This window comes from Chrysemys picta, chromosome 7 (genome assembly GCF_011386835.1).
Source record: "Chrysemys picta bellii isolate R12L10 chromosome 7, ASM1138683v2, whole genome shotgun sequence".
Classification (NCBI taxonomy): Eukaryota; Metazoa; Chordata; order Testudines; family Emydidae; genus Chrysemys; species Chrysemys picta.
Window position 1 is genome coordinate 87,555,167 of NC_088797.1, and position 61,135 is coordinate 87,616,301.

General features: G+C 42.6%; 2 protein-coding genes across 3 annotated transcripts; one reads left to right on the forward strand and one right to left on the reverse strand.

Moving 5' to 3' along the window:
* The first annotated feature begins 3,795 nt into the window (after positions 1-3,795).
* PCBD1 (pterin-4 alpha-carbinolamine dehydratase 1) lies at positions 3,796-12,161 on the forward strand. The gene is made up of 4 exons (XM_005281866.4): positions 3,796-3,934; positions 8,280-8,411; positions 8,890-8,970; positions 9,488-12,161. Exons 1-4 carry the CDS (start codon positions 3,932-3,934, stop codon positions 9,584-9,586), a joined length of 315 nt encoding a protein of 104 aa, XP_005281923.1. The 5' UTR covers positions 3,796-3,931; the 3' UTR covers positions 9,587-12,161.
* On the reverse strand, positions 11,315-57,679 carry SGPL1 (sphingosine-1-phosphate lyase 1). 2 transcript variants are annotated; one of them, XM_005281867.5, is made up of 14 exons: positions 57,470-57,679; positions 38,521-38,686; positions 35,086-35,153; positions 33,009-33,156; positions 31,645-31,724; positions 29,607-29,735; positions 22,826-22,914; positions 21,364-21,469; positions 20,644-20,742; positions 19,471-19,620; positions 18,069-18,307; positions 16,633-16,779; positions 14,704-14,824; positions 11,315-14,583 (listed from the first exon to the last, which is right to left on the reverse strand). In XM_005281867.5, exons 1-14 carry the CDS (start codon positions 57,470-57,472, stop codon positions 14,443-14,445), a joined length of 1,686 nt encoding a protein of 561 aa, XP_005281924.2. In that variant the 5' UTR covers positions 57,473-57,679; the 3' UTR covers positions 11,315-14,442. The 2 variants fall into 2 exon arrangements, with proteins under 2 accessions (XP_005281924.2, XP_042712819.2); XM_042856885.2 differs by lacking the exon at positions 29,607-29,735 and having other exon boundaries at positions 57,470-57,613.
* Positions 57,680-61,135: the final 3,456 nt, after the last annotated feature.

The following is a 61,135-nucleotide window of genomic DNA, read 5'->3' on the forward strand; positions in this document are numbered from 1 at the left end:
TTGAAGTAATTGAGACACTAATGCATTGTTTGATGTCTGCATTTAGGCCTTTTGACCTCAGCAGCATCAGCACACGCCAGCAGGTCCCTCGGATTCAGAACTGTTACGAACCGGTCCTAGTAGAAGTGTTTCCATTATGAACTTCTGGGGGACATTCTGGACAGGGCCAACAAGCAGGTGCAATACAAGAGGGAGAAGGATTTGCGGCCCGTGGAAAGACAGAAACAGGCTGCAGAGTAGGACGATGGAAATGCAGTGCACGAGGGGAGGCTTGTAGTGCAGTTTCTGGAGCAGGAACATTAGTTGAGAGAGGAAGATAAAGCGCAGCAGAAAGATCTGTTTGAGAAGCTGCTTACACTTATGGCCGCCAGACTTCTGGCTCCTACTGCACCTACACCATGGCCTGACTCCCAACCATTGTATCATGGGCTGCAGCCCAGGAATACTCTGAACAATTCCATGGTTGGGTGGCCTATGCAACTGAGACTTAGCAGCTGGATAGGGCAAATATACCCCATACAGTCCTCCAGCCCAGTGCAGGCCCTCACGCATGTGGAGTGGCACTAGTTACAATAAACGTGCAAGGAAGATAAAGGAGAATGGGGAGACACAAACATTAGGGGATGTATTTGTTGGCACTCTTCAATGTTTGATTTATGCACTTTGTTTTATTAATGGTTTTGATGTTGATTTCTTAATGGTGTTTTGGTGTGGCAATGGTAGCTGGCCTACCTGACCATGGTTTAATATTTTTTTTTTTTTTAATATATCCATGTTCACAAATAAAGACTTATTTTATTAAAGATGTTTATCATCATCATATTACAATGTGTATTTCAAATAATAAACATACAGTAAGGGACAACTGGGAAGAAATAGCCAAACAATTTCTGAGTACTTTTATCTATACTCCATGGTGTAAATCCACACGTTTTGCCACATGTCCTCCTCCCCACTGCATAAGTGATCGTTATCCACAATGACAATGGATGGCAATAAGCCCCCCCTCAATACACATACACATGTTTATAAGCAGTCATATCATCTATAAGTATAATGCATGGCAGTCAACTCTCCCCACCCATTTTCTTGCATGATATGGCGTCAGTTACTATAAACATTGCAGTAACAATCATAAACATAGTATTCTCCCTCTACTATTGGTCAATGCAACTCCATAATGGGGGAGCACAGAGCAGCCCTGATTTATGTTGCCCAGGTGCATCCTGCCCCAGCTGTGATGGGTGCACTTTCTGGCTGAGCGTACTGGTTCAGCAATCCTTTGCTGTCATAGCTCCATTTCAGGGGCAAATGGCTCATCTTTGGATTCACAAAGATTGCAAAGAGCACAGCAAGCCACAATAATACAGACGGCATTGATGACACCAATCCAAATGAGTCCATAAACAGCACCATTCTGAACCTACTGAGAGTGTAATTGCACCTCTTGAGATCAGGATATGGTTTTATTAGCCAATGTGAAAGGAGGTACATGGGGTCCCTCAGGATAACAATGGGGACAGTAACTCTGTTTATGACAAGGTCCTATGGTGGGACATGGAATGTAGACAAACCATCAGAAAGCCCCTAGCATCATGAACTTTTCCAGTGCAGCCCACATTGGTGTCCATAAATCAGCCTGTGAATAACAATGGAGTAGTGTCATTTGTGGTTTATGTACTCATGCTCCGATGCAGTTGGAAACCCCATTCTCTCAAAACCAGCAGTTACTTCAAGGCTGTTGTTTATGCCCACCATCTTTGGTGGAATCACACACCTGATTGCCTGAGAAACCTTCCCCTCCATCTTACCCTCAGCTGACTTTCCAATGCCAAATTGGTTAGCAAGAGGCCCTTAGCAGTCCGGGGTAGACAATTTCTAGACAACAATAGAAACCCACTTCTGGACCGATTTGGCTGCCATCATGTGTGTCCTGATGCTGGAAAGTCAGGGCAAGCTGGTCACAAAGGTCCAGAAATGTGGCTTTCTTCATGCAAAAGTTTTGGAGCCACTGCTGGTCGCCCCAGGTCCACATGCTGATGTGATCCCACCAGTCTGTGCGTGTGGCCCCGCTACAGAAGCGCCAGTCTACATCTGGGGCATCAGCAGTTATACCAAGAGTTACAAACAGCATCAGCCAGTTCAAGTCTTCCATGCCTGTATTATCCTCATCCTCTGTCAGGAACCTTTGGTAGATCAGAGAAGGCCACTGGAATGTCCACCAGCATCTCATGGATGATCTGCCCATTTCCTGAAACAGAAGTGGAAAGCCCAAGCAAGAGACGCCCTCAAGTGGTGACTTCTCCACGTTGCTGGCTCTGGTAGCCACAAGCATGCAGACTCAAGAGGGCTCAGCAGGATGTGTTGGCAGCTTGCAACAATTTCCTGTAACATGCAGGATGGAGAGTCAAGTTTTCCTACACTGTACCACGAGCCAAGGCCTACTGCGACCACAGCAGGGGAGAATGCTAGGAAGCCTAGGATATGGTAATTTGACTTGGATCTGCATGGGGACGCTGGAGCCCAGGTTTGGGGGCCAGGTCCAGAAACTGTAAACCTTTGGTCACCTATGGGTGGAGATGCTCCAGCCGTAGGCTTACAAACTCAGTCTGCATACTTGAGTCTCACTAACCCTGACATACCCACAGATGCCCCAACTCGTCTTTGTCAGAAGTTCCTTTGCATTTTTCACAAGAGCCAGATTTTAGCCTTGGTCAAATCCATTTTGTTTTAAACTACCATCTAATAGGATATTGTATTCTTTATTTCTTGCCTACATCATCATATAACATTGCTTTATCCAGTCAAACACTTGCAGCATTATACACCAGGAATGACTGCATTTCAGTAGTGGGTGATGTAATGATTAACTCAAGCTCTACTTTTTCCAACACACACACACAAGTTTACTTGGAGGGTAGGGAAGTGTTTTAAGTTGTCCAAGCATGTTGTTTTAGAAAAACTGCGCAATAAGTATACACAGAGCTGTACATAACACTCCAAGACTGTTATTTTTATTTGTATTTCATTAGAGCCTTCGTGGCTTCAGCAACATTGAGTTAGAATAACTTTCCAAACGAACAGATTGTGAGACTCTTGTGTGTGGATCTGCCAAAACAAGAGCATTTGAGGTTGCCATGAAGGATCTGTTGAGATCACTAGTGGGATGAAGTTGAGTGCATATAATTTCAGTCTCTATTGGTGATAGAAGTGAATGCCTTATGGATGTGTGTTATTCACCCTGCAGACTCTTCCCTTAACTTATTTACATGTTTTTAAAGAGGTTGGCCCCTATTGCCATCTGAACCCTCACCCCTGAAGTTTTCATTTGTGTTAATTTTCAGAAACTGTATTGTGCAATCCCAGGAGGGAAGGGTAAATAAAATGTTATCACACCATCTTGTGATCAGTCGAACAACCCTCTTATGTAATCAAATGTATCCCCACCAGCAACTGTACATGTAAGCTTTCTATTTTAATCATTATCCTGTTCTTGCTTCAGCAAGGCGCCCGGGATGGCAGAAACGGTTAGTCTCCATCTGCGAAAGGAAAGGTGGACACAGACCGTTGATGCTTCTACATAAAACAGATGCAAACACAGAGCAATTTTAGCATACCTTAATAGACAGCCAATAGGTCCTGCTGTGTCCATGACAGAGTGCGGCAGAAAACAAGCAATCTCTGCCCTTTGATTCTACTATTGGTAAATCATTAGGACCTGGGCAACAGTTACAGCTGTTTGTAGTGGGTGGATTTAAAACACTTGCCACGCCTCCTCTCTCCCCCCTCCCCCTCCGCCTTACCATCTGCAAGAAGAGCTCAGACACAAGCTGTGCCTCTGCCTGTTGCTCATCTGGTCTTTCGTATATATACACACATGCATTTGCTGCATCTGAATACCAGTTACTGAGTCCACAGGCAATCTACAGCCATGGTAAGTCACGGCTTCGAAGGCCAGACTTTGCTTTGCAAGTAACAGCTATGCTATTTGGAAAGGCAGAAAGGTTTAAGCCAGCTGCTCTATTGTACAAGAGGAGGGAGAAAAGAACAAAGCTTTATTCTTTAGTAATGACTAACCCAGGCAACCTATAGGCAGCTACTCCAGTCTTAAGTGGGTGTTCACCAATGGGAATCTCTCGGGGGGTGTTGTTGGGCTTCCCTTTCTGCAAAGCAGTTACAAATATGAATAGTCCCCATTAACACTCCATCAGAGATGCAACATCCACTGCAATCACTCTATCTTGTGAACCACATTGGTACAAATTTATAACACCGCTTGGTTCACTATATAGTCCCACTGACTCTTGCATAGAAAACGTTTGCATTTTTTCCCAGATGCATAGGGCCAGGGCTCTGGTACAGCTAAAGCAGGGATGCTGCAGGTTGGACTTGTATCTTATTAACAGAGCTCCATGGGATCCCAGGCTTAGAATAACAGAAATTGCAGATCAGGGCTAAGGGGAATAGGCAGAGCACTACAATAGCAGAGGATGCTGCATGTCAGGGTTGAGATGCACTGCTTTGGTCACATTGGTCATTTGCAGCCCTGCTTGCAATATATCTACCTCTAGCCAATAATAGCAGCTTCTCACTTTCATAAGCACCAAGCAAACTCTAAAAGGAAATTGCTGGATTTGTGTATGGCAATTTTTTTTTTTTTTTTATGGTTCAGATGAAATTGCAAAGACTAGTCGAGTTGGTTTCTGTGCACCATTGTATGGCAAGTCTGCTGTTTCGGACAGGAACAAACAACAACATGGCTGCTGGAAAATCCAGCAAAACATTTTAAGATTTATTAAATTAGCTGTAATGGGAAACATGTTTTAACCAGTGAGAGCATGTGGAAGGCATTAGCTGGCAGTACTGACAAAGAAGCAGCCTCGTGGGGCCAGACTTCAGGACAGAAAACTAGGACACTTCTAATACTGTCCAAGGGGGAGAGGAGGCTGCACAGGAGCATTTGGGTTTAGAGAACTCAGGCAGCTTTGGTAACTGGGAGGAGGGCAAGTTTGTGTGCCTGTCATGATGGGAGGCAGCAAGAGGATTCAGAAGCTAAAGATTACTGGGACTGACGTAAGGCTATGCCCTATCCTATAGCAAGTTCTAGCCTTGATGAGGGAGGCCGGCTTTACTGTTTTGCCTCTTTGCCCAAACCTGCTATGGCCCCTCACGCTGGCTTTGAGCTACTCGGGCATGCAATTGTGTCTGGGGTACTCCCACTTGTGAAGCTGGGATTTAGAAAATCCCATGGCTTCATTACACTCTTAATTCAATAGGGAAGTGAAGCTCCAGTGCAGAAGCAGCTTGAGCCAGAGTCACAGGTGGAGGGAGAACGGCCAGGCTCGGATACACTAGTAGCCCATGGGAAAGTCAGCCAATCAGGTTGGAACAGGACCACGGTTCATTGCAGTATAGGCAGCTAGGACGTACCTGCAGAACTGAGGGCCTGTCATCCTACAGCCACCACAGTGCATTTTATGGTGATGCAGTTTCTGTTACAACAGCTGCTGTTTTGTAAGAGACCGTTGCACAGTGGGGGAGGGGACGCATGCGTGAGGAGACCATAAGGGTCATGTTCCCATAATAAAGGGGAAAGTACACCTGTCCCCTGCTTAGTCATCACTAGCTTATCTTGTTTTCATCAGTGTCCCTCCCCCCTGTACTGCTTGCCTAGAAGCCTGACGCACTTCCATCGTGACAGTGGCTGGACTGTTAACCTGTTCAGGCATTCAGGTGGCTCTAGCCATTTTATAGCACACCAAGAGGAAAGCAATAGCCTAATCAGAGCCACACACTGGCCAGACTGTTCTTCCTCTGCTGTTGCAAGTCAATTTGGAGGAATCGTACTTGCACTCTTGCATGGCAGCCTGGAGCCCTAACCTCTAGATTACCGGGCAGCCAGAAAACATTTCAAAGTGTTGAAATAACCTAAGTGATTCTCCCCCCGCCTCACTCACAAACATGCAGCATATGGGGTGTGTTAACAGCTTTTCCCTTCTAGCTAGTGTCTATGCCACACAGGAGAAAGTGTCTGGTTCTGATGGCGTTATGGTAAGTCAGCTTCCACCCCGCTTTATCCTGGTTGCTAAGATACCTAGAATAAGCTTATCTGGAGATCACACAAAGGGCATTGGCTGAGGTTTTACTGTGCTGAGCGGTGTTTACACTGCATCTTTAATAAAAAAAAAAATCTCTGCCTCAGATCACACAACAAAGCAGCCTGATGGGGGACAGGGCTGAAGTGAGCAACAGAAATACAGGGATACCATTAAAAAGTAATACTTCTGTGAGCAGGGAGGGTGTTTAGAATTAGCTTGTTGGTAGACAGGTACAAGGAATGCTTTCACAAAATACACTTTGAATGAATCACACACCTTAAATTATACCTGACATTGATCTGTATCTCAAGAGAAAAATTCAGTAGCATCACATTTAACCTAGTGTTTCATCTTGCATCTCTCGGATACAGTTTATCCAGAGCCCATCCACTGGTTTTAACTTAAGTTTAGGTGTCACTATAGGGCACACATACCTGTACCTCATCATAACTGGTTAGTGGGTACATTTATGATAAATCCTGTCTAGCAGAGGATTATAGTGTGCCTTTGCCTACATGTGTAATTATAGTTCAGTGTGCTTAAACATGGGCATTCAGAGTTTCCATACAGAATGGCTTGTGGAGCACAACCCCCCCCCCCCTTTCCCCAAAACACACACACAAAAAGAGAAACCCACAATACTAGAGAAATAGTATCTGCTCAATGACCAGCCTTTTGGGCTCTGCATCCTCAGACTACCTGAATCAGAGAAAACCATGGTTCTATTTCTTTGTCCAGATGTTTCAGAAAATAAATACTAGTATAACTGACCAAAGACTAAGACGACAGAGGGGAGTTTAGATTGAATAACACGCTCAAAGTAGCACCACACAAAATGCATCATTTTAAGCAGCTATCAAAAGTCAGACTTCCAAGGCATCCTGGCTATTCACCATTTAAGATTCCACATAAGTGTGTGTGTATGCAATTCCAAAAATACATCAACTTCAGCCCCAGTGAAGCTAGGATTTTTAAAAGGCCCATTATAAAACAGAGCGTCATCTAATCTGCAAGGATTTGTGTTGCTGAAATAAGGCTCTGACACCAGCTCACCTATTGCTCCTGCCCTCTTCAATAGGCCCAGGATAGGTGCTATTGGGCAACTCCCACTTATCCAGTTATGCTCATCTTAAACTGAATCATGCTCCAGTTTATCTTGGCTGACTTACTCCACCCAAGCGTGATGTGTTGTAAAACTGAGTCATGAAGAATGGTAGTATTCTAAAAAACTATAACAGGAACAGCTCTAGCCAACAATAATTAAAGACAATGCAAAATAATCACTCCTCCCTCTCAATTTTGGGTCACAAATAGCCTCCCTTTATTTAGTGGTTAGATGGAAGAGGTGTTCTGAAACTTCTGCTGTAATGTAGGCACATAATATGGAAAAGTTTAAGCACTGGTTTAATCTGACCAATCGCAAAATGTTCCTCCCAAGATCCAAAGACATCCAGGGACAGCAAAGTGGGGAAAGCAGTTGCTTAAACATTAACAGAGCAATAAATCTGTTACTATGAAATGGTTTGTCCATTCATGCAACTTTTCCTATACCCTCCTGGAAGGAAAACACTGCAGTTTGGGTAGGATGGCATATTGCAGCCAGCTTTCAAAGTAAATAAATCTTGGTTAATTTGAGGATTCCCTCCCCTAACTTTGAAAGGGGCATTCCGTACCAAAGCTGCAGTCCAGATAGCTCCTTTTGTGGAGAATGCTGGATTGCCCTTTTCTTGCCTTCTGGAAATGTTTCAGTTACACAGAACTCGTAAATATCTATCCCTCTGAATAATTTAGTTTTAGTATTAGTTGAAGTTTAAAGTATACTTGTTTGGGAGCTTCTCAGCAGTACATAGCAGAGATGGTTCACATCATACAGCCATCACTCATTTTAGCCCAGTTTGTAGTACATGGTGAAGGCAAGCACAGCACTGGAGTGCTGCAGGTCGTGACCAATAAGCATTGGTAACCGTAAAATAGCCTAAGGGGCTTAAGTTACTAGGTGGGTGCTTCAGCTCATGACAGAAGTAAGGAAAGCCTCATTGCATGTATACTTTATCTATGCCTCACTGATTTGAGCACCCACTTTCTATTTACTCAGAGAAAGGAAGCATTACTTCTGCTCAAGCAAACGTCAACAGCCTGTGTCTTCTTGGTCCATTCTTCTACTTTTTATTTCTCTCCTAGGCAGGAAAAGCCCACAGGTTGAGCACTGATGAGAGGGAGCAACTGCTGCCAAACCTGAAAGCTGTAGGATGGAATGAGGTGGAAGGGAGAGATGCCATCTTCAAAGAGTTCCATTTCAAGGACTTCAGTCGGGTACAGAAACTGACACCTACGTCCATACTGCCAGTGGTCTGCACGTCAGTTTAGGGATCCCATCCAGGAAGTTAATGCTTATTTTAAACAAACTGTTTTCCTCTGTTCATAGATGTTTAGACCAGAAGAGACCATTCTCATCTGTTCTGAATACTTGCATAACACAGGCCATAGAATCTAACCCAGTAATTCCTGCATCCAGTTCATAAGCTTCTGGCTGAGTAAGAGCATCGATTACTGAAGACATCCAACTACTCAACGAGTCAGTCAGTGTTTTTTGCAGAACTTTTCCCACACAGAGAGGTGGACGTCTGTGGAAATCTTAGGCAAAGGCAATGTAGTGTTAGGCAAGTTTTGTGTTTGCCTGGATTCCCAAAAAGGAAAGGAATTCCCATCAAGGACATGCCAACTATAAATAATTGTGAGCCACCATTACAGTTGGCTTCCAACTAACTTGTCTTTTGTTCCTTCTGGGCAGGCCTTTGGATTCATGACCAGAGTCGCTTTGCAGGCAGAAAAACTGGACCACCACCCTGAATGGTTCAACGTTTACAGCAAGGTAAAGGATGGCAGTGAGCGATTAGATCTCATAACATGGAAGGTGCTTCAGGTTTGACAACGGATAAACAGTATAACATTTTCTGTTTGTAGGGCACTTAGGAGGATGGGATGCTGGGCCATGACTCAGGCCCTTAGGTGCTATGGCAGTACAAATAGATAATGCTTAGCAGTTCCTTCTGTTAAGAGTGAGGAGGTTGTTTACATGTAGCGAGGCAAGATATTTTTGCACTCTGTCAGACAATTGTATAAATCATGCCTATCCCCATTAATAGTATTGTAGCATCACCATGAAGCTCTAGTGGTGGATCCAACTCACAAAAGTTGGAGTGCCATGAAGTTTGCACCCATCTCTTGTTTCTGCTGTCCCACTATTAGAGATTTTATGGATACTGCTGGGGGAAAAGTAATGGAAGTACTTAACACTACTTCAGATATACCAACATTGTAAATGGTTGTCTAAGTTTAGAATATGGCTGCTCTTTCCATCAACTGCAAGTATTTTTGTTTTGTTTTAGGTTCACATTATCCTGAGCACACACGAGTGTGCAGGCTTATCCGAGCGGGATATCAATTTGGCCAGTTTCATAGAGCAAGTTGCAGCTTCTCTGTCTTGAACGAGGCTGGGAGTACATAAGCCTGAATTGGCTGAACAGCCACCATCTCCTCTCTCATTCTTAAAACTGTAGTTAGAACCATTTGCTGGTTCCACGCAGTTCCTGATCCAGGCAGAAGACAATGCTATGCTTGGCTCCTCTTCCACCACAGCTCAAAGTTTCAGAGGGAATAAGCTGCCCTAGCGTAAAAATATTTCCTACTTTTCAGTCACCAGGACGAAAGCTGCCTTATTTTTTGGTCCAGTGACTACCAGTGTAAAATTGCTTGACCTCTGGCACTTTTGGTATATCTGGCCTTTAGCGGAAGAGAGTAATATTATACAACTGTCAGTGCAAGCAGTTTGAGTTTATTGTTACCCAGACAGTTGTGTGCTTGCTTCTTACTTTACAATTATACTGTTTTGTCTACAGTGAAGCCTATGTCCCCTGGTCTCTTCTGTTAGCAGACCAGTATCTGTGATGTGCAGTTTGGTTACATTTGTAAGCTTTGTTCAAATAGTATTATATGAGGTATGTGGGGTTACCTGTGTTGCAACTGGCCATAATACAGAGCTGGGAGCCAGGAATGTCAGCTGAAAATATCTAAGTGTTTACAATAAAGTTCTCATAACATACCAGTTGTCAGTTTGAAGGGAGCATTCACTGCATAGTTTTGACTGAACAAACTAAGTTGAAAAAACTAAGCAAGTTATTCATATTTACTCTCTCCTCCCATTCCTCCTGTAATTCACTCCACATGTCTCCAGGTCATTGCATGGGGAAGCCTTCCTGAGGCATAACTAACTTCTGGAGCAGTTGCATGTGCTTTTAAACGTCTCTACCGCAAAGAAAAGTGGTCAAAAAACAGGGTCCAGAAGGGGACATCCATGAAACGGAGCTGGTAAAGCTAGTAGTAATAAATATCCAATCATTCTAAATAGGGAAAGGTATCCTTGGCTCACAGGGTTTGAAGAGTCAGTATTCAAGATTGTACTGTGGGTATGGTAGGACTTCAAAAAACAGGAGAACATGTAAAAGAGCACAGTGCAGTGTTAAGTAGAAAGGCACTCTGCCTTTAAGCCAGAGTATGATGAAAGCAGTTTGACTCTAAGGGTACGTCTACACAGCAGTTAAATCCCATGGCTGGCCCGGCTCAGCTGACTCAGGCTGGTGGGGCTCCGGCTGCAGGGCTGTAAAACTGCTGTGTAGATGATCGTGTTCAGGTGCTGCTGTCCAAGCTCTGGGACCCTGTGAGTGGGGGGAGACTTTTATTCCAGCATAGACTTCCCCTAAAAGGTATTTTGGCACTGTAGTACCGTCACCTCTCATGGATGCAATAACATGGGTATCTGATTTTGTCAGGGCAAAAACCACAAGACCAACAGTCTAAGAGGAGCTCTAACAAGTGGCTGACTCAGGTCTAACCCTTATATTTGTCTAACGCCAGAATTCACTATAGAAAATCCACAGCTCCTTAATATAGCCTTCCTTTAATACCCTTAAACACCACACGTTAAGAGCAGTCAGAGTCAATGCCCTTATCTGAGCAGCAGGAAGAAAAGCAGTTGCAAAGCTGTAATTCACATTAATGAACAGGAAATCACACCAACGCACAAGCCAGGAGCGGTGGCCTAGGCTACGTACCAGCACTGAAAAGACACCACCTCCCTGCAAAATCATGGCTGGATCACCAAGGATTCCGGCTAGTGGTTTAGAAAACCCTTCTTCAATAAATACAGTGGGCTTGGATAATTAAGTGAACCATTTTAATACAAAAAGGACTCCCCACTACAGCATTTTACCATCTCTTCAATAATTTCAGTCTACAGAGTTTTAACCAGTAATAAGCGAGAGTGAATGTTACAGAATCTCACCATCAGAGCAAATCCTGCCCTGGAGGCCCCTTAAAAACAATGGGTGCACATGTAATGTGTGTCATAGTCTCATTATATGCATCTTAATCTTCTTGAAAGCATCAAGAAAGCGCAGATGGAATCAATGGCTCAGCAGTATCCACTGCACCCTGACACTTTACATAGGATATAGTGTTCCATTTGGCAAATAAAGGTCAAACATCTGCAAGCAGCTACCTTCCTTGTGAGCCCTTCACAGGCACATTAATTCCTTTCCACCCTGAAACATTGCCAGTGTTTAAATACCTTGTTTGAAAAACTCTTACAGGAAAATAGAATTTGATATTTTGAGAACCTCCTGCCCCTAGAAAAGTACCATCAAGTTTCAGATTACAATCCACCCTGTAGAGTTTAAAACCCAGTAAATAATGTATTAATGTCACCATTTTTCTAAAAACAGTATGCATGATAAAGCAGATACAGATTCTATATTAAAATGGCAAAGGGAAATAAAAACTGCATACTAGTAACATACAGTGTGCAGAACAGATTACATTTACAGTATAGATCAAATGTACATAAAACATAATCAAAGAGTCACAAGCATCAACAGTACATGAAGCCCAGAATGGAGTACACAGAGACAAACCCCTCTTCAAGTACATGTAAAAAAAAAAAAAAAGTGAATTGAAACACTGATTTGTTAGCCCCATGTAATTCCTGGGGAAGAAGGTAAGGAGAATTGGAGAGGGTTTTTTAGAACTGTTTTTCCCTTTTTTTAGGTCTGGGTTGGAAGTCAACTATCAAAATAGCCAGGAATTTATACAGAAGATCCCTTTCCAAAGCACAGTATACTGTGAGAGATGTAGTGATCCTCAGATGGCAGGATGCAAATGATTAGGTCCAATACATGTTGACTAAGTCAGCAAGACACAAATGGAGTATCTGGCAATTTGAATTAAATGTTTCAAGAAGAGGGCTGAAAAGAATTCTTTGAGTAAGTAGACATGTGCCCACCTTATCTTACTGAAATCTATAAGATGGCTACGCTGTATTGACTCAGAGTTCAGAATAGTAGATATATTTTAAAAAGAGAATATCCTCATCCACAGACTTTGAACACAGCACTAAGCTTGCTTTAGCAATGGCTCGTAATTCACTCTCACTTTGCATAGCTACTGTGCAAGTGTGTGTTTCAGACATGTTGAGTCACTCAGGAGCAGTTTGGATGCAAGCAAATCCAGTACTGGAGGTGAAGGGGGCCCTCCTTTAAGATTTACAGCATTTCTCCCCCCCCCCCCCCCCCAGGAAGCACTGCATAACACAACCACCTCTTGTGAGAGTTGTTTGCATTTGAAGTGTCTAGTAGTATGCAGAAATGGATCAAAAGAACGAGTATTGGAAAATGCACTCCACCCTAATTATAAGGCTCTACAGGGCTAACTACACCAATGATTAGCATCAAAAGCTTTTCTAGTTTGTTTAGGGGGCTGCAACCATTTTACAAGTCTACTCAATGCAGTCTGCATAAAGGACAAAGTAAGCTAATTCTTGATAGAGACCCCCCTCCTCAGAACCAAGACCTTCATATTTTCAATATTAATTAGATCCCACCATAACACCTCACGCTCAGCACTATATCAACACCTTTATAACACTGAAAACACTTGGCTCAATAAGACTATTACATTGAGGGTGGAGTGTACTGTACCTGAGTCCAATTTGCTATGGATTATTTTCAACATAGTACCATAAGGAGATGACCATGGCCACATCACAGTCAGCAGCTGATCCATCATACTCTTCCTGACGTCTCAGGAAAAGCTGGAGCAGTGTCAAGGCACACTGGTGAATGCCCTTTGAAAATGTGCCTTAAAAGAGTCAGTGCAAAGAGCACACAGAAACCACTACTTTCTTTTACAAAAGTCATCTCTTCATATTAAACGACGGTGTAAAAAAAGTTAACTTTGGTGCCATATGTTTGCACAAATCCCAAGCCATTACACAGAGCAAGGCTCAACTGACTTCACTGCAGCATTTTAGGATAGTGCAAAACCTTCAAGTTACATACAATAAAATAATCATTTTGCTCTCCTCCAGAGTTGTGCAAGATACAACAGCATTATGGGTGGTAATGTAAAAGTTCTAGAACAAGAGGCAGGAAAGCAATGATACTGCATAAAGAGTGGTTCTTGCCAAGTACCTTCAGACTCTTTCCCCTATCCTACCCGTTTGGTTTAAAATTAATTTTCTACTTCTATTGCAATTTATACAAGGCTCAGGAAGAGTTGCTTACATTAAGAAAGTCATCCAAAGAAATTACTATCTATAAATTGACAACTGTATCTAACTGGATCTCCATATGTAGAGAATTCAAAGACTGGATTGGTGAATCAATAAAGGAAAGACTATCATGTTCAGAGTTAGCAAGATATAATTCCCCCCCCCCATCACACAATTTGTTAAACACGGTTTCCTACAGTAGTTAGCAGTACCGACGGAGGAGTCACTGAATACTTGATTCAATTCACTTTCTACCTCCAACTTCTGGGGAGGTTGCCTCAATGTCTATGTTTCAGACAATTACAGAGAACCCAAATCCTAGTGGGGCATTCACTAAATAAAAGATCCACAGCTTTTCTTACAGGAAAAAAAAAATAGTACAGAATAAACAAAGACAGAATACCTGAGGAGTTAGGGGGTTGTGGAATGGACATTCAATTGCCATAACAATGCCATTCCACCCAAGACTTTTAGGACTAGTCTTGGTAGCTAACTACGGTGATACAATAGAAAAATTAAAACTAAACCAACTATTGAGAAGTGACAAAGACAGCTGAAATTACTCAAAAGTTGATTTCAGAAAGTAGAGGAATGAGACAAAGAGAAAGGGGAGGAAAGTTCTGTAGATAAAGCTGCCGCCTGCATTTGCAGGATCAAAGACAGTAGCTTAGTATGATCTCCTTCCTCCAGGAATTCAGAATACCACCTCAGAGCTGGCTGGCAAAGTACCAGTTACTACATTCAGGAGTGTCCAGGAGAACCGTTCATGTGTTTGTCACTGGAAGGGATGTCTGTGCTATAGAGGCAGTCCAAGTATGCATGAGAAATCTCTGATACCATGTTCCTGTCTGGGATGGACTGCGCCATTCCATAGATGGCACCCTATGGTTAAAAAATGAATAAATTATTATGCAGGAAAACTCTATCCCAACAGGGATGTGTGAATTTAGAGATTTAATCATTTCAATACAACTTCACTCTTATTGTACAGGGTCTCCTTACCATGCCGGTGGTCTTGGCTTTAGGGTCCTTCATGATCTCTAAGACACAGTCTCTGACATCCTCCAAGAATTGTTCTGCAATGCCAGGTTTTGTGTGCAACAGCGTAATGCAGAGATGGATGCTACAAGCAAAGGGGAGAGGAAAGCTAAGCCATTTCACAATGGAAAGGGCAGAAAACTATTCCTTACATTTTCAGAGTAATTAGGAGGGTTTAAGTCATACCACTCCCCTTGACTGATGAGGCCCCTTCGAAAATTTAAGATATAACACGTTGGGCCTGCCAGCACCCATACGTAGGTGTTCTAAAGAATAATCAGATTGATTGATTTTCAAAAAGGAAAAGCAGGTAACTCACTGCTATTGCCCCTTCAAATACAATAAATCCAGGGAGAATACACATTAAACAGTGTTTCCCAGACATTTGAAAGCTGAGCCCTTCTTTACAGAAATGGCAGTCACACCTCCCTCTGTAACCTCACCACATGTTAAAGACCCACGCATCTTAATACATGTAACTACAACATCCCACCCTTCTCTAGTTAATCTTTCATTCTTTCCCTCAACACACACACACTTTAGGAAATGCTTGTGTGGATCTTCATAATATACTTCCCTCTACTTTCTTACATGCTTTGAAATATTTTAAAATCTCAACTCTGATAACTATTATTAGTATCTGAGCTAGCACCTATTGAAATGAATGGAGCAGCTCACACCTCAGAGCTATTGTTTCAGCTTCTCTACAAACTCACCTCTACCTTAGCCTCATGTTTTGAAGGTTTTCTTTAAAAGCGATTTTTTTTTTAATTGCAAACTGAGAATCTGGAGAACAAGTGAGAGGTCTGTCCTTGCCTCCCCACTCAGGTACTGCTTCACATCCTTGAGGGGCATGTGCCCCACCCTTTGGGAAATACTCACCAAGTTCTAGCAGATTGTTGTACGTAATCAACTTTTAACACAAGCACCCTCAAATGCTCTGTAATTAGTGTGCATTTTCACTAGGAAGTGTGTACTTACTTTGTGTTAGCCAACACATGTTAACTAACGTGAGACAGAATACTAGCAAGGACAAGGCAGTTTATAGTTTTCACACATTAGCAGGTTGAGGTGGAGAGTAGTAGGAAGCCCAGCGTTTACCTTGACCTAACTCATGTTCAAGCTATGAACTGCCTTGTCTTCCTTAAGATTTTAATGTCCATGCTTTGATGAGCAGTGAGGACAAGGCCTAAATGCAAGTTGTTAGCAGATGTGCATAACCAACTCTTGACAAAGCAAGAGGGGCCATTTCATACATAGGACATAAAAAGCAACCATTTTGTTTAGTCAGGCTATGCAGACAGTTCAAACACAGTAGGCTAAATGGGAATATTTACATATTGTAGAAACCCACAAAATTTTGCAACATTCTAGGCTTCCAGAAAACTCTAGGAACTACCATAATTTAGGTTCCCCTCCAACTTTGCACCTCGGTGAGTTTTTTTTCTCTGTGTTGTGCAGTTTGTTTGGTTGTGGTTGTTTTTTTATGAACACATTTTAGAAGTCTACTTTCAGAGACGCTTGGCTAAGAACTGTAGACAACTACAATCTCCTGAAAACCAGAGATCTATCTCGACAGATAGTCAACATGGTGTAGAGACACATAGATGTGACTGGGTTTCAGGAACTCAAGTTCTAATCCAGACTGCCACTGACTCACTGTGTGGCCTTGGGTAGCCACATCACCTCTCTGACTTGATTCCCTCCATCTGTAAAGTGAGGGTGCTACTTATCTACCTCCTGCACAGGGATGTTGGGAGAACTGGCTATAAGAAGTGCTGTAAAGTTGCTCTTCCTGGATCTAAAGGCATTTCTTGACCACAGGTGTATTTGTCCATCTGCTAGGCTACAATTGGCCTAAATTAATAGTTCCCATTTTGGCAGTCAACTCACCTTGACGGAAACTGCAGGACATTTAAGTTCCATCCTCTAGTGCTTAACAAATTTGACAGCCGATAGATATCAAAAACATCTGATCCGATAGAGATGACAGACACCTCAGGTTTCCCAAAGATTTGGATGTTGTCAATTTTCCGCAACCTTGAAACAGTTAAAAGTAATTTATTTTCTCAATAGTAATAGAAGATAACTAGCACTGGAGCATAGAGTGAAAGATACAGACAGTATCCATGGCACCAAAATCCCTCAAGAATGGGAAACAGTTCAGGGAGTCAGTATGTAACTAGGACACAGCCAGTTAGCCTAAACTTAACCCATGCCCACAAAAGGTAGATTTAGTGATCTACATTATCAAGTGTTCCTAATAAATCCAACAGAATAGAACCAAGATTATCCAAACCCCACTTACCCAAAACAATCATGTTTCCCAAGAGTCTCAGGTACATAAGGATGATTATCTCCCTGCCACTTCTTGTGGGGGAAATGAACTTGTGTATTTACAATGTTTACTGAAGGGCAGACATTTCCTCCCCACCCCGCCCTCAAGCCTTCTTATTGGGGAGCCAATTCACTATGGAAGTTGCATGTTATGGAGAGTCAGGAACAACTTGGTCACTCACGAGACACCCATGGGATGCGTTACTGGTGCAAGACATTAGTTTCTGGAAAATTTAAACCTTTCATTTAAAAAAGAAGTTTAGCTCAAATGGTTAACAGCAACCTGCTGAACAAAGATGCCATGTTATTTTCCTGTTGTAAGTCTACAGACAGCTTTAATGCCTGTGCTTGCTGCTCATCGCGCTGCCAAAAGCATCAGTACAAATCCTATGGTAGCAACAAAACTGTCTAGAATTACACTGCTGCTGCTGCAGCTAACCACTCAGGAAAGCTATGAGACCAACAATCAAGAGTGCTCGGACAAATAGAGGCTGTGAAGAGAGTGGGGTAGCAAAGAGCACAAGCCCTTTGGGGCCAAAAAGCACCAAGGTTGTCTTCAGAGAGAACAGCTGCTCCTTCTTTCAGCCAGTGGAGTGGAAAGTTTCACATTTCATAACCCATTAGCTAGTGGCTGATACAAAATACAACACCCCCAAAGCAAGGTTCAGGGACAGCAGTGTGGTAGAAATTCCTACACCTTTTCCCCTCCCCCCACCCCAAACTGTAAGTTGCAGGGAAGGGTTGGGTTTGAACCAAGGCATTATTGCTAACTTCGTGGTCAGAGACCTGGTCCCCTCCTCACCCTCATCCTTTGCACGAACTTATGGCTAGTCGGTGTTTGGATAAGCCCATAGCATATCGAGTAACACTGGACTTTGGGCTCTAGCTTCTTCAGTCTGGAGGGTGGGAGCTAAGGAATTTTGGGAGGGGTTCTATGTTTAAGCTCCAGAAAGGCTCAAGAGGGATGACAAAAATAAAGCCAAAAAACATACCCTGATTCAATGAACCGTGCAGTACTAATGATCTTCTTAGTAGCCTCAACATAACCATCTTCTCCCATGTACATCAGGGTTGCCCAGCAAGCTGCAATGATGCCACCAGGTCTGGAGCCAGCAATGGTGGGGGAGGCATAGATGCCCCCTTGCCAGTCAGGTGCAACAAAGAACTGATAGTGCCTGTATTTCTTGTCACTGTACAATACCACTGAAGAGCCTTTTGGGGCATAGCCATACTGCAAGAGAGACACGACGACAGGCAAAGGGTATGTATGAGCACATACACAGGTAAAAGACTACAGATAAATTGAAGTTCACATTAGATAAGCACTACTGGCATCCACATTCCCACCCTCTCTCATGTTCTGAAGTATCCAAATATAGAAATAGTTCATTTTAACATCTCCCCTTCCCCTGCCTTTCCTGGATATCAATGCTACTTTATGGTACAGTGGTGGCACCAGAAAAATTTTGACAAGCTCTGGCAGAGATCCAATCACTCAGGCTGCCTGGGGAAAAATGCCAAAGCATAGCAGGAAGGAATCAACTTATTCTCTGAACCATGATGTTGTATATTCCCCTTATTTAGTACATAGCTATAGTATTATGGGTCATAAAATTGTCCATTCTCGTTCTACCTGTTGAATTTACAAGATATGACAATATACAAAAATATACTAATTACAAGTACTAGATATATATATTTTCAGAGGACAAAGAAGAGTTCAAATCCAGCTTCAAACACAAAGTACACAGAATGATGAAATACTGCATAAAGCAGAATTTCCTCTCTTTATCCTAAATGGACTGCCCTTTATTTTCATTGATAGCTTCTTTTTGTGTTAAGGAACAGGGCTGAAAAGGGGGCTAAATACTTACTGTACCCATCATGAAGCACATATTTTCTGAACTTCAGCAGTGAATCTGAGATGTTCTTACCTGCTTTGGAATTTGGGTCCATAAAAAAAAGGGGACGTTTAAATACATACTGTTGCAACACAGTACGATTGGACCACACCCAGGCAGAAAAATGTTACTCCAGATGCCTAAAAATCAACCCCTAATGCCAGCAAGAATACAGAGCATTAAGATGCTCATTCATGTGCGTTGGTTCCCTGGCAGTTCCCACAGCCACACACAATTTTATTCCTGTTGTATTTCTGCCACATCCTCCTCCTAGCTCAATTCTAGTGGAATGCAATGGAAGCAATACAAAGTGCTATAGGAATGCCAAGGACAGGGTTGACATTAGAACTCTTCCTTGAATGTCCATTATGGCAGGCCTGGCTACTCCACTTTTGAAGTGTAACCGTCTCTTATAATTTCTTAAAGAAAGTGGATCTGGTGCAAGCAATACCATTTAATTAGATAGATATCCCCAACGGCTTCTCCTTCTCACCTTGTGGGTATCTGCAGAAATGCTAGTCACACCTTCCACACGGAAGTCAAATGGACGCTGTAGCGGAAACCCTGCCTTCTCCATGAAAGCAATGAGGAAGCCACCCAGACAGGCATCCACATGGAAGGGGATTCTATACTTCAGTGCCAGCTAAACAGAGACAAGAGGTCCTAGTTAGTTACTCAAGCAAAACCAAAGAAGTAAATTTATTAGAGTTCTTGGGACAGCTGAGTTAATTTTGTATTTCACATTTGAGACAACGTTTGGAATCTCCAGAAGGAATCTGCATCAATTCTCAAGCAGTGGAGCACTTGGTGGGGGGTCCAGAAGATCTGGCTGATCATATGACGTTGTTTCTTCTTGCTTCTAGATTTAAAAATCCACTATGAGACTGCTAAAAATGTATTACTTGTCCTGTTATTGACATAGGAACGTAACGTGACTTGAATGGAAGGAGGTGTCCACGATACACTACTAGGCCGTGGTCCACGTTAAGAAAAAAAAATTAGAGTCCCTCAGATTTGTAACATAAAAAATAAAGTGAAAAATAAATCAAAAATGTATCCAATATTCTCTCCTCCCACCATGAACTTATGAACTTGTTCCTCCTCCAACCCCCCACCCCAGCTCAACCTCCTGCTGCTCTCCCCAGACTTGGCCCTGCAGTGAAGAAGTCTAGTGCCAAACAATTGTGAAATAGCCTGACAATAAAGCATCTTCAGCAACAGAAGAAGGAAGATACAAGAGACTGGCAGTGTATTCCACTTTTGAAGACAGAAGCATGCATTTAAAATTTGCAATTTTGCAAGAATCCTCATCAGCATGACATATCACTGTATGAAACAGTTCAAGTTGTCATTTGAAATACTTAAATCTTGCACTACTGGGGCAAGTTTTAAACTAATCTATAATAAATTATACCAAAACCTGAGAATCCTATAATCCCCCCCCCCCAACTGCTTCCCAACCTCATCACTATTGATTAGCAGCTGATCTGCTTCAAAACAGTTGCTCTATTTCCCACTAGCTTGTTCCTCCTTCTACCAGATTCATTCAGCAGTGTCACAATTCTGCATTTACATCCTTCTCTACAAAGGAAACACTTGCCCAGAATATTCAAGTTTTATTTAACCCCTCTTCCCTTCCAAACACATACTTCAAGGGGCACTCTACCTTTGCCACCTCCTCAATTGGATCCATAACTCCATGGGGGAACTGGGGAGCTGAACAGGTCAGCATCGCAGTGTTCTTTGAAATAGCCCTTTTCATTGCCTGAAGATTTAAAGACAGAAGATAATCACATGCCATTTTCCAATTTCCACCCTGCCAAAAAATGAAGCTACTAGATTTAAGATAAACCAAAACACAAGAGCTTATGAACAGTGTATATAGGAAGACCTTTGTGCACAGGCTGTAGATGGGTGTTCATTTCTGCTTTCTGTAAGAACTCTAACTAGAGTAGTCTGTATCCTGTCACTTCAATTTCATAGCTGTTGTAATGAAGTAGCACACTCAGCACGTCAATTATAGACATAAGAGACCAATTAAGTCCATTAACCCAGCCCCTGTCAGTTCAAGATTATATCCCAGGTTTTCTAATATTTTGTCTGAAACCCAATTGAAAGTGCTTCTGCAATGCCTAGACACAAGGATATATTCAATTCTAAATTAATGTGCTAGGCCAAAGGGAACAGTTTAAATCTAAATTGTTTACAGCATGGCCCAGTGTAGAATGCAACAATTATTTTTGCTACAGTTTTATTTGCTGTTTCTGATTCATCACCACCATGTCTACCTATCAACCCATCCCTGATGGGCAGACGACTGCTATTTCAGGAACACTATTGAAAGTTTCCCACAGAAGAGGTGTCTAGTGCTGCCTAAGAGCAATACCTGAACATCCACTTGCATGGTCTTGGTCAACGGTATGTGCACAATCTTCAGTCCAAAATAATGAGCTGCTTTATCGAATGCTGCATGAACACTCATTGGAACCAGTCTGAAAAGAAGGAAAGGCAATACTTCAACCAAGGAATGTTTAGGCTGAATTTGAATACCTATCCAGGTGCAAGCTAAAATTCATACCGCAGGCATTTGTACACCTTATCCCTTGCAGGCAGGATACTCAGCCTATTGGCACGATTTAAAAAAACAGGAAATGCGGGCCAAAGCTTATTTTGGGCACACAGGCCCTGTGCTTTTCTGAACTAAAATATACAATGTTCCACCATTCACTTCAAACATCAAAGGGATAGTTAGAGGAAACTGCTTCAAAAAGACTATTTCTCTTTGTATTGACTTATATGAAGTAAATACAAAACTCATCATTCTCCAGCTCTTTAAAATAAAGCTCTCTCATCTCTTCCAAAATGAAGTCCTGTTTATAAAAAAAAGTGTTGAAAATTGTGCAATGTCACTGAGGTTTGCTCTGCAGGAGCACATCAGAATACAAACATGTGGGGATGCAAGTACACCAAAGGAAAGTAACATGCAATCTATAGTAAATCCAATAGATGGCAGTGACTGAAGGCTCAGAAAGATTAACCAAAGATGAATTAACTTGGATTCATGATGCTTCACAGTTGTTCAGCAGTCTGCAACAATGTTAGGAAGAGAGCTCCTTCCTTCAGGCTTAGAAATTTGGAATCAGACAAAAGAACACTGTTCTTATCTCTATTATAATATTTCCTCCACAAGCAATTTACCAAAGAAACGCTTACTGTTGCTTCATGAGCTTTAAAAGAGTACACACTGTATGAAGAAGAAATCATTGGAGCTTGATGATGTAGTGCTCAATACAATAGCCTTTCAAATTCCAGCTCAAAATCATATGCAAGAAGTATTTTGGTAGTCTTAGTCTAGCCCTCCTATTTGAGCAAATCAAAACTCCAACACATTTTAAACTCTGCTCCAGAGAGGTCCAAAGCTGAAATGGTCTGGGTTTTGTAGGCGAGCATTTAGGTATTGGCAAAGCTTTTGGGGCTTAGAAGTGGAGATGCTTCTCACCTATCTCTAATTTTAGATTCAAGTGTGCCTATGCCCTGAACATATACATTCAAATTCAAATTAGAAGGGATGAATCATGAGCAATGCTGTTCATGTTAATGTCATCTCAGACTGTTGAAAGCTTGCTGTACTATTTTGCATTATTTCTTTCAGTTTGGGTTTTTGTCCTAGGTTTGGCCCTCAAAGTTAACAAATGAATGGAGGGGGACGTAAGAGATTAAGAGAAATGAGAGAAGAATGCAGCACACCACCTGCCCCAAGCCAGGGCTGTGAGGTGATCATTTTTCAGGAACAATAAAATCAGACAAATCATTGAAAGAAAAAACAAGCCATGGAGGTAGTTACATACATTTCTGGGTGCTTGATTCCTCTCTCGTAGGCTAGATCCCTGTAGGCTTTACAGGCCATCAAAATGCTCTCAGTCCCACCAGAGGTCATCTATTGTGAATAGAAGAAACAAATGAAACAAAGTACATTTGCAGAAATAGGGGTGGGAGGGGAAGGGAGGAGTTGAGAGGTTAACATGCCAATGCTCTGAGTGAGGTTTCAGGCCAGAGCGTCATAAGAAAGGCTCAGTTCTACAAGTGAACTGGAAACCAAAGAAAAGATTAAAGTAGCTTTCTAGTGCTTGAGGACCATCACAACACAAAATGTGTATCTAAAACACAAGTTGTCTTCATTCTGAAGACAGGTGGCAGAATAGGTTGCACATTCACAAGTTGGTAGAGATGGTTTTATCACAAATGAAACTACAAAGGGCAATAGCGCACCTGAGTGGTGCTTTTTTGATCACAATACAGGAAAGCAAAAATCTACAGACTTCTGATCTTCATATCACCAACACCAATGCCACAAAGAGCTTTTTAGAGTGCTTCAGTTATTTACAAAGGAGAAAGAGCTAATCATATGGGAAAAGTGTTTAATACAGACCAGTAATTGTTGTGTAACTACAGCTATCTATACAGTTGATTCTGCCTCCATTAACTTTGGAGCATAGAGGCATAGGTATGAGAGAGCAAAAGCATAGACAAAGCTTTAAAGAGAACATTCCAGGGTGCTCTTGTGAGAAAAACTAACCATTTAATTTTCATCTTAGACTGTAAGCTGTTATTTGCTGATCACCTGCTGCATATAAAGTCACTGCTACCCTGGGGTCAGGGGTGGCCTAAAGGTTCCAGTTAACTGGGCTAGATGTTCATAATTAAATTGCCTTTGGAGAGCTTTATATTTGGATCATCAGCCCTGCTTGCCAATCCAAGCACCACTAACATAAGGTAAATCAGAAAAAAGGTAACGGTCAATGTTTTTATGCCTTAAGATGTATTGCTGGTCTGCTACAAAAGCACAAAAAGCAACATCTGCAAAACTAAGTGGAAGTGCGAATGTGTGACAGTGACTAAACACATACAGATATCATGAATAAAGGTCACAAACAAAAAATCCCTCTGTATTTATTCCTGCTGCTCTTTGTGCCAAGCAGCAACAGCTGCTTCAGGCCGTATCCACACCAGGGATCTGAAAACAAACTGTGCTCTTCATAATTTGCAAAAGCAGCAACCGAAAGGCTTGAGGTAACAGAGCTTCAAATTGGGAGGGGGAAACCGCTGTATTTATTGTTAAGCAAGCAGGTGGTGGCAGGAATATTATAAACATGTTTTATAAGCCACGTCAGTCATTCCCAAATTCTTCTCCAAGCCCTTAACCTTTTTTTTTTTTGTAGGGGGGGGTGGAGAGGTGGGAGAAGCGGGGACTGCTGACACATTTGGAGACCTCCCTACTTAATGTAGTATAATACTAACAGAATTGTTCCTCTTTATTATTAGTTGGTGGTATTTAAATGAACATGACTTATTTATTGAAACACCTACATTCTGCTACTTATTTACCACAATCTTCCATTTATATTATTAGATGCTAAGTGGTTTACGCTACCAGATCCTGGTGCTTCGCTGAGGAACTCCCAATCTTGCTTCAGCCTCTCCTTCACCTTCGGGACAACACCCCCACTGACAAACTGAGCAGAAACCTATTTGCTGTGAAGTTTAGCTTGTTGCACCCGATATGCCAGCCACAGAGTCCTTAAGATTTCTGTCAGCACAGCTAGTCAGATATGGGTGTTAAAGGTTTTCTATGATCCTAACCAACATAGCTATACCAGCAGAAGACCTAGTGTAGATGCAGATATACCAGTGAGAACATCCTTTTGCCAATAAAGCTTATTTTGTTTGGGGAACTGTTATAAACTAGATCAGCAAAAGCACTTTTTTGCTGGTATAAGCTGTGCCTCCACTAGGAGGATATGCCAGTATATAGTTATATTGGCAGACCATTTCTTGTGTACACAAGACCTGAATCATGTCATAGGATCTCTCTTCCTCTAGTGTCTGCGGTGAGCTAGGCAACTGGCCAATGTAGGGTGATTCAGCACCAGCTCACAGCCTTCTTAGATATTTCTCTCTGCTCCCTTCAAAGGAAAGTCAACAGTAACAGAAGTTGAAAGGATTAAAATCAGACACTGCTTTTGCGTTTTTCTTACCCTAGTACTCTAGTTTCAGAAGCCAGTACAGAAAAGCACATGCAAAAATCAAGAACAGGAGTGTGTTTTGGGAAATGGAGGATAAGAAAGAACAGAATCCCTCCACCCTTTCTAAAACTGTGTCAGTTGTTTCCTTATGAATTCCCTCAGAACTTCAAAGTACCTCTTTATACATCTGAAGTTAGCGTTTAAAAGTGAAAATGTGATGTTTAACCAGAGTTAGATTCTATCCTTGTCTCTTTGTCAAGGGAATGAAAGCTTATGGGTCCTTACAAGTTACTATGAACCACCACCCTAAACATATCCCTTTTCCATTTACCTCTGCATTAAAAAGAAGAAACCCATCCAACCCCTATCTTAATGCCTTTCGCAGAATTGTGGATTCCAGAGTTTAATTGTTGACTAGGAAATAAAACCTTTAGAGATGGGAGACAAAGCTGGCAAAAAATCCTTGATTTTCCAGGTTGTACTAGCCCCATGAATGATATCAACAAATTGTAGTTTGTTGCTGGGGAAGCATGTACACCAAAATCCAGTGCACAGCTATTCCATGGTGGCAGCATCACACAAGGCCGCTACAAGCCAACCTCCTGTCAATCCCACTACTTACACCTCACAAGGTGATCCAGTCTCATCATTGGTAGATAAAACCCACAGACCTGCAAAAGGGCAAGTCTAGGTCCACAAGAATGGTGCTCACATTTCACGTTTAAAAGCCGACTTCCAACGTGAAGCTAGCTACCTGACAAAAGTTCAAAGCACTGGAAATTAGGAGAATGGCAGAAGTAACAAACATGCCAAGTTTTAGAGAAGATACAGGGGTGACTCATTTTCTTTCCTCTTTCTGCCTCATGTACATACTTTAGGCAAATAACTTAAGAAAGACACAGGCAAAGCTTTAAAGAGAAAAAACACCAAGACTTTATGGTAGCAAAAGCATGTGCACACAGAAGTCAGCAAGAGCTCCGAGTTGACTGCTTGTCTCCAGCTGAGGACAGGGTGGGCACGAGGAGAAACAGGAATGGAGAGGGTTTTTTTTTTTTTTTTTTAAAGTGCTCCATTCTCCTCAATGACACTGCACTCAAACCAGGTGTTAGTCTTTAAAATGTCATGGATTTTGCTGACTAACGGGGGGGGGGGGGGGGTGAGGAAATTCATTAACTGAAGTTACATGGAAAATCCCCTCTTCACTGGAATTACAGGGGAAATCCATAAACATTCTCAGAAGGACGTCTACAAAAAGAGAAAGCTTGCCGTTGAGAATCCAATTCCACTCCACATCATAGGAGAAAGAAATCCCCAGACTATGCAGTGAACATTACATGATTCAGAACTGATTGTAAGCCTCCATCTGGAGTCTCTTGTTACTGCCCCCTAAAATTAAGGGCCGCAAAAAAGAGAACTGATTAAGAAAAAACTGGAAACACGTTTTCCTTTTGGAAAAGGCTAGCTTGAAATATTTCCAGAAAGATGAGCATCATCGTAAAAAGTAATTCAGGGGGGAAAAGGTGAGTTGAAAACTCCTACAAGGGATTAGCAATAGTAGTATTTAAACATAAGGTGAACAGTTTTAGGAACGTGTCCAGAATGAAGACAACTCCCATAAATAATGAAAGTTGTGCATCTAATTTAACATTCACTACACTGATAATTTACTCTATTTTGTTTTTACACTCGTCCAAGGCATAAGTATCATTCAAAATGCTGCAAGAAGTCATACATGATTAAGAAATAAGAAATCCTGAGAGAAATCCAGTTCTAGAGTAACAAGGAAATAAATTTGACCTCAGTGGAAAGCAGTTACAGAAACAAAAACCTGTTCCTATATATTCCCCAGCACTCTGGACACTGAATTTTTACTATGTTTATCCAATATGTTCCACATGCCTTAATAGACCACTGAGGGGGCATTACTGAAATTGTATCAACAGTCCCAATTCAGATTAGTAACAACAGTGGTCACCTCATCCAGAATGAAAGAAACCAGACAGTAATGTCTCCAGACATGGCCAGACTATATGTCTCAAAAACAGCAGTTATGGCCAACAATTTCAGGAGCAAATGTATATTTTAAAGTACAAGACTGTAAGTGGAATAAAAGTAAATCAGAGACTTAATACATTAAAAAGGGACAACAACTTTCAGACTACTCAAATTTGTTTAAAAAAAAAAAAATCACAGAAGTAGATTCAAGCACTACAGCTGTCCATGGTCTGCTTCATTTTGTTGCCTCACACACCGCCTCAAATGTTTCTCTTTTAAAGTCTGAAAGAGTCACACAGAGGGAAAGCTGACTGCCCCATACAAGGTCAGCAGTGTCAAATACATGAAAAAACAAAGCGAAGGCACAGATAAAAATGCTTTTTCCCTGGCCCTTCAGAGACAGTGATCTTAGGTGTTAATCTGAACAACAGAAGGTGGGGGGGAAACATGCAAGTCTGAAAAGTCTTCGAAGAAATATTCCTTAACTGTTTGGCACAACTCTCTGGAATGACTATTTGAGCCATCAGAAATCTTGATGAAATATTTAGGTACAAAACCTTACCTAGAAGTTACTGTTTTGAAATCATGGTCCACTTCTAACCCTTTGAGACAGTCTGTCACACTATGTGCTCAAAACATCTGGCCTCCACATCACCTCTCTGGGGCCTTCCTTTACCTCTGACACTTCCCCAGGATCGTGAGGCACGATCGTGAGGTCCCTTAGTCACAAACTGCTAGTTCCATTTTTGAAATCTGCTGTTTCAAAGCACCTGTCTTGTACATTGGGGGAACTCAATACCTGCAAGGCTAGTTTCAGGAAGTTAATTACAGGGTTAGGTCAATTTTATTAGTTTCTGGCTAACCATTTCAACTCTCCCACTGGCCTTGCATATTGGGTAATTGTTCAACAAGGTAGTATGTAATTTCCACATCAAATTTAACACTTCCCTGACTGTGGCATGGAACCTTCTGCTTGAACCTCAGCAGAACTTATGCCTTATACCCCAATTTGCAGAGCTTCAGGGAATGCTGCAAGGCCCGTTTAATTACTCAGGCTTTAGTGAAGGGGGAAGGACATGTGCTGGTATTTTTATTAGGGGGTATTTGGGGGGCTGTCATTTTTATAATTTATTTTCTAGTTATGAAGAGAGAAGCAGCTGGTGAAATTTTTATTTACCTTATATGTGACTTGTATTTTCATTTAGATAATAGCGCTAGACCGAAAGCTAGACACTTTTTAAAGCTATCACGAACAATTAAAAACACAAAAAACCCATTTTAACCATTTTAGGTGTTGAGAGTTTGTGAGTGAAGTTCTCCAAACGCGAGAGAAGTGTTGCAAAATTCTGCTAAGTACATGACAACTATTAAATTAGAGACCAATTAAAACCACAATTGTAGAGAGAGATTGGTGTGATCCAAGCTACCCTCCTCAGATAATTTAGTCAGTGTTCTATGCAACTGCAAGTCAGTATTGATAAGAGGTGGGGGTAAATGTCTTTCAGACACAAAGATTTTTTTTTTTTTTTTTTTTTTAAACACACACCTTCAACTGGCCATATAGTACACCAGCACAGTCACCAGCAGCAATTATGTGGCAGGTTCTGACAACTTAATTCATGATTTGCCACCAGTACCATGCCCACGATAGAATTAGTTCTCTACAACTTACAAACACAGCCTACTTCTTACTTGTATTGCAGTAGTGCCAAGAGACGTCAATTACTGACTAGATGCCACTGTGCTCGGCACTGCACACACACAACTACAAAAATAAATAAACAAACAAACAGCCCCTGCCTTGAGAAGCTTACAATCTAACTTTGAGACAAGAGGAGCATAAGAAAATACGTGCTGTATTTTTATGGGAAGGATCCATTTCTTAATGCAACAAAAAGTGTGACTGTTTAGAAAGTATGAAATGAGGGACATGGACTAAAACTCGTTTTGCAAGTAACTAATTCAATCAATGCTTTCGAATTGTTAATTTCAGTGCCTGTGAGCTTTAAAACCATGCAAGCTAACTTGTGCAGACAGCTTACAAGTTGGACAAGGATAATATGTACCATACCCTATTGATCAAAGCCATTTAATACCCTCAACTGCTTCTTAGTGGTCTCCAAGCCAACCAGCCGGAATTGTTTGCAATCCTAGTTGTGGCCTGATAGCTTTCTAGATTAGAGCAAAATTAAAGAAAACCTACCCGCCCTCAAACACACCACCCCAAGCCAGTTACATTTTAGAGTCGGTTGTGTCCCTTCCCCCATCTAAGGCCTGGTCTACGCTTACAATGTTTTGCCAGTATAGCAATGTCAGAAGACATATGCCCATTAAGACATAGCTATGTGGCTATGCCAGAGTAATTTCTCTCTTTCAGGGAACTGGTATAAAACTATACTGATGAAAGAATTTGCTAGTATAGCTACACTGGTAAAGCCTCCTAATGGAGACTCAGTTTATACTGGCAGAATTCTTTTTAAGTGTAGAAAAAGCTTAACACGATATACAGGAATAATCTTAGCACAACTAGTAGAAAAGGAAGTGTGCAGAGTCAAATTAGGAAAGTTCATATGTTTAAGGCGGGCGCTGATTTAGCTTCTAGATTACTTACTACTCCACAGGAATTAGGTCCCCCATTGAAGAGTGTGCAGGCCATCCTCACCACCTCCGCTTCCATCTTCCTCAGGCCTGGGAATACATCTGGATGAAGGGGATTACTCCATGCAAACTCCTCATAAACCTTCAGAAAGAAACGAGCATGTCTGTCTTGCACTGATATATTGCAGAACAAGATCTGGGTTATTGTTTAACAAGTTCTGCAATGGGAATCAAAGGTGGCAATACAGACAGCATGACAAGTGAGCTAATTCAATGAACTATTTTCAGCCACAGTAGCATGGAGCAGCAGCAGCTGCAAGTCTTAGGCAGCCCAAAGCAGTGTTTTGCAGACTTTAGCTGTAGTAGGAGTTTCTACAAGTAATTGAAGCTACAAATGTGACGGAGACACTCACACGGTCTACCCACTGTGGCTAACTCCAGAATTACCCTAGGGCACATTTGGCCCGTGGTACGACTATGCAACAACAACGACATTAGGAATGGCCTGTTTCAGTAACAAATGTTGTTTAAATAAGTTATAAGGTGCAAATACACCTGTTCTCAGCTTACCTCTATTAAAAGAAAACAAATGGCTGCTTTACAAGATTAACTTTTACAAGTACCAGTTTTTATTCTTTTTAAAAAAAAATAAGTGACTAAAACTCTCATTAGTACAAGAAGCAGTTGATACGTTTGTTTGAATAATTAACTTTAGAACGAGATCTACAACAGTAACAGACAAGTTTGTGGCCACAGGAGAATTCTGGAGTAACTACAGGCAGATGGTTCAGCTGGGAAAACAAACTCTTAGAAGCAGTAAGACTGTCCACCTGATATGCATCAAAAGTGTTCTCAAAAGCTACCATTTCATACCAAAGTATTTTGCAACCATGGCTTTACATGACAAGCAAAAGCTAGTGCGGGCCTGATTCTGTTCTCCACTCGCCAGAACCAATTCTACTGAAGTCAGTGACAGCGTAATCAGCCAAAATACAGAACAAGTGTCCACCTATCTAGAACCAAAGAATTTAGCAAGATTTCCTGAAGAAAAGCTGTGATGGGGTTTATACACTCAAGCACCTGAAAGCAAGGAAAATTAACAGGCAATAGGAATCAAACACCGAGTTAAGTACCCAAATGAAGCTCATTTCAATTACTAAAAAGGCTACCCCCAGAAGAGGGCTAACTAAGGGAAAGACGTTCTTTTTTCCTGGGAGAAGAATTTCTGATCTAGGCATCTAAACAGGTCTTTGGGCTGTTTAGAACTCTTTCAACCTTCCCAAGGAGAGAAGTTTCTGGCTACGACACAACAGGGACTTGGATAGAATCATAGAATATCAGGGTTAGAAGGGACCTCAGGAGGTCATCTAGTCCAACCCCTTGCTCAAAGCAGGACCAATTCCCAATTACATCATCCCAGCCAGGGCTTTGTCAAGCCTGACCTTAAAAACCTCTAAAGAAGGAGATTCCACCACCTCCCTAGGTAACCCATTCCAGTGCTTCACCACCCTCCTCATGAAAAAGGATGAAGCAAGCCAGCCTTCTGATTTTACTACCGTCAGAATATTGGCTGCACTATACAATTTGTTACAAGTGTTCATTTGCCTTGGCTGCAGGGCCCAGCTCAACAGGCTGTCCCAGTCAGAACTTCCACAGAAGCCTAGTCCTGGAATAGGTAGCTGCAGGCCAGATTCAAGGTGGTAGTCAGCCCATGTCAGTTTACTCATTCCTTTGTAATTTGTTACTTGTTTTATCATTCCAAATGCTTTACCCAATCTGTTCTTGAATATCTACAGTGACAGTGCTTTGACAGCCACAGCCTTTGGTCATCTATTCCATGGCGCAAATGTTTTGCTAATACTCTCGTTCCTTCAGCCATATCTATCTCAGTCTTTTCCTTTGACTTCAGACCAACATTCTTTGTTCTACCATCTTCCAAGACAAGATAAATAGGAATTATAAATAGGGAATGAAGGTGTTTATGGATCTTCATCCCACAAACGTATTTGTGTGAATCACATATAAATTATACTTCTTGAACACTTATTTACCTTCACTAACAGGTGAGTGAGTTTCTCTTCCCCACTGTATACTGTCCCAGAGACTTTCCCATCCTCCCAATGTACTTTACCTGAAAAATAAAAAGCATAAACAGCATACGTTTGCATAAGCAACCATCCTGATATGAAAGCTACCCAAAAGTGCAAAAAATAGCATCTATCCTAGTAGCAATGCATACCACAAGCGTGATCCTCTCAGTTACTGATTAGCACTAAATTTCCTCCATACTACCATTAAAATAACAAAATTACATGAGGAATATTCCAAAATATTCCAAAATATTTTCCAAGTTACAAGTGTCAGTCAAGAAGAAACTGTCTTGCTTTTCTGGGCCAAAGACTTAGTGTTAGGACACTGCACAGTTTAAAAAGAGACCTCACTCTTTCAATAAGGGCAGTTAAAGTGTTTCCCCCCCCATTGCATGCTCACTGATTTGTTGCGGTGGGGTTGCTCATCAGAGCTGGACTGCTGCCGCTGATTTATTTCCCTTAGGATTGGAGGTGGAGGAGAAAGGAAGAAAGTGCATGGATGCATCTGCTTTGGAAAAAAGATCCCCAGAAGAGTAGTGGTCAAATTGGCCCATCCCCACCTCAGACAACCAGGAGACTATCCTTTCCTCCTTACTGTGACAGACTGGTCAGTGAAACAGAATAAAGACTTTCCAGTTACCTTTGTAACCATTACCCTCAAACCCAGATTGTCTGCATTATATATCACTACCATGATGGAACAGAATTACTTTTCCATTACCTTCAGCATTAGAACACCGGGCACCTGAGGTTTTTTTATGGGATGCCTGAGTATTAGTTAATAATTGTAGTTAACTAGAAACATGAGGATTGGTATTAGTCATTTACAGGACAGCACCAATTAACATTTGATGAACATCAAGAAAAATATTTAAGCTGAAACTATTTGTAGCAGTCACCAGAGTCCATTTTACCTTTATAGGTGTGTAAACATATAGCATAATTCTAATATTAAGCCTATGAAGTAGACCTGCATACATAGGCGCCAACTCTGTGGGTGCTTAGGGACTGGAGCACGCCCGGAAAAAACACTGGGTGCTCAGTCCCTGCGATCAGCTCCTCCCCCACCCTCCCAGCACCTCCCATGGATCAACTGTTCAACGGCATGCAGGAGGCACTGGGGGGGTGGGGGGAGGGAGATGAGGAGGAGCAAGGGTGGGACATGCTCAGGGGAGGGATTGGGAAGAGGCAGGGTGGGGGTGGGTGCTTGTGGGAAGGGGTGGAGTAAGGGCGTGGCCTGGGGGGGTGGGGTCGAGCACCTCCCGGCAATTGAGAAAGACAGCGCCTCTGCCTGCATATATACCAATATATGCTCACTATCATACCCATAGAGCTGTACTCCTTCATCTTCTCTAGTAGTACAGGCTGGCTCATGCCTTGCGCTGGCAATGCTTTGATATAATCCTTTCCGTCATTCAGGAAGTGCAAACCAGAGGCTACATCATCCAAGGCCTTGTTAAACTGCTTCTGTATCTAAAAAGAAAATGAAATGCCTTCAACAATAGGGTGCACACATTTTATGGTACACAGAACATTCAGTGCTAATGACTGGAACAGTGAGCTCAACACTTAACTGTGTTAACTTCTTAAACGGATACTGTCAAATAGTGTGCATGTTAATTTCATCCTTTAATGCCTATTTAGAATCTTGAAAATGATTTTGTTTGTCAAATGTAGCAAAGCAAGATGTTGGGCTCCCCTCCACCCCAGCGTTTTTATGGTGTTCAAGACCATGACAATATAAATAGCTGATTTTATACCAGTTACAGTTTCAAGATGAATTACTTTATGGACCATCTTGCTTCAGAAATCAGATATACGTTTAAAAACTCTGAAAAAATATCTATGTTGCACAATAACGTAACACAATGAAAGAACACACAGATAAGATTAGGACACTTTCACTTCTCCCCCAATCTACAGTTTGAAGGCCCAGGTCTGCCCTCACAGCAGCACAGATCTCTCTCCCAGAAGCATTATCTAATATAGCTGTTGAGATACCATCAGTAACAGAGACTTTTGAACATTGGAATACCTGGACATCAAGGCCTCTTGTAAGCAACATGATAGGCTTGTGTGTCAGACTCTACTGATCAGTGGACGCACTAGGCAAATGAGACATTAAACCGTTTCTTTGCAATGGGCCAACATCTCAGTAGCACTATCCTGAAAATGTGGGTCATGTAAAAATAAGGAATAGTTGTAGGGAGCCCAGGACTACTTTGTGTCTCCTTTGCCAATAAGCAAGGAACAGACATAAATGGAATATAATATTAAGTTATAAATTAATCTGCCATAGCTCACTGGTTATGACAACCAGGTCAAACGATGGAATATATTGGTCAGGACATCAGCATACAGGGAGATACTTGTAGCTTATAAGAGCTGGATAAAAGCTTTCAAAACTAGTTCCATGCATCAGTAATAATGCCAAGAGAAGATCTGGGAGAGAAAGCATTCTTTATCATGCTAAGCCAGTGGTTTTCAACCTGTGGTCCCCAGCCCCCTGAGCATTCGCAGACTATGTTTAAGATTTCCTAAAGGGGTCTGCACCTCCATTCAAAAAAATTTTAGAGGTCTGCAAATGAGGGGGGAAAAAAAAAAAAAAAAAAGGGTTGAAAACCACTGTGCTAAACCATTCGTCTGTTGCATCAAAAGATGAACTTAAGACAAACCTGGCCCCCGAATCCTTCATTTTATTTAGTCTATCTATTGTGACTGATGTCCTCAGGGCAGGAACTATACCTTGTATGCCACCAAACACAGTATTGTCATTACCAAATACATTTTAAAAGAAGTTATACCCTTCTCGATGGTAAGAATTCATGATAATTGCTGAATCTTGTAGTAAATAGGTTTAAGTAAAAAAAAAAAAAAAAAAAAAAAAAAAAAACTCCATTGTATTTCTTGTTTTAATGATTACATAGCTTCTGCTCTCTTAAGAGTAGAGTCCAAGCTATTCCTAACACAGATAGGAATTCTAAACCAATCAAAGACAAGGAGAATAACCTCTTCCTCTTGCATAACACAAGATTCAGTTATCACATTCAGTTAACTACATGTGGAGGACACAAACAGAATGGTAAGTTAGGCAGAGAAATAACCCAGAGTAAACTCTGTGGCCTTCATCCACCACTTAAGGCTATTTTCAGAAAGTCTGATAATATACAGAAAGGAGTTGGGGAAACTCAGCTGCTTGGTATTACTGGCAATGAAAATGTCATCTCCCTTTTCTGAGGCCAATACTGCTACAGAAAGATTACTTGGACTGTAAGCTCTTTGGGGCAGGGACTTCATGTTTGTCCAGCGCCTAGCACAAAGGTCTCCTGGGCATTATTGCAATACAGATTACGACAGACAGAGAGTTGGCTGAATGTTAAGGAAAGCTGTTCAGATACTTACTATGGCGCCAACAAAAGGCAGTTTTCTTAGAGTTTTAAAGAACCATTTTTTACTTCGTGATGTTAAACCTGAGATAAACAAGAAACAAAAATCAAAATTGAGCAACCTGCTCCGAAATAATAAACCAAAAAAACCCCTAGAGTTTAGTATGCAAAAGTGATTTAAGATCCTTGTTTAGTCATTAGTAGGCATTTGTCTAACTCATCATATACATATATTCTTGCATTATTTGGCATTCTGGACAGGAAAGCTGTAAGAGGAATACCAGAGGTGAAATTCTGGCTCTATTAAAATCAATGGGAGTTTCTCTCTTGACTCCAGTGGAGTCATAATTTCACCTCAGGTGTCCAGCATGTCGTGGGTGAGACAGGAGGAGAACAAACACGAATAGCACCAGCCTGCATCACCTGTCTGTAGAGTTCTAAATACTGGGGGGAAAGGAGAGAGAGACAGACAGACAGCTCACTTCTATGAGGACCACTATTCAGAAGAGAAAGAATTAGATGTTTATTGAAAGCATTTTTCCATTTCATATGCAGAATATTACTGGCCAGTGATTGCACTCTGACAACACAATCTCTGCTTTTTGTTGCAAATGGTCAAAGCAAGTGGCCAGGTACCAGGAGAATACTGTACATGTGTTCTGGTTAAACTACTACTATCTCCTTTTTGGTGTGGACAAAGTCACCTGATTTGTGCCACACACATCCAATTTTCCATCCGGGTTATGTAGAAATCTCATTGAAATCCAGATTCTGCTTCTGACCTTTGCTGGAGAAGCAATGATAGGGTTAGCTATGCTCAATACCATCTTTGGAAGGCAGTCTCCCGACAGCTATCGGGATTTAATCCAGCAGAGGGATGCCACAGATCCTTTAGCCACAGAAAAGTGACTTGAGGTTAGATCAGAGGAATTAAAGACCCCATACACTACACACACTTAGGTAAACATTGGCAGCTACAGATAACACTTTCATGAAGAAACAACTGAAACTATTTTAAAATCTCACTCTAGAGACTTCATAATCTTTATCTTTGATACTAGTATGACTCCTTTACTTTGCTTCTTTTCTTCATACTATCTATCTTGCAATCTTGAGACACCAACAGGAGAATACAAACTCAGCTAACTTTGCACTAATGTTCTGCAGTAAATACTTAATAGCTTAGAGTTTGGAAATAATTTGTATTGCATGCGTTGTCAATAATCTGCTTTTTGTTTGTTTGTTCGTTCGTTCCTAGGAATGCAAGTTTCTTCAATTTTTACTGTATACTTAGATTAAACATCCTGAATTTTATGTAAGATTTCCCAACACTATGCTAGTATTTAAAAAACAAATTATATTAAGAAAACTCAGGTACTAGTACTGTTCTAGCTTGAAACTCAGAGCCAAGAAATCTTCTGTTTATTCTTGCTAAAGAGAGTGTTTTTAGCTATTCAAATGTACTTTTCCCTCCCCTGGGAAACTGTGGGAGAAGCATAAAATTAAACATCAAATTAATATGCTGTTACTCCTAATAACAGCCACTAGAAACTACTACATACTCCTATGGGACTCACAGGGCACTACAGCCTCCTCTCTCAGATAGGTCCAGTGATCTTTATCACCACCTTGCCACAATAAAGAAGAATGCACGGCAATAGACCAAGAGATCCAATTTAATTTTTACAGTTCAAACAAGGAAAAAGGCTCAGAACAGATGAAAACATGTGGGTATGTACCTTAAATAACTGACTCTCAGACAGTAAATATGTATGATTAATGGAAAGGAAAGGGAGCCCCCTTCTTCAGCCCAAGATGTGTTCCGGACAATCCTCCAGGCCTGATGTTTCGCTATTGTATCATGATTTCCCATCATGAACCTCACCAGAGTCACCTTTGAGTTCTGTGCGATTTCTGACTTTTGATCCACAGGAGTGACCAGCAAATGAGTGTTGAACCAAAAGTCCAATGGGAGGGGAGGAGCAGGGCAACTTTTCTGCATCACACAGGCACACTCTAGACTGTCTTCCACCACTCCCTAATATGGAATGGTTTAGCTACTGAAACTTTGCCACATCTTGACCTTAATATGATAACCAGAGATTTTACTGGTACATTCTGGGTTATGTTAGAAGCCTGTTTATAATGTTGTGATGCATGGCCAGAAAGGGTTAAACATCCTACAGGATGAAGGACTTAAATTCAACCCTTAAAGACATATGGGGAGATAATGTTTGTGTTTTAGTGTATTTTTACATAAATATGGGTAGTGGTCAACAATGTAATCAACAGACCCTGTCTATGCTGTATTCTGATAATTCAGAGATCAAAAGAACATCCTAGCATTTAAATGAATTGTAAACATGGGAGATCACTGTATTCATCTCTTTGAAATGTATAGCAAATCATCTGTGAATGGTGGAGAAACAGGCATTGCCTTATGTTAATCTGTGAGAATAATTTAACAATGAGTCTTAGGAAATGGGGGCCTATTGTTCCCCGAGGGACTCCAACTCTGTCAAAGAAGGCCTGAAATTGTATAAAAAAATCCTTGGGTCCCAATCCTTTTTATCTCAGATCTGCTTAAGCTTCATCAGGGGAAGTTTGAGTTGCAAGATTGAGGTCCCAGTTCAGCTGGAAACACCCTGAATATAATATTGGACATTGGACTACAGACAGTCCTCGACTTTACGACAAACAGCACTTATGATGTTTCTGAATTGACACCCTGATTCAACTTACGACAACTGGTTTCGACTTTACGACGCTCTGTCCGCGATGAAGTGCATTGTGGTTCTGAGTTACGACATTCGGATGCATGACGCAATTATCAGGAACCAATTGTGTCGTAAGTCCGAGGACTGCCCCTATAACTTATGGACTAAATTCTAAAAGAACTCTTTGTAACTACAAAGCTCACCATCTCTGCTATGTATCTGAACCTCAAGAACTGAACTCATGTGTGTATGAATAAATAAATTTTAGTTTAGTTAATAATAATTAGCTGTAAGCGTGTATTTGGGTAAGATCTAAAATATTAATTAACCTGGGAGGTAATGTGTCTGATCCTTTGGGATTGGTAGAACCTTTTCTTTTATATGATGAAATAAGATTTTCAGAAATCTTCATTATATTTTACTTGGGTACCTGGATGGAGGCCTGAGACTGGGTCACTTTAAGGGAACTGCGTTGTTGGTTTCTGGGCAACCAGTGAGGTAATAAAGACACTGTTTTGTGCTGGCTTGGTAAATCTAAGTATTGAAATATCCACCAGTTTTGGGGATTGTCTGCCCCATTCTTTGCAGGCCACCCCTAATTGAATGACCTCAGCTGGCCCTCACTGGGATCCCAGTCACAAATGTATAAACAGAAGAATATTTACATGAAAAATAACTGTCCCCACAAGCGTGTTAGAAAACCCGACTCCAGAGAGACGCGCCAAGGTACTCACTCTCTGGTTGGAAGAGGATACCGTGCAGCCACACCACCACCAGAGTAGAAGCAAATGTCGAGCCAATCAATTGCCAGGGTTCAATGCCAGCACACTGTCCATTCACAAAGGTCCTTGCTTTTTCTAAATACATGAGGATGATTTCCTTATAAGGAACAAAGGTGTCCTGGGGGGGAAAAAAACAAACATATTACAGAAGGTAAGTCCACCCTACACCTTTTCAAATCACTATGAATAAGGGCATTGAAGAGTTGTTCCTAAAATAGACATTGAACTGCCTCCCAGTTACATAGAGCTCCTACTGAAAAGAAGTGTTGCCAACTCTCAGAATTTTATCATGAGTCTCTTGATAATTATTGTTTTCCTTAAAGCCCCAGCTCCTAGAGTCAAGGGGATACATGATGATTTCAGCCTCCATTCTTAAAGAAAAAGTAAGTTTCTAGCCCTTGTGGCTGTGGAGAAAACTTCAAAATGTGACCCCGGTGCACCCTAAGGCTCAAAAAGAAGGCAAATAAAAAACACCAAATCTATTATTTTTACATGATCTCATGATTTTAAAGCCCCCCTCATGATTTTGGAACATTTGGGGTTGGCAATACTGCGACATACTTCCCACAAGCAGGACAGGCAGGCAGTGTCATGAGTTGTGTTCCTGATTAGCATAGGAGGAGCAAGTGCTAGAATATGTACCGTATATACTTGTTCATAAGCCGAATTTTTTTAGTAAAAAAGGGAAGCACCAGAGAAGGGGGTCGGCTTATGAACGGGTACGGAGAGGGAGAGGTGGGACACAGCCCCTCCGCACAACAGAGGGAGCAAGGAGAGGCAGCAGAGCCAGAAAGGAAGAGGCGGGGCCAGAGTCTCTCCGCTTCTAGCCACGCTGCTCTCCCCTCAGCTCTGGGGCTTGCAGGCTGCAGCCGTGCCGCTCAGCCCCGCCCCCCAGAGCGGGCTGTGGCTGCGCCGCCTGGCCCAGCCCACTGGAACATGCTGTGGCCACGCCACCCGGTCTGGCCTGCCGGATCAGACTGTGGCCACGCTGCCTAGCCTGCCGGAGCAGCTCCGGCCAGGCCAGACATATCCTTCCCTGGCCCTCCCCAGATAAGGTGGGAAGGGGAAAGTGTGGGGGTTCCAGGGGTTACTCCCCTGACTCCCTACTCCCCCCCCCCCCCAAATTTCCCCACCAGTTGCTGTCCCAGCCCGTCAGGGTAAGCAGCTGGCGCGCTGGGACACTTTGTTTACTTAGGTTTACCTCCGTGCCTGCGGACGCTCGAGATAAACAAACCATCTCGGCCCACCAGCGGCTTATCCTGATGGCCCGGGAGCCAAAGTTTGCTGACCCCTGAACTATAGGGTTGGCTTATGAACAGGTTATAAAAAATTTTCATTTTTCCTTATCCATCTTGGGGGGGGGGGGGAAAGGAGTCAGCTTATATACTCGATCATAAGCAGGTTCGTTTATATGATAGTTTGTTAAGCCTTAAAAAAAAAAAGAATAATTTTTGGAGCACTCTTCAACAAGAAGTTTTGAGCAGTTCTGACCTGTAAATAGTAAAATTCTGTTTGAGCACTTCCCAATGACTTCAACATTCTGCCTATGGGTATGTATTAGGGACCATGCTTTTTCTACTGTGTTACCTGAAAATCTTACTATTGGGCCCAATAGCAATTAAAATGAAAAAGCTACCCATTCACCACAAAATACCCAATAGCCTCATGATTAGAGTGCTCGCCTGGGATATGGAGACACCCAAATTCAAGTCTTTAGTTTGGTGCCAGACTATTGGCTACTCTGCAGTGGGTGGGGTGGTGCTCTAGCTCTCTATTGTTTTTTATTATTATTAATTATTATTATTATTATTATTATTATTAGGAAAGCTCTCTTTCATTCCAATACAGAACAGGAACATTTTTGAAATCTCAAATTTTCACAGGAAAGGAAACCATTTTCCATCCTGTTCTAGTTGCGAGACTCCCATTGAAGGAAGACAGGATTCCCTGCAAGCAACGTTAGCGTACATTTACCATACTTTGGAAACCTGTGCAGCAAATACAATACCAAATGGATTAGAAATGTTTAATCAGCTCAAACAAAACCATACCATCCCAACAAAAGAATCCACCACAGCTACTTGATGGAATGTGGGGATGCACATGTACTTTCCAGTGTGGGCTGGAGAGAATGTTTTGTTGAATGGTTTCTATTTGCTTCAGAAAAGCTGCATTTAGCTACAAGTAGTGGAATTAACATCTATTTGCTTGACAAAGAACAAACTATAGACATATCAAGAGTCCCTGCAGGGAAACAAGGATGGTAGCTTAAATCATTAGTGATAAAGGCTAGAAGTACTACCATTGGCCTCTTAGAAGGTAGTCACATTTCACATTATCCAAGTTCCCATAAAGTTGTTACTTCACTTAGAGCTAAATCAAGGTGTCCTTTAATCTCATCTTCTGTGCAACTAACAGTGTAAAGGCATAAATCCTTAATTTTTACTTTGCTTGTTCAAATTTCCAAGAAGGCAGTACATCTACTCCCCTTCAGGGATTTTTTAACAGAACAGAAACAAACACTGATGCTTTTGGTTTATTGTCCAGTAGCTGGTGCATGAAAATTGCATAGGTCTGGAACACCATTAAGAGGAGGAGGAAGAGCTGCTAGTGCACTAGTTTCTTGATTGCCATTTTAAACTCTTAACAAAGAGAATGCTGGAGTTCCACCAGAAACTAAGTGAGGTTTTAGAACCAAGGATACTCACTAAGTGAATACAGTAATATCAAATTGTATTGAGTGGAATCTAAACAGAATGTTCTCCAATTATGTTAGCTTGCCTGACATCAAGCCTTGAGTTTCCACAATCAGCAGCTTTATTTCTCAGGAGACAAAACATTTTACGATAACGCAGATTGGAACCAGTAACTACATAAAGCTCTTTGGGGAAAACTCCAGATTACTTTAGTGACTACACATAGAGAACCAGAGCAGTTAAGCCTGCGATGGGAGGAACAATTTCTGGTGGCAAATTCACCTCACACAGACCAAGATTTTCAAAACAGGAGTCTAAAGTTAAACTCCTAATTCCATATTTAGGCACCAACATTAAGTGGCCTAATTTTCAAAAGCATCGAACATCTAGCTACTCCCACTGAAATTACCACATTCTGCAGTACTCTAGAGTTTCAGGGAGCGAGAAGGATTAGAGTTCTCTATTTAAGGCGTGATCTACACTACACAATTAGGTCGACATAAGCTGTCTTACATCAACCTAATTATGTCAGTATACACACTACAGCCTTGTCCTGCCAATGTAAGTGCCCTACTACACCAACATAACTCCACCGCCACAAGAGTTATAGGGCTTACGTAGGCGTACGTAGGGCAACACAGTGTCTGTGTAGACACTATGTTACTTACATCGGCCATTGGCTGTCTTGTCAATTTCACGGCTCCATGCTGGAACTGTGAAATTGGAACTGTAATATAGCATGGAACCATGAAATTGATAAGAAAGCAGGACAGCTAGAGCCTGGCTCCCCACTCCCAGTCGGGTTGCTCAGGGAGTCAAGAAACCCGGGTGGCTGCCCTCCTTCCCCCACTCCCAGACAGGAGCAGAGAGCCAAGAGCCCGGGGGGCAGCTGGGCTCCCACCGGGGAGCTGAAAGTCCTGGCTCCCAGGACCTCCCCCCACATCCCCCTTCAGTCAGTGGAAGCACTCTTGATGAGGACACGCACCACCAACAGAAGGAGGGTGCGTATGGACATCAGCCACCGACTTAGGGCGTGTCTACACTACAGCCCTAAGTATTAACAAGGTACTACACCAATGAGCTCACAATACTGAAAGACATCACTGTCAGTGGTAGAATGGCTACAGGCATACACAAAAATGCTACAAAGGCCTGCTCAGCACTGCCTCTGGTCCACTTTACCATAGCCAAGCAAGTCCGTGCTCTGCTCCACAGCTCAGACTTGTTCTTTAACTCTCAACCTACTTCAACTCATTATAAGCAATTGCATGCCTGGGTGTGGTACTTTGCTGCAAAAACTACAGTGCGTTGTCACAGGACAGTATATCCAGAGCTACACTTCCAGTTCTATTTTTATCAACTATAATACTTAATATTTATTCTGTTAACCTTACCTCACACAAGATTTTCTTCCATTTCTAAAACTAGTTGTCCATAATCGCTCTGCAATGAGGTAGCAAGTATTGGGGGGAGGAGGGGGAAAGAGGATTTTCCCCTACTCCCCAACCATTTTCCTTTGGTTTACTACCTTTAAAAGTAACTTCAGTTCAGGAAGGAAATGCTGATTGAGTCAGGAGAACCGTGAGAAGGGGACAAAAAAAAAAAAAAAAAAAAAAAAACACAAGGCAGGTGGAGACCAGGATGGGGAGGGAGTGGATATGGAGTAAGTAATTCAAGCATTATTTATTAATTCTGAGCTTCTTGGATGGTAAAGTGTTGAGCATTTTTAACATGTCAACTGATAATAGATTGGGCTTCCCTGCCCAAAAGTAATCAGCAAATGAGAATGGATCACTAATTTTAGAGTTTAATAGGATAAAACCAAACAGTATAAAAAAGAAAGATAGAGTCCACACTAATTCATTCCAATTGGCACTGGATTGTTTGTAAGTCAGTGTAGCAATGCTGTTTTCAACCTTACCATAGTTTTACACCCTGTTTCCTAGCAGCAATGCTAGCTAAACAGCTTGATCCACACAGCCCTTTTAACTCTGCAACACTTGGTGAGTCCCACACATTTCTCACTTTCCTCTGAGCAGAGCATACAAGGAGGCAGGTTTGCACAGGTCCTAGACAATGATTCTGTGTCTCTTCCATTCTGTCTTTTATGCAATAACTAAGGTTAAGATTTTGTCATGGTTATTTTTAGTAAAAGTCACAGACAGGTTGCAGGCAATAGACAAAAATTCACAGGAGCCCCTGACTTGTCTGTGACTGTACTAAAAATAACCGGGGGGGGGGGGGGGGGGGGAGAACAGGGTTCAGGGGGAGGAAGGACAGCTGGAGTCCCACCACCATGGGGGGTGGGGGGAGCGCACAGCCCTCACTCCAGCAGCCTCAGCCACAGGGAGAGTGGGAGAGCCTGCACAGCCACCCACAGGCCAGGGGCACACGGCCCTGACCCCAGCCCTGGAAGGGAGGGGAGGTGCACAGCTCCAGCCCTAGGTCCAGTTGCTGACAGCCAAAGAAGTCACAAAGGTCTGGTAAAGTCACGGAATCCATGACTGCCATGACCTCCATGACTAAATTGTATTCTTAGCAATAAGTCAAGTTCTACTTTTACTGAGGGTTAAAGTTCAGATACAACTGTATCATTTGCTATTTTCAGGACACTAGCACAGAGACGCACTGATTAAATCCTGCAAACCACAGTCCTCTGCCTGAATACAAGAGATAACAATCCCCTCCCTTGTAATCTTGTTCACAGACTGGTTGCATTTATTGTCTTGCTGCTTCTTCCTCCAGCAACACTGGAACTACTGACCATATGTGCTTAAAGGGAACATATTTCTAGCTTTACAGAAGTCAATCGACCCTCTTCTCCTCCAGCACCCACTCTCCAGGCTGGGTAAACTTAGTGGCCTGGACAGAATTTAAATCAATCTTTATATAACCATAAAACCTTGTGAAAAAAACAAAAACCTGTTCTACCCAGATGTGCGTGTTGTGGGAGCAACACAAGAGGCCTTATATTTGAGGGTGAGAGTCAGTCACTCAAAACTCACGAGTACACTGATAAGTTCTTATGTTTCTAATTGACTGAAACAGTCCCCTAAAGGAGAAATTCACCATGAGATCATTTATTCCCTGCCTTCCAGAAGGAATGATCCAAATATTTGATAAAACATTCAATTATTTACATCATTAGGACTTGCAATATTCACATTTTTTTAATGTAAATGCATTCAGAAACCTGGGCAATTGAAGAGCTTTTATCAATAAAGATTGGGAAGACATCCTGATGATCCTGCTTTTTAAAGTCCATTAGTTGGCTGGGTTGGTTCCAGGTGTAGCAGTCATGCCATCACAAACATATTAATATTAACAACTGTTACCATCTTCCACCTCAAAGGGAATTATATTCAGACAGCACAGTAAAAATCCATCAAAAGAAAATCATACGTCTGAGCCAAAGCTAACCAGACTGGACATCATAGTTGTGCCAGAAAAGTATTTTCCTGGCAACGAAGTTTAAAACTTCAGTAGGTCCCTGTGCACCAGATGAACAGATCACACAAGTGATAATGTGGAGAACCTTGCTTTGCGCTGCCACAGTGAATAACTAGAATGTAGGTTTCCATGGATATCAAAATGACAGCATTTACTAACATTAAATTCACTTATAGGAAGAGCTAAAAATAAGGTCTCTTAAGGAAACAGGATTCCCCCCGGTAGGATCAATAAAATTGTTTGAGGACTAAGACTAGCTTTTTAAGGAAATATAGATTTATTTTAAGTACCAAGAGAAATTCTGTGCTCATCACATCATTAAGGGTACGTTTAGATCCACTTCTAGAGTCCAAATTGTATATTTTACAGATACATATTTTGAGATGTGGGTGACAATATGATAGAATGACAATTTCAGCATTCGGGAGGCACATTTTCTGGCTTGGCATACACAGAATACTTAAGTCATCTCATCTTAGCGCCCATTTATAATTCCTACAATCATCTCAAAATACTGATGAATTTTTCTTCAAAACATTGAAAAACAGGAACTGAATATTTTCTGAGGTTTCAATAGACATTATGGCTAACACAGACTTTAGTTAGCTTGCATTCATTTTTATCTAATGAATGTTGTATGAAGCAGTGTTTGTTAAACATTATGCCTTAAGTTGATTATGTTACCATGTGTAATACCTAGGACTTTGTGCATACTTTATTTGGTTGGTGTGCTATTATTTTTCAGTTCAATGTCATTGGGCTCCTTGGGGTTAAATTAAAGACAGCAAGTGTAGAAATAGTTTTGGTCATGACAGTTTAAAAAGTTTAAACTGTTTACAAACTATGACGTATTCTTCACACGTGACAGGAATGAAAATGCTACTCACCTGTCAACTTGTAAACTCCAATTTAAATGCTCGGAGTGTAGTTTTCAAGTAGGAAAGCCTTGTTTACACATCAAGCTATCTGCTGCTGCCAATGAGTGTCAGCAGCAAACAGAGCTGGATCAATGTTGAAGACCCTGTAGTTATTTCATGAACTGTGGCTAAATGATATTCACTTATTTTTCAAGCTTATATATTAACTGATCAGACATTTCTATGTTTGAGTATTAAGATTTAAGTTGATCACGTTCCTCTTAGTGTCTCACTTTAACAAGCCTTGATTTTTAGACAGACATTGTATCAGATGTGACTACTCAGAATAAGAATTTAAAACATACGGGCCTAAATATTGACCCTACTAGCTAGGTGACCTCTATTTAGAGCTAAAAAATAAGCCCAGGTCTGCATTACAAGTTTTTGTCATCACACCTGTGTTGGTCAGGGGTGCGATTAACTGACCAGCTGTGCCAGCAAAAGCCCCTAGAGTTTAGCCACAGCTTATACTGGCAAAACTGCAGTTATGGTTGATTTTGCCCTGGGGAGGCCTGGAATAAGCAATGCTGGCAAAAGATGTAAGCAGCAACCATAGGAGGAATGCTCTGCCAGTACAGTATACCAGTGAAGTGTTGCTAGTCAAGACCTGACCTAACCAGATTTTCAGACTCTCTGCCTCAGACAGCAAGAACTTAACCGTATAAAACTAGAATAATGATTGTTCAATGCAGTCTGCTATTCCAAAGGGAGTTGCACATGTTACACTGAATTATGCCTGAGTAACAACTGTATTCCTGTGCCTACTCAAGGTCTTTAATGAAATTAAGCAATATCTTAAATATATAAAAACTAATAATTAAACATTTGTTAGAATAATACTTCTTCAGCAGACTAATTCTGGGGCTACATGTTGTAGGTAAAACTGGTATGTCAGGCCCCTGCTCCCCAGGAATGAAGCAACTCTGATAGGAAAAGCATGCGCACGTGCCACCTAACTCTAAACAGTGTGCCATATGACTGGAAAATAGCTAACACTGTGCCTATATTTAAAGACAGAATAATTCAATTCATAGAAGTAAATGGTAAAGGGGGATGCAATGCAACATGGGTTTGCAAAAGATAAATCAGGTTAGTCTGGCCTGATCTCTTTCTTTGAGAAAACTACTGATTTTTCAAGATAACAAAAATGCAATAGATTAATATCCTTGGACTTCAGTAAAGCATTTGACATGGTGCCACATGGGAAGTTAATAGTTAAATTAGGGAAGATGGGGATCAGTACAAGATGTGTAAGGGGAGAAGGCAACAGGTTGTGCTGAAAGGAGAATTATCAGTCTGGAGGGAGTTACCAGTGGAGGTCCTCAAGGATCTGTCTTGGGACCAATCTTATTCAATATTTTTATTAGTGACTTTGGTACAAAAAGTAGGTGTGTGCTACTAAAGTTTGCTGATTATACTAAGCTGGAAGGCATCATCAATACAAAGACAGATTGGAACATCATATAGGAAGATGTGGATGACCTTGAAGACTAGGGTGACAGACATGGGATGAAATTCAATAGTACAAACTGCAAGAACATGCACTTTGGATCTAATAAGAATTTTGCTACAAGCTGGGGGCTAATCAATTGGAAGCAACAGAGGAGGAGAGAGACCTAGTTGTGTGGGTCGATCAGGATTACTATGAGCCACTAACGTGATGCAGCTGTGAAAAAGGAAAATGCGATCCTTGGATGTGTCAGGCGTGACATTTCCAATAAAGATAGAGAAATATTAATGCCATTATACAAGGCACTGGTAAGATCTCACTTGGAATGCTGTGTACAAGAAAGATTAATTTAAACAGGTGCAGAGAACAACTGCTAGGATGATCAGGAGAATGGAGGAGGCTGGAAGACTAAGCTTGTTTAGTCTTGCAAAAATAAGGCTGAGAGGGGATAGGATTGCTCTTTATAAATACATCAGGGGTAAACACTAGGGAGAAGGAAGAGCTATTTACATTAATGGAGAATGCTGGCACAAGAACAAATGGATATAAACTGGCTATGAATACATTCAGGCTGGAAATCAGAAGGTGGATTCTAACCATCAGGGGAGAGAGATTCTTGAACAGCTTCCCAATAGAAATTGGGGGCAAACAACTTAATTCATTTTGAGAGAGAGGTGGACAAATTTATGAGTGAAACTGTATGACAGGGTTGTTTGTGATGGTAGGGGGCAGGGTTCAACAACTCTGGTCACTTTCAGTTTGTGTTACTAAAACTCATGCTTCAAGTTTCCAGCTGGCCCCCAGCAGGGGTCAGGAGGGATTTTTCCTGCCTCCACCAATGGATTCTCAGAGGGATGTTTTTGTTTTTTTAAATCTCTTTCCTCTGAAGCATCAGAAGATTGCCACAGCTGGAGACGGAACATTCAGGGGGTGGGCCAGAGCTCTGAGGTGACAATGAGCATTCCCTCAGGTGCTTGGCTGGCTGGTTCCTGTTCACATGCTCAGGGTCTAACTGATCACCCTAGGTGGGGTTGGGAAGGAATTTTCCCCCAGATCAAACTGACAGTGACCTTGGGAAATATTTCACCTTCCTCTGCAGATGTTGGTGCAGGTATCTTGCCAGAATTACCTGGGTATATCTCATACTCGTTTTGCTGCCATTGTGCGAGACTCAGGCCCTGGTGCTCCTCGGTCTCTCCTGTTCTCTGCTTGTGGTACATAATAGTCTAGTCTCCTGTGGGCTGTAATACATTGGTCTTGATTGTTGGGTTTAGTGCAGGGGTGGACAAACTACGGCCCGCGGGCCATGTCCGGCCCATCAGAACTTTTAATCTGACCCTCGAGCTCCTGCCGGGAAGTGGAGTTGGGTGCTTTCTGCATGGCTCCCGAAAACAGTGGGATGTCCCCCCTCCAGCTCCTATGTGTAGGGGCAGCCAGGGGGCTGTGCATGCTGCCCCCTGCAGCTCCCATTGGCCAGGAACTGTGGCCCTGGAGCTGTGGTGTGGTGCCTGCAGATGGAGCAGCGCGCAGAGCCGCCTGGCCGGGCCTACGCATAGGAGTCGGAGGGGACATACCGCTACTTCCGGGAACTGCTGGAGGTAAGCACCACCCGGAGACTGCACCCCTGGGCCCCCACCTGAACCGTAACCCCCTTCCCCAGGCCTAATCCCCCTCTCACCCTCCAAACCCCTAGGTCCCAGCCTGGAGCACCCTTCTGCACCCCAAATTCCTCATCCCCCAACCCCACCCCAGGGCCTGCTCCCCCAGCTGGAGCTCTCACCCTCCCTCCACACCCCAACCACCAATTTTGTGAGCATGCATGGCCTGCCATACAATTTCTATACCCAGATGTGGTCCTCAGCCAAAAAATTTGCCCACCCCTGGTTTAGTGTGTGGGTGCTGGGTGTATTGGTGGCCTGTGATATATAGAGGAGGTCAGCCTAGGTGATCTGGTGGTCTCTTCTGATCTTAGATTTTATGCCCAACACTTATTCAGTTACGTGAATGTTAAATTTATTCCCAAAACTACTACACTGAAATGAATATAAAAAGCTATCATTTAGAAAGAAAAACTTCTTTGCCAGATTACCTTTAGTCTAGCACAGAATTTAAGGTACAGAAACTGAAAGAACCCCCATATGTACCAACCGCTCCAGCAAATCAGGATGACTGGCTATGCAAAGGCCTATTATAGATCAAGCACAAAAATATATTAAGGCAGAATAAACAGAGCAGTAACAGAATAAAACAGAAGAATTCTAAGTTCCACTTTACAAAGGAAAAACAAAAGCATTAAAAGCGAGACAGGGGCCCACTTTAAGCACGTCCTAAAGAATGTGTAATTATATGAAGTGCCCAAGGGAACCCAAGAGCAAGACAAAGATAAGTAAAGGCTTAGATTTCACATGCAAAACCAAAGATTTTGATCAAGAAGTCAAACCCCAGAAACCTGTCAGCCCTTACAGTTGTCCCCGCTAGAAAGCTGACAAGAGACTAAATACTGACCGCCTTAGATAAAGCAGAATTACACTCCAATTGCAAAGTGACAGCATTTACTCTGAATTATCGGCAAATTGCTGTGTATGCTAATTTGCTAAAATAAAACTGCATTTACAAAAACATACATTTCTCAGAGGTAAAGTTTTCAAGAGCACCTAAAGGACAGAGCCCAAATTACTTATGAAAATGGGACTCAGCTTCATGTTGATAGGCAATGATTTTCTAGGTGGCACATCCTCTCTCAACAGACTTGGTAACATTTTTTTAAAGCTCCTAATTCACTTTTGAAAAAGGGACATAGGAGCCAAAGTCACTTAGGCAGTTCTGAAAATTTTACCCCCAGTCTCTTAAGAAAAAAATTGATGGGTTTCCAGGTGGCAGCTCTTACCAATAGAAGGCTAACTCTCTGGACTGATTTAAGGGCTATTGACTTTACCTCTAGATTCCCAAAGTGAACCCATTCTCCCAGTTCACAGAAGAGCAGAGACCTGAAAACTCTCCTGATACAGAACACCAGTATGTTCAGTTTTGGTTTTCTATGACTTATCTGTAGAAATCCATTGACTGATTTGGTTTACACTTTGCGTGTTGTGGATCATAATGTACTTTCTCATGCCTCTCTAGAGCATAAAACTCTCTACCATTTATGCAGCACCATGCAAAGGTATCAGCAGCATTAGATACTGAAATCTAGTAGTAGACAATTGTAAAGCAGATTAGACCATTGTAATTGTGTTTTGCTGAATTCTAGCACAAGGCCCGGCACAGTTAGCCAATATAGTAGCACCTCAAAGTTACGAACACCTCAGGAATGGAAGTTGTTTGTAACTCTGAACAAAACATGGTTCTTTCAAAAATTTACAACTGAATGTTGATGTAATACAGCTTTGAAACTATACTATGCAGAAAAATGCTGCTTTCCCTTGATTTTTTCAGTAGTTTACGTTTAACAAAGAACTGTATTTGCTTGGGGGGGGCGGTCTCTGCTGCTGCCTGATTGTGTACTTCCGGTTCTAAATGAGGTGTGTGGTTGACTGGTCAGTTTGTAACTGTGGTGTTCATAACCCTGAGGCACTACTGTACAGTTACGCAAAACCATTAATATAATCACTAACTGAATGAAACTATTACACATTAAGGATCCACCTTCTCTGTGACAATCACAACACAGAAATCTTCCCTTCTAAATACCGATACTGTCATAATAACAAGAGGTTTTGCAATATACCTCAATGAAGGTGTCATATGCTCTTACTGACATTTTGCATACATGGATCATTCTTGGTCAGCTTGAAGGGACACAGTCTCAAAATGCAAAACTTCCAATTATATTTGCAGGCACATTTTATGAAATAAGAATTTCATTGCTCTTTCACAAACAACAACAACAACAAAACAACAAGACACTAAAAAAACCTCATGCCAGCTGCCAACAACAGGCCAGGCCATACGCTGTTCTCAAAAAACCACCCAATTTTGTGAAGCCTCAATTTCAGTTTCTCCACTCCACAGACTTCATTATAAAACTGAAGAAAGTATAAAAGTGTTGCTTATAGTTCTTTGAGAGAGCCCATTTGATAGAAAGACCATGAGAGCATTTAGTCTCTAGAAAGAGCAGCCAGGCCATTAAATACCCTAGAACAAAACTGGCAATTTTTTTTTTTTAAAGAGTTTCTTTAATCTCTTAGGAGAAGGGGAAAGAATTAAAATAATGTGAGTATGCTATTATTTACAAAGAGATGGGGAAACACATAAGAAGTCAGAGAGATTATGTTGTATAAGTTTTTTAATTAAGTTTCCTAAATTAGTCTTACTTCCAAAATGGGCTCTGCAGTATGAGGAAGAGGGAGATGTCTATGCTGATTTCATTAGGTTCTGCAGCACTTCAACAATTTAAAAGATTTTTCTAAGGAACAAAATAATCCTGTGAGAATCACTGCTTTCACCCTGTAATGGCAGAAATAACCAAGGCATTGTACACCGAGCTGTCAACAAAATTTATGTTGATCAAAAAGTGCCATAATTACATCACTATTGCATGTTCACACTATGCTCCCTCTGCCCACCGAGTGCATCCACAGTTGGTGCTCTAGGATCGGCAATGAGAGCAGTGCTCTGTGGGTAGCTATCCCACTGTGCTACTTGCCATCTTCTGCAGCTAGGACTTGTGGGAAGGCGGAGTGAAACACAGTGCATCATGGGTGTGGGCTCAACATCCCATGATGTATTATTTTCTGTCCCCACATTCCATGGATTTCCAACTGCTTTTCGCAGCATTTTTCCAACAGCCCGTTTACTGTGCACCCGCCATCTCTGTGCAAAAGGATGGATCCCGCACTGCTCTCTACTGTTGTGGTAACTGTTAACACATCGCGCATGGTCATGCACTATATCGTGAGCTCCCAATATGAACAGGAATCAGAGTTGCCTGACTGTTGTGTGCCATGGAAAGAAACAACACCAGATTACTTTTGGCATTCATGGAGCACCTGCACATGGTGAACCATCGCTTTTGGGATCGGGAAACAAGCATAGAGCGGTGGGATTGCGTCATTATGCAGGTCTGGGATGACGAACAGAGACTACAGAAATTTCCCATGTGGGAAGCCACCTCCCTGGAATGGTGTGCGGAGCTCGCCCCAGCCCTGCGGTGCAAGGACACCAAAATGAAAGCAGCCCTCTAGGTGGAGAAGCACCTGGCGACTGCAGCATAGAAGCTATGGACTGGGAATGGCTGAGCCATTACAAACATTGAATCTATCTCCCCTTGTAAGTATTCTCACACTTCTTATCAACCTGTCTGTACTGGGCTATCTTGATTATCACTTCAAAAGTTTTTTTTCTCTTACTTAATTGGCCTCTTAGAGTTGGTAAGACAACTCCCACCTGTTCATGCTCTCTGTATGTGTGTATATATATCTCCTCAATATATGTTCCATTCTATATGCATCCGAAGAAGTGGGCTGTAGTCCACGAAAGCTTATGCTCTAATAAATTTGTTAGTCTCTAAGATGCCACAAGTACTCCTGTTCTTTTTGAGCATAGAAGCTAGGGACTCCAGATTGCTACCGGTCAGTTGCAAATCAGTTTGAAGTTGGAAAGTCAAGTGTTGGGGCTGTGTTAATGCAAGCATGCAAGGCCATTAATTGCATCCTGATACAAAGGACCGTGACTCTCAGCAATGTGTGTGAAATAGTGGATGACTTTGCAGAAATGGGATTCCCTAACTGCAGCGGGGCGATAGATGGAATGCATATTCCAACTCTGGCTCTGGACCGTCTTGCGACTGAGTACATCAATGGAAAGGGTACTTCTCCAGGGTATTGCGGGTGCTTGTTGATCACCAGGGGTGTTTCACTGGGGTGGTCCAAGGTGGTGCATGATACACACATTTTCAGGAACACTGGCCTGTACAGAAAATCTAAGCATGGACTTTCTTTCCAAATCAGAAGAGTCCAGTGAGGGATGTTGAAATGCCCAGAGTGATCCTGGGAGACCCAGCATACCCCTTCCTCCCATGGCTCATGAAGCTTTACACAGGAAACCTGGACAGCAGCAAGGAGCACTTCAACAATAGGCTGAGTAGGTGCAGAATGACCATGGAATGTGCGTTTGGCAGATTAAAAGCGCGCTGGCAGTGCCTTTACAGCAGGTTAGATCTAAATGACAAAAACATTCCCATGGTCACAGTAGCCTGCTGCTCGCTCCATAATCTTTTGAGGCTAAAGGTGAAAATTTGCCCCAGGAGTGGAATGCTGAGGCTGGTCCCCTGGCTGCTGATTTTGAGCAGCCTATACAGTGGCTATTAGAGGGGTGCAACGAGGGGGTGGGGGGGCAATTCAAATCAGGGAGGCTTTGAGGCAACATTTTGATAATGAGCACCAGTAATGTGACAGAACTCTTCCAGGCTTCATTAATTTCATTTATCTTATTCTGCCTAAAACTTGTGATGATTCCTGAGTGGGATTTGTAAAAGCAATTGATTAAACTGCATGTATGTTTTACTACCAGCAGCAATCACTATGTGTAGTACACAAATAAAGATTGATTATCTTTCAGAGAGTTTGTTTTTATTAAACACCAATTAACACACACAAAAGCTTTGGTGGGAAGAGAGGCAACAGTGCAGGGCACTGGAGGCTCTCATAGCTGTGCATAAGTCCCACTATCATTTTGGAAGCTGTCTGAAGGAATGGAATGAACTGGATACCGAAATGTTCTGGAAAGTTGCAAGGAATGTGAGAGAGAAGCTTGGGGAGGGAATGGAAAACAATTCTGTATCGCCTGCTGGGAGGGAGGGGAGCAGCGGCAAGCATGCATCTGTTCTGACTGTAGCGTGATTATGGACTTCAACATCTCTGTTTGTTCCTCCACCACTTTTATTATCTGCTCATGGGCATTTAGAATGAGAGCCTCGCTGTCCTTTCTGTCCCGCCTTTTCAAGAGCAAGTTAAGACAAGGTACTCTCAATGCACTCTCAGAAAAAGAGACTAAGATCAAAACAGACTTTGATCATGCAGTGTGGCTTCTAGAACACAAGGCCAGTCTAGATCATCACACCCTGGCCATATTGTGAAGTGTTTATGTAGTTCAAAAAAAAGTTAGCAGGACAGTTAAAAACTGTTCTTCTATTAGAATGCAAGTTCCGTGGAAGAGAGTCCACGTATTACAAGTTTGAAGAGAGTCAGATGTATGCCCATCTGTAAGTAATATGCTACACCTAGCAATTTTTCAAGAGATCCTGATTCAAAAGCAGCCTAACCAGTGAAGTTACTTGCTCCATCGCTTTTGGCAAAAGAAAAAATAGGTTCTGTTTCTGTCAAGTGACCTCTTGCACATGCCAGACTTGTGTCAGCCCTCACTATTGCAAAGTTTCCTCAATATAATGTGGTATTGCTCATATCCTATAAATGGATATATAGGCAACACCAGACATTACTTCACTGAAATTCTAACAGTAAACACAAACCACAAGTCACATTCCCCTGCTACGTAGATCCGACCACCAGATCACAAGACGAGGAGAGAGAGAGAGAGAAGAGAATGAACAAGTAGGATCATATCAGCCACCATAACATCTTTTGTTCCACATTCTGTAATACTCTATATTTGATCTTGAAAGGGCCCGTGGCTAAAAAATAAGAGCATGGTAACCTGGTTTAAGATGACCTTTGGTCATGCGTCTAGTATTTAAATACATACCCAGGACACTGCTATTGCAAAATACTCTGGTATACATACAGTACAATCAGAACACTAGTACTGAGGGAACAGCTACTGTGTAATGCATTTTTGACAGCTGATTGAATTTTCAAGCACACCTAAATGACATGTACTTCTAAATCATTTAGGTGTTTGAAAATCCCACATTGTCTCTCAGACGTCCCTTTTCCACAATCCTTCAACCTTCGCTAAAAGGTAAGTAGTTTGCGTAGCAAGTGCCTTTGCATGCATACACACATACATCTGAGCTCTTTGCTTTCTGCATATAGTTCCCCATCCCCAATCTACCCAAGGGAATCACTGTACTAAACTCTGCAGAGCATTTTCACTCTCTCAGAAACACTCTTCCTAGAACATTGTAAAACTCGCATTTAAGGATGCTGCCCAGCGTAACTGAGGGGAGGTAAAACCAGCCATCCCACTCTTAATGTCAAACAAGTCTGCCAATCACTATATTTATCCTATATACAGAAAAGGAAATCAGAGTCATATAAGAGAGTATGGTCATGGCTACACTGGAAACTTCAAAGTGCTGTCGCGGGAATGCTCCCGCAGCAGCACTCTGAGGTGCAAGTGTGTGGTCACGCATGAGCGCTGGGAGAGCACTCCTGGTAATCCACTTCCACAAAGGGCTTAGTTCCCAGCGCTCGTAGCCTGTTTACACTAGCGCTTTAAAGTGCTTAGACTTGCTGCGCTCAAGGGGGTGATTTTTCAAACCCCTGAGCCAGCAAGTTAGAGCGCTATAAAATTTAAGTGTAGAGAAGCCCTATGTGAAAATAAGTTGAACTACAACAGAGTAACATTCAAGAAGTAATAGCTGTCTTTGGAAAGATGGGATTTTGAGTTTTAGGACACAGTTCCTGGCAATCAGGTTTATAAACAACCTACATGCTTGTTCTTCAGCCCCAATCCCCAAATTCTATCCCTGCTTTTAATCTCCTCTGGATATCATCTTAGCTGATCCTCCCCAGGCCACCACACAAAAACCCTTTTGTTTATTGCTATAGAAAAAGTTCATTTTTATAGCAGCAGAACACAGCCCCAAGAGAGCAGTCAGATTGAGAGAGCCTAATATAAAGGAACATTGCAAAATTACACGTTTTAAATAATTAGCTACACAAAACACACAACAAGCCATAGAAATGAGCAATGCATGACATGGACAAATGACAGCTGTTTTGGGAATTAGTCCTACTTTGAGCAGGGGTTTGGACTAGATGACCTCCTGAGGTCCCTTCCAACGCTGATATTCTATGATTCTATGACAGCTTACTATCCCACAACACTTAGTAAATAAAACTAGAATATGAAGAAGGTGCATGTGTGTCTGTAATAAAGAGGAACCAATCTTCAAAGAGATCAGTTTCACTGATATATATATACTGGTGTGGGGGACAAAAGGGGAACAATGGATGAAAAAGATCAGTTCTCTCTGTGTTAATTGTCTAGATGGGCAAACACATCTATTCAGGGGAAAACGCTGTGGAAGCAAATCCCTTGGAGACAGAGGAAGATGGCAGGGGTCCCAGCCCAGTTAACTCTAACACAGGATGTATTCTCTCTGACAGGTCCCCTTCCTTACTGACTAAGCCCACCACTAGAAGTGCTTTGGAGGCAGTAGTTTCACAAAGCATGACTTAATTATTCACACATTTAACAAGCCCCAGAAGTTTCAATGACTTCCCATTCCTGGATCTAAGAACCTAAGAATGGCCATACTGGGTCAGACCAAAGGTCCACGTAGCCCATTATCCTGTGACAGGTGCCCCACAGGGAATGATTAGAACAGATAAACATCAAGTGATCCATCGCATGTCCCATTCCCAGCTTCTGGCAAACAGAGGCTAGGGACACCATCCCTGCCCATCCTGGCTAATAGCCATATATGGACCATGAATTGATCTAGTTCTTTTCTGAACCCGGTTATAATCTTGGCCTTCACAACTTCCTCTGGCAAAGAGTTCCACAGGTTGACTGTGCCTTGTGTGAAATATACAAGAACGGTAGTTTGCAAATCCTCATCAGAATGTGAAATCACTCCCTAGCAATAGGACAGGACTGCCTTTGTCCAATATGTTTTACTCTTCTAAGGCCATAGCTACACACAAAGTTGCACTCGTTTAACAAGAGTTGTGAATTTATACTTATGCAACTTCACGGGTAGACATACTTATATTGGTTTAAACCCAGTTTATTTCAAGTGCAAGGTACACCAATACATCCTGTTTTAAAACAATGTAAGAGCGAGCATAGATACACAAAAACTCGTAGCGATTTCACTAAAGCCAGATTTCCACTAAACCAGTACAACTTCTATGTCTAGACAAGATCTCGGCTGGCACAACCTCACTGCATAACCTCTTAGCGTCTTTAGCTTCTCGGTCACACCACCACCTTTCAGAAGCCAGGTTAACTCCACGGTCGCCACTAGCTCCCCCCGACAGCCCCTCTCCCTGGGGCGCGGCACAGCGCTCCGCGGGGGTGTCACACCGCCGGGCCCGCAAGAGACACACGGGCACTTACGACAACCGGGCCGGGGCTGCCCCGAAACCCCCTCTAAAGCCCAGGCGACAGCCTGAGCGGGCCCGGCCCGGGAGAGCGGGAGCCCCGGGCCGGCTCACAGCGATCCTCGCCGCCAGCTACCGGGGGAAAGGGCCGGTGCTCACCATCTTCGCCGCCTTCCCGGCTGCTCCGCGCAGGGGCCCTCGGAACGGGTCGGGATTCGCCTCCTCCCCGGGCCCGCCCCACACTCAGCCCACCCGGGCGCTGCGGTGCGGTGCGGTGCGGCTCGGCGGCTGGCCCCGGCGCGCAGGCCAGGCTGAGATTGGGAGCAGCGCCACCGCCTGTGCCTGTGCTGCCGGCCCGGAAATGGCCCCATCACCCGGCCCCGCTGCCTTAAGCTCAGAGAAAATGGCCCCGCCCGCCCCCAGGGAGGCGGCCGCAGCGCCCCCTGCTGGAGCAGAATTGATCCGACGACACTCCGCCGCAGGGCATCCAATTGACCCCAGGCGGTCCTGCGGGGTTCCCCCCGTTAACCCCTCGGCCCAAGGCAGGGCAGAACCTACCGCTCCTCAGCCTGGCATTGCTTTGAAGGGATGGTGGGTTGGTGTCACCTCTCCCCTGCAACCAGCCCCCCAGGCCGGGTTCTCCCTGCACAAGGGCTCCTCACCTAGCACAGCAGGTCAGAGGCTACTCTTTCTTCCTGCAGCCAGTGCGGAGATGTGCAGGGGACTGGAGGCTACCGGGGGTTGCAGCTGGTTGGGGGGGAGGGGGGGAGTTCAAGTTTTTGATGACAAACTTAGCCGACTTTCCTCAGGGGTGCTCTACTCCAGCAGCCGGCACAGCTCCTGGGGGATACAGGCGGCTGGCCCAGTTTAAAACAGCCCACTTAGACTAATGCACTAAAGCAGTATCAGGAAGGGCACTGGCTTGGTATAGATACACAGGGAGCACAGGGGTTGCTTAAGGTCATTGTGCATACACCATGCCTGGCCTGTACCATGCTTCTCTGTCCAGCTCAGGAGGGGACCCCATTATCTGCCTCCTCCCCACCCTTCTCAACACCTCTTTTCTGTCTCCCACATTCGTGTTAGTGTCAGTATTGATTCTTCTCTTTATCCAGCCTCTTGTACAATCCTGTCAATACTTTATTTTAACCTAAATCCACCCTTTCCCTATTAGCCTCATTGCTAAAGCTCTTGTTCTAGGTCTAGAGTCTCTCTCACAGCTTGATTAATGTGACCGCCTCTTCTCGAAGCTCCCTGCCTCTCACCTCTTGTTCCCTTAGTATGTCACTATAACAGTGCTGCTAACAATCCTACATGCTGGAGGTGTGAGCAGTCTACACCCAAATGAAAACAAACTAGCCCTCAGTTGTGTGCAATAGAATACTCTGACAAAAATACCCTTACCTTCACCAGGGTTTTATGATGTGAGATAGCTATAGTACCCTCTTCAGACTTTATCCATCCTCTTTCAAATATTAGCCTAGTCACCCAGGCTTCCACAGTTTACTTCCTTCTTTTGTGCCCAGCTTTTGAGTCTGGTAGAATATGCATGTGCGCCACACCTTTTAGCCCTTTCCTGTCTGTTTCCACATCCCTGCAGAGCTAACAGGAAGATAGACGGTTGAGATGGAGCCAGGGCCGGCTCTAGGATTTTGGCCGCCCCCCCGTTTTTTTCTTACCACACCCCCGGCCCCGCCTCAACTCCGCCCCTTCCCCAAATCCCCAGCCTTGCCTCCTCCCCCCAGGCTCTCAAGCCTAGGAGCGAGGGAGGGAGAGGGAGAAGCAGCGCGTGCGCAGCTTCTACTCGAGGTCTCCCCCTCCCTCCCAGGCTCTCAAACCCGGGAGGGAGGGGGAGATCCCGAGTGGCTGTGGCGCACGAATCAGCTGTTTCGTGCGCCGCAGCCGCTCAGGATCTCCCCCTCCCTTCCGGGTTTGAGAGCCTGGGAGGGAGGGGGAGCAGCGGTGCGCGAGCGGCAGCAGCGGAGGTGAGTTAGGGCGGCCGGGGCACATTTTTAGGGGCAGCATGGCCTGCGCCAGAATGCCGCCCTTAAAAATGTGCCGCCCCAAGCACCAGCTTGTTTTGCTGGTGCCTAGAGCCGGCCCTGGATGGGGCTACCAATACTCAGACACTTGGGCCCTGAGCCTGCCATGAGCGCTGCACAAATGGACCCTGAACCCACATTAATCTGATAGCAGGATGAGAACATTTGGGTGATATTTCAACACTTTAATTCTGGTCATGGATAGGCTTCAGAAGTACAGAAGGATTCCCCCCCAAAAGGGAGGGGGGGACACATTTAGGAGGGGGGTGGAATGATGAAGTTCTTAGGTGACCTGAACTGATTTGTCTTTCAGCCCTACTTTATTTTATTGCTGTTACTAAATCGTTGAAAGGAAACTACATCACCAGACATGTTCCTTCACTTTCTAGTTAAATTCATGTAGCTGGGACTACTGTTAGAAGACAGTGGTATCCCACTGCAACAAGGTGCTGGATGGATTTAACTATCAAACTCTTGTCATGCACTTGCCCTATGATATCTGGGACACTTCCAGAGGGTCTCCAGGGTTGAGGCTCCTCGCAACCACCTGCCCTTAAGGGGAGGAAGCCTTGTCTATACCAGTGGGGTGTCAGCTCCCCAACTTCACCGGCCACTGGCACCACAAGCACTCCTGAATAGGCCTAAGGAGGCCCTGCCATCTCTCTACAGGTTAACAATAAGCATACTCCAAACCCTGAGCATCTCCCTGGAATGTCCAGACCCTATTCCACTGGACACTTACAGTATTTAAAGATCTACTGCTTCCAAAGACACAGCACACCCCAGCTTACAAATTCCAATTCAGATCACCATTGTACTTACCACACAGCACTTAGACATGTTTACAGTGAAATCAAAAATAGGTTTCTTTAACAAAGCATAGGGATTCAAAGTAAATGTATTGGAAACAAATGGTTAATGTAAAATAAAATCATAATTAAGTCTAGGCTCAGAATGCATGTTAACAAGATACTCTCATGACTAATAAAGTTTTTCCTCACAAGCACTTTACAGCCAGGCTGGCTGTGACCCCGCTTTTATGAGACGCAACATGCTGTCATTTTGCCTCCTCGGTGAAGGATCCTGTGTTTCTTTGCATTCCCTGATACACCAGACCAGGGGTCGGCAACCTTTCAGAAGTGGTTGCCGAGTCTTCGTTTATTCACTCTAATTTAAGGTTTCGCATGCCAGTAATACATTTTAACATTTTTAGAAGGTCTCTTTCTATAAGTCTAGAATATATAACTAAACTATTGTTGTATGTAAAGTAACTAAGGTTTTAAAAATGTTTCAGACGCTTCCTTTAAAATTAAATTAAAATGCAGAGCCCCCCAGACTGGTGGCCAGGACCCAGGCAGTGAGCGTGCCACTGAAAATCAGCTCACATGCCGCCTTTGGCACACGTGCCATAGGTTGCCTACCTCTGCACTAGACTAATCCTTTAATTTTAGTCATAAAGAGGATGCTCCCCTGATGATTGTGTTTTCCTGTCAATTTTCTCCTGTGGATTTTGCAATCCTTCAACTGGTATCTGGGCCAATATGCAAATAGGCATCCTTGTGAGGCAGACAATACACAATACTCTCAGGGCCAGGCACAGAGGTAAGGATCTGTTGCCTCCTGTCTAAAAGGAACATGTCCAAGGTATGACAGTTCCTAGTGATCTTTCTTAACCTCCAGACCTTAAGAATGTAATTTTTAGTTTAGATATATAATTCCTTAAATATTAACCAAACATACATTTCACTATGATTATGACAACCAGTGAACTATTATGCATATA

Coding starts and splice junctions, on each gene's coding strand:
- PCBD1 (XM_005281866.4), top strand. Junction 8,412..8,889: donor ATTTCAAGGACTTCAGTCGG/GTACAGAAACTG, acceptor CCTTCTGGGCAG/GCCTTTGGATTCATGACCAG. Junction 8,971..9,487: donor GGTTCAACGTTTACAGCAAG/GTAAAGGATGGC, acceptor GTTTTGTTTTAG/GTTCACATTATCCTGAGCAC.
- SGPL1 (XM_005281867.5), bottom strand. Junction 29,736..31,644: donor TCACTCACCTGTTAGTGAAG/GTAAATAAGTGT, acceptor TTCTTTCTGAAG/GTTTATGAGGAGTTTGCATG. Junction 19,621..20,643: donor CAATTGAGGAGGTGGCAAAG/GTAGAGTGCCCC, acceptor GTCTCTGTTTAG/CTGGCACTGAAGTATAGAAT.